General features: G+C 45.8%; 1 protein-coding gene across 1 annotated transcript; it reads right to left on the reverse strand.

Moving 5' to 3' along the window:
• Positions 1–3896: 3896 nt before the first annotated feature.
• On the reverse strand, positions 3897–13589 carry LOC121844527 (activating transcription factor 7-interacting protein 1-like). The gene is made up of 3 exons (XM_042314748.1): positions 13578–13589; positions 6763–7103; positions 3897–4364 (listed from the first exon to the last, which is right to left on the reverse strand). The coding sequence occupies exons 2-3, from the start codon at positions 7026–7028 to the stop codon at positions 4163–4165; spliced, it is 468 nt and encodes a 155-aa protein (XP_042170682.1). The 5' UTR covers positions 7029–7103; positions 13578–13589; the 3' UTR covers positions 3897–4162.
• Between the last annotated feature and the right edge of the window lie 58500 nt (positions 13590–72089).

A 72089-nucleotide genomic window follows, 5' to 3' on the forward strand; every position in this document is an offset into this window, starting at 1 on the left:
GACTGTGGTGTTTCTGGGGATCTGGCGCCACCTGCTGGTGAACCACAGCTCAGTGTCTGTTTTCATAAAGCGTCTCAGTGTATGGGGTGCTGATCTAGGATCAGTTTGGCTTATTCCAATCATGATGAATAATATGAAAATGTCCAGGGAGACACCTGATCCTAGATCAGGACAGAGAGATGTTTAAAAAAATAATACAGGTGTAGATACTCTACTACTACAAAGGATCTGGTAACTCCACAGTCCTGGAGAGAGATGGTCTCTATTCAAAGGGTCTGGTAACTCCACAGTCCTGGAGAGAGATGGTCTCTATTCAAAGGGTCTGGTAACTCCACAGTCCTGGAGAGAGATGGTCTCTATTCAAAGGGTCTGGTAACTCCACAGTCCTGGAGAGAGATGATCTCTATTCAAAGGGTCTGGTAACTCCACAGTCCTGGAGAGAGATGGTCTCTATTCAAAGGGTCTGGTATCTCCACAGTCCTGGAGAGTCTCTATTCAAAGGGTCTGGTATCTCCACAGTCCTGGAGAGAGATGATCTCTATTCAAAGGGTCTGGTAACTCCACAGTCCTGGAGAGAGATGGTCTCTATTCAAAGGGTCTGGTATCTCCACAGTCCTGGAGAGAGATGGTCTCTATTCAAAGGGTCTGGTATCTCCACAGTCCTGGAGAAAGATGGTCTCTATTCAAAGGGTCTGGTAACTCCACAGTCCTGGAGAGAGAAGGTCTCTATTCAAAGGGTCTGGTGACTCCACAGTCCTGGAGAAAGATGGTCTCTATTCAAAGGGTCTGGTATCTCCACAGTCCTGGAGAGTCTCTATTCAAAGGGTCTGGTGACTCCACAGTCCTGGAGAGATGGTCTCTATTCAAAGGGTCTGGTAACTCCACAGTCCTGGAGAGAGATGGTCTCTATTCAAAGGGTCTGGTATCTCCACAGTCCTGGAGAGAGATGGTCTCTATTCAAAGGGTCTGGTAACTCCACAGTCCTGCAGAGAGATGGTCTCTATTCAAAGGGTCTGGTAACTCCACAGTCCTGGAGACAGATGGTCTCTATTCAAAGGGTCTGGTATCTCCACAGTCCTGGAGAGTCTCTATTCAAAGGGTCTGGTATCTCCACAGTCCTGGAGAGAGATGGTCTCTATTCAAAGGGTCTGGTATCTCCACAGTCCTGGAGAGAGATGGTCTCTATTCAAAGGGTCTGGTATCTCCACAGTCCTGGAGAGAGATGGTCTCTATTCAAAGGGTCTGGTAACTCCACAGTCCTGGAGAGAGATGGTCTCTATTCAAAGGGTCTGGTGACTCCACAGTCCTGGAGAGAGATGGTCTCTATTCAAAGGGTCTGGTATCTCCACAGTCCTGGAGAGAGATGGTCTCTATTCAAAGGGTCTGGTATTGCCACAGTCCTGGAGAGAGATGGTCTCTATTCAAAGGGTCTGGTAACTCCACAGTCCTGGAGAGAGATGGTCTCTATTCAAAGGGTCTGGTAACTCCACAGTCCTGGAGAGAGATGGTCTCTATTCAAAGGGTCTGGTAACTCCACAGTCCTGGAGGAGATGTGGGTATTTCTCCTGGGTATTTAGGCCATTGTATTTGAAAATCAGATGCGTTAGTGCTGGGTTGGGACAAAAGCCTGCACAGTGAGAAGCTCTGTAGACGTGGGCCATACAGACAAACCTTTCCATATCATCAAAGACACTTTACAAGGACAAGTTAGGAAACATATTTTATTATACAATGGTGGTTAAAATTTGAACAAGACAGTTATGAAATATCATCTGCTAAAAGGAGTGACTGGTAGTCATGACCAACATCACTAACAGAGTTGACTCAACTAGGCCATATATACTAACAGAGTTGACTCAACTAGGCCAGACATACTAACAGAGTTGACTCAACTAGGCCAGATATACTAACAGAGTTGACTCAACTAGGCCAGACATACTAACAGAGTTGACTCAACTAGGACATATATACTAACAGAGTTGACTCAACTAGGACAGATATACTAACAGAGTTGACTCAACTAGGACAGATATACTAACAGAGTTGACTCAACTAGGACAGATATACTAACAGAGTTGACTCAACTAGGCCAGATATACTAACAGAGTTGACTCAACTAGGCCAGACATACTAACAGAGTTGACTCAACTAGGACAGATATACTAACAGAGTTGACTCAACTAGGCCAGATATACTAACAGAGTTGACTCAACTAGGCCAGATATACTAACAGAGTTGACTCAACTAGGCCAGACATACTAACAGAGTTGACTCAACTAGGCCAGACGTACTAACAGAGTTGACTCAACTAGGACAGACGTACTAACAGAGTTGACTCAACTAGGACAGACGTACTAACAGAGTTGACTCAACTAGGCCAGACGTACTAACAGAGTTGACTCAACTAGGCCAGACGTACTAACAGAGTTGACTCAACTAGGCCAGACGTACTAACAGAGTTGACTCAACTAGGCCAGACGTACTAACAGAGTTGACTCAACTAGGCCAGACGTACTAACAGAGTTGACTCAACTAGGCCAGGCGTACTAACAGAGTTGACTCAACTAGGCCAGACGTACTAACAGAGTTGACTCAACTAGGCCAGACGTACTAACAGAGTTGACTCAACTAGGCCAGACGTACTAACAGAGTTGACTCAACTAGGCCAGACGTACTAACAGAGTTGACTCAACTAGGCCAGGCGTACTAACAGAGTTGACTCAACTAGGCCAGACGTACTAACAGAGTTGACTCAACTAGGCCAGACGTACTAACAGAGTTGACTCAACTAGGCCAGACGTACTAACAGAGTTGACTCAACTAGGCCAGACGTACTAACAGAGTTGACTCAACTAGGCCAGACGTACTAACAGAGTTGACTCAACTAGGCCAGACGTACTAACAGAGTTGACTCAACTAGGCCAGACGTACTAACAGAGTTGACTCAACTAGGCCAGCCAGAGTTGACTCAACTAGGCCAGACGTACTAACAGAGTTGACTCAACTAGGCCAGACGTACTAACAGAGTTGACTCAACTAGGCCAGACGTACTAACAGAGTTGACTCAACTAGGCCAGACGTACTAACAGAGTTGACTCAACTAGGCCAGACGTACTAACAGAGTTGACTCAACTAGGCCAGACGTACTAACAGAGTTGACTCAACTAGGCCAGACGTACTAACAGAGTTGACTCAACTAGGCCAGACGTACTAACAGAGTTGACTCAACTAGGCCAGACGTACTAACAGAGTTGACTCAACTAGGCCAGACGTACTAACAGAGTTGACTCAACTAGGCCAGACGTACTAACAGAGTTGACTCAACTAGGCCAGACGTACTAACAGAGTTGACTCAACTAGGCCAGACGTACTAACAGAGTTGACTCAACTAGGCCAGACGTACTAACAGAGTTGACTCAACTAGGCCAGACGTACTAACAGAGTTGACTCAACTAGGCCAGACGTACTAACAGAGTTGACTCAACTAGGCCAGACGTACTAACAGAGTTGACTCAACTAGGCCAGATGTACTAACAGAGTAGACTCAACTAGGACAGATATACTAACAGAGTAGACTCAACTAGGCCAGACGTTGGTTCTGGGTTTCAGAGATTAAAGACGAGTGATTAAACATGCGTAAAACGGACCGACACCGGGTTGGTTACCGCGGTGACGAAGGACGAATCACCACCCAGTTTACCTTTCCTGCCTGCTTTAAACCCCGTCCTCGTCAGCCTAATATTTCAGGTTAGTTAGGTGAAGTCTCTATGTTGTTCACTAGGTCTACGTTCAGGTTAGTTCCTCACTAATTAGTGACCTTAAATTCATCAAATCAAGTACAAGGGTGGAGTGAACCCCCCCCACAGATGCTCAGCCAGCCCCCCCCAGACGCTCAGCCCCCCTCCCCTCCGTGGAATGAGTTGGGACATGCGTCGATGAGTATGTTTCATCGGATCGGTAATGCTATTGAAAACACACAACAAAAAATCATTTTTATTCGCCTCCTCCTGTTCCTCTTTAGATGGTAGCACAGAGAATTCCCGTAGTCTAGCAGGTCACTAGATCTCAGTAACCTTTCAACTCTCACCTCTGGAGGGAGGGAGGGAGAGGGGGGGGAGAAAGTGGCCTTCAATCTAGACGACCAGAACTCCCAGCCACGTCTCTATGCCAGGAGGACAGTCTGTACGTCGCTGTACGGTCCGTAGCGACCATACCGGTCCTTGCCCACCACGATGACGTAGGTGGTACCCGATTGGTACTTGGTTACCGTGACAGCCATGGGCAGGGCCAGGGCCTTGACCACACCCACATTCCTCCAGGACGGGGAGACGCTGCTGCTATGACTCTCCTGAGCGATGTAGATACTGGAGGGAAGGGAGAGAGAGAGGGAGGGGAGAGAGAAGAGGGAGAGGGAAGGGAGAGAGAGAGGGGGGGGGAGGGAGGGAGGGAGGGAGGAGAGAGAGAGAGAGGGAGGGAGAGAGAGGGAGGGAGGAGAGAGAGGGAGGGGTAGAGAGGAGAGAGAGGGAGGGGTAGAGGGAGGAGAGAGAGGGAGGGAGGGAGGGAGAGAGGGAGGGGTAGAGGGAGGAGAGAGGGAGGGGTAGAGGGAGGAGAGAGAGGGAGGGGTAGAGGGAGGAGAGAGAGGGAGGGGTAGAGGGAGGGAGAGAGGGAGGGGTAGAGGGAGGGAGAGAGGGAGGAGAGCGGGAAGAGGGAGGGGAGAGAGGGAAGGGAGAGAGGGAAGGGGGAGAGGGAGGGGTAGAGGGAGGAGAGAGAGGGAGGGGTAGAGGGAGGGGTAGAGGGAGGGGTAGAGGGAGGAGAGAGAGGGGGAGGGGTAGAGGGGGGTGGAGAGAGGGAGGAGAGAGGGAGGGGGAGGAAGGAGAGAGAGGGAGGGAAGAGAGGGAGGAGAGAGGGAGGGGGATTTGATCAGTTGATTTGAAAGTTTGACAAATTGCACACATCCCATTCACTTTCATTGACGGCTAGAGCCGGGTCGCTCCGTGTGTCTGTAACTAGAGCCGGGTCGCTCCGTGTGTCTGTAACTAGAGCCGGGTCGCTCCGTGTGTCTGTAACTAGAGCCGGGTCGCTCCGTGTGTCTGTAACTAGAGCCGGGTCGCTCCGTGTGTCTGTAACTAGAGCCGGGTCGCTCCGTGTGTCTGTAACTAGAGCCGGGTCGTTCCGTGTGTCTGTAACTAGAGCCGGGTCGCTCCGTGTGTCTGTAACTAGAGCCGGGTCGCTCCGTGTGTCTGTAACTAGAGCCGGGTCGCTCCGTGTGTCTGTAACTAGAGCCGGGTCTCTCCTTGTGTCTGTAACTAGAGCCGGGTCGCTCCGTGTGTCTGTAACTAGAGCCGGGTCTCTCCTTGTGTCTGTAACTAGAGCCGGGTCGCTCCGTGTGTCTGTACCTAGAGCCGGGTCGCTCCGTGTGTCTGTACCTAGAGCCGGGTCGCTCCGTGTGTCTGTACCTAGAGCCGGGTCGCTCCGTGTGTCTGTACCTGTAACTAGAGCCGGGTCGCTCCGTGTGTCTGTACCTGTAACTAGAGCCGGGTCGCTCCGTGTGTCTGTACCTGTAACTAGAGCCGGGTCTCTCCGTGTGTCTGTACCTGTAACTAGAGCCGGGTCGCTCCGTGTGTCTGTACCTGTAACTAGAGCCGGGTCTCTCCTTGTGTCTGTAACTAGAGCCGGGTCGCTCGTGTGTCTGTCTGTAACTAGAGCCGGGTCGCTCCGTGTGTCTGTAACTAGAGCCGGGTCTCTCCGTGTGTCTGTACCTGTAACTAGAGCCGGGTCGCTCCGTGTGTCTGTACCTGTAACTAGAGCCGGGTCGCTCCGTGTGTCTGTACCTGTAACTAGAGCCGGGTCTCTCCGTGTGTCTGTACCTGTAACTAGAGCCGGGTCGCTCCGTGTGTCTGTACCTGTAACTAGAGCCGGGTCTCTCCTTGTGTCTGTAACTAGAGCCGGGTCGCTCCGTGTGTCTGTAACTAGAGCCGGGTCGCTCCGTGTGTCTGTAACTAGAGCCGGGTCTCTCCGTGTGTCTGTACCTGTAACTAGAGCCGGGTCTCTCCGTGTGTCTGTACCTGTAACTAGAGCCGGGTCGCTCCGTGTGTCTGTAACTAGAGCCGGGTCGCTCCGTGTGTCTGTAACCCTGAGCCGGGTCGCTCCGTGTGTCTGTAACTTGAGCCGGGTCGCTCCGTGTGTCTGTAACTAGAGCCGGGTCGCTCCGTGTGTCTGTAACTAGAGCCGGGTCGCTCCGTGTGTCTGTAACTAGAGCCGGGTCTCTCCGTGTGTCTGTACCTGTAACTAGAGCCGGGTCTCTCCGTGTGTCTGTACCTGTAACTAGAGCCGGGTCGCTCCGTGTGTCTGTAACTAGAGCCGGGTCGCTCCGTGTGTCTGTAACTTGAGCCGGGTCGCTCCGTGTGTCTGTAACTAGAGCCGGGTCGCTCCGTGTGTCTGTACCTGTAACTAGAGCCGGGTCGCTCCGCGTGTCTGTACCTGTAACTAGAGCCAGGTCTCTCCGTGTGTCTGTACCTGTAACTAGAGCCGGGTCGCTCCGTGTGTCTGTACCTGTAACTAGAGCCAGGTCTCTCCGTGTGTCTGTACCTGTAACTAGAGCCAGGTCTCTCCGTGTGTCTGTACCTGTAACTAGAGCCAGGTCGCTCCGTGTGTCTGTACCTGTAACTAGAGCTGGGTCGCTCCGTGTGTCTGTACCTTTAACTAGAGCCGGGTCGCTCCGTGTGTCTGTAACTAGAGCCGGGACGCTCCGTGTGTCTGTACCTGTAACTGTCCATGTCGGGCGCCGCGGCGTCTTCCTCAGTGACCCTCCAGTGGATGACCAGACACGGGGCAGGGTTTCGGATACGGGCCAGGTGTACAAGGGGCTTCTGGGGGATGGAGTAGGAGGCCGCCTCGAGGGGGAGGGAGGAAGGGAAAGGGGTCGGGGGGAGAGGAGGGAGATGGGACAGCAGCTCACTCTGAGACGGAGGAACACGAAGAGCGACTAGAGGACACGGGGACTCCTCGGTCTTAACGGTGTTTTCCATCTTCACCGTGCACTCCGTTTTAACTGGCGACGTGGCTGGCGGTCTGGTCACCGGGACGACAGACGCCTCGACCTTCTACACACACAAGGGAAGGGAGAGGTTACAAGGCTTGATACAGAGAGGAAGACAAGAAAATAACTCCTTTCAGAAGCATTATTATTATAATGTTGCTGGATAATAACTACTAATAACTACGAACAACTACAAACTACTAATAACTACAAACTACTAATAACTACGAACAACTACAAACTACGAACAACCACAAACTACTAACAACCACAAACTACTAATAACTACAAACTACTAACAACCACTAATAACTACAAACTACAAACTACTAATAACTACTAATAACCACAAACTACTAATAACCACAAACTACTAATAACCACAAACTACTAATAACTACAAACTACTAATAACTACTAATAACTACAAACTACTAATAACTACTAATAACTACAAACTACTAATAACTACTAATAACTACAAACTACTAATAACTACAAACTACTAATAACTACTAATAACTACAAACTACTAATAACCACAAACTACTAATAACCACAAACTACTAACAACCACTAACTACTAACAACCACTAATAACTACAAACTACTAATAACTACTAGCTACTAATAACCACTAATAACCACTAATAACTACAAACTACTAACTACTAATAACTACTACAAACTACTAATAACTACTACAAACTACTAATAACCACAAACTACTAATAACCACAAACTACTAATAACCACAAACTACTAAACAACCACTAATAACTACTAACAACCACTAATAACTACAAACTAATAACTACAAACTACTAATAACTACAAACTACTAAAAACTACTAATAACCACAAACTACTAATAACCACAAACTACTAATAACCACAAACTACTAATAACCACAAACTACTAATAACCACGAACTACAAACAACCACAAACTACTAACAACCACAAACTACTAACAACCACTAATAACTACAAACAACCACTAATAACTACAAACCACTAATAACTACAAACTACTAATAACCACAAACTACTAATAACCACAAATAACCACGAACTACAAACAACTACTAATAACTACCAATAACTACCAATAACCACTACTAACCACTAATAACTACCAATAACCACTAATAACTACTAATAACCACCAATAACTACTAATAACTACCAATAACTACCGATAACTACTAATAACTATTAATAACCACCAATGACTATTAATAACCACAAATAACTACTAATAACTACTAATAACCATTAATAGCCACTAATACCTACTAATAACTACTAATAACCACCAATAACCACTAATAACTACTAATAACTACTAATAACCACCAATACCTACTAATAACCACTAATACCTACTAATAACCACTAATACCTACTAATACCTACTAATAACCACTAATAGCCGCTAATACCTACTGATAACCACTAATACCTACTAATATCCACTAATAGCCGCTAATAACCACTAATAACCGCTAATAACCACTAACAACCACTAATACCTACTAATAACCACTAATAACAACTAATACCTACTAATAACCACGAATAACCACTGATACCTACTAATAACCACTAATACCTACTAATAACCACTAATACCTACTAATAACCACTAATACCTACTAATAACCACTAATACCTACTAATAACCACTAATAACCACTAATACCTACTAATAACCACCAATAACCGCTAATAACCGCTAATACCTACTAATAACCACTAATAACCACCAATAACTACTAATAACTACCAATAACTACCGATAACTACTAATAACTACTAATAACCACCAATGACTATTAATAACCACAAATAACTACTAATAACTACTAATAACCATTAATAGCCACTAATACCTACTAATAACTACTAATAACCACCAATAACCACTAATAACTACTAATAACTACTAATAACCACCAATACCTACTAATAACCACTAATACCTACTAATAACCACTAATACCTACTAATACCTACTAATAACCACTAATAGCCGCTAATACCTACTGATAACCACTAATACCTACTAATATCCACTAATAGCCGCTAATAACCACTAATAACCGCTAATAACCACTAACAACCACTAATACCTACTAATAACCACTAATAACAACTAATACCTACTAATAACCACGAATAACCACTGATACCTACTAATAACCACTAATACCTACTAATAACCACTAATACCTACTAATAACCACTAATACCTACTAATAACCACTAATACCTACTAATAACCACTAATAACCACTAATACCTACTAATAACCACCAATAACCGCTAATAACCGCTAATACCTACTAATAACCACTAATAACCACCAATAACTACTAATAACTACCAATAACTACCGATAACTACTAATAACTACTAATAACCACCAATGACTATTAATAACCACAAATAACTACTAATAACTACTAATAACCATTAATAGCCACTAATACCTACTAATAACTACTAATAACCACCAATAACCACTAATAACTACTAATAACTACTAATAACCACCAATACCTACTAATAACCACTAATACCTACTAATAACCACTAATACCTACTAATACCTACTAATAACCACTAATAGCCGCTAATACCTACTAATAACCACTAATACCTACTAATAACCATTAATAACCACTAATAACCACTAATACCTACTAATAACCACTAATACCCACTAATACCCACTAATAACCACTAATAACCACTAATAACCTACTAATAACCACTAATAACCACTAATACCTACTAATAACCACTAATACCCACTAATAACCACTAATACCTACTAATAACCACTAATACCTACTAATAACCACTAATACCCACTAATAACCACTAATACCCACCATTAACCACTAATACCCACTAATAACCACTAATACCCACTAATACCTACTAATAACCACCAACCGCTAATACCTACTAATAACCACCAATAACCACCAATAACCACCAATAACCACTAATATCTACTAATAACCACCAATAACCACCAATAACCACCAATAACCACCAATAACCACTAATACCTACTAATAACCACTAATACCTACTAATAACCACTAATACCTACTAATAACCACTAATAACCACTAATACCTACTAATACCTGCTAATAACCGCTAATAACCACTAATAACCACTAATAACCACCAATAACCACTGATACCTACTAATAACCACTAATACCTACTAATAACCACTAATAACCACTAATAACCACCAATAACCACTAATACCTACTAATAACCACTAATGCCTACTAATAACCACTAATACCTACTAATAACCACTAATACCTACTAATAACCACTAATAACCACTAATACCTACTAATACCTGCTAATAACCACTAATAACCACTAATAACCACTAATAACCACTAATAACCACTAATACCTACTAATAACCACTAATAACCACTAATACCTACTAATAACCACTAATACCCACTAATAACCACTAATACCTACTAATAACCACTAATACCTACTAATAACCACTAATACCTACTAATAACCACTAATACCCACCATTAACCACTAATACCCACTAATAACCACTAATACCCACTAATAACCACCAATAACCGCTAATACCTACTAATAACCACTAATAACCACCAATAACCACCAATAACCACCAATATCTACTAATAACCACCAATAACCACCAATAACCACTAATACCTACTAATACCTACTAATAACCGCTAATACCTACTAATAGCCACTAATAACCACTAATACCTACTAATACCTGCTAATAACCGCTAATAACCACTAATAACCACTAATAACCACCAATAACCACCAATAACCACTGATACCTACTAATAACCACTAATACCTACTAATAACCACTAATAACCACTAATAACCACCAATAACCACTAATACCTACTAATAACCACTAATGCCTACTAATAACCACTAATACCTACTAATAACCACTAATACCTACTAATAACCACTAATAACCACTAATACCTACTAATACCTGCTAATAACCGCTAATAACCACTAATAACCACTAATAACCACCAATAACCACCAATAACCACTAATAACCACTGATACCTACTAATAACCACTAATACCTACTAATACCTACTAATAACCACTAATACCTACTAATAACCACTAATACCTACTAATAACCACTAATAACCACTAATACCTGCTAATACCTGCTAATAACCGCTAATACCCACTAATAACCACTAATACCTACTAATAACCACTAATAACTACAAACTACTAATAAATACAAACTACTAATAACTACTAACAACTACAAACTACTAATAACCACTAACTACTAACAACTACAAACTACTAACAACCACTAATAACTACAAACTACAAACTACTAATAACTACTAATAACTACAAACTACTAATAACTACTAACTACTAATAACTACAAACTACTAATAACTACAAACTACTAATAACTACAAACTACTAATAACTACAAACTACTAATAACTACAAACTACTAATAACTACAAACTACTAACAACCACTAATAACTACAAACTACTAACTACTAATAACTACTACAAACTACTAATAACTACAAACTACTAATAACTACAAACTACTAATAACCACAAACTACTAAACAACCACTAATAACTACTAACAACCACTAATAACTACAAACTACTAATAACTACAAACTACTAATAACTACAAACTACTAATAACTACTAGCTACTAATAACCACTAATAACTACAAACTACTAACAACTACTAACAACCACAAACTACTAATAACTACAAACTACTAACAACCACAAACTACTAACAACCACAAACTACTAACAACCACTAATAACTACTAACAACCACTAATAACTACAAACAACCACTAATAACTACAAACTACTAATAACCACAAATAACCACGAACTACAAACAACTACTAATAACTACCAATAACCACTACTAACCACTACTAACCACTAATAACTACCAATAACCACGAACTACAAACTACTAATAACTACCAACTACTAATAACTACTAATAACCACCAATAACTACTAATAACTACCAATAACTACCGATGACTACTAATAACTACTAATAACCACCAATGACTATTAATAACCACAAATAACTACTAATAACTACTAATAACCATTAATAGCCACTAATACCTACTAATACCTACTAATACCCACTAATACCTACTAATACCTACTAATAACCACTAATACCTACTAATAACCACTAATAACCACTAATGCCTACTAATAACCACTAATACCTACTAATAACCACCAATAACCGCAAATAACCGCTAATAACCACTAATAACCACTAATGCATACTAATAACCACTAATAACCACTAATAACCACTAATAACCACTAATACCTACTAATAACCACCAATAACCACTAATACATACTAATAACCACTAATACCTACTAATAACCACTAATACCTACTAATAACCACTAATACCTACTAATACCTGCTAATAACCGCTAATACCTACTAATAACCACCAATAACCACTAATAACCACCGATACCTACTAATAACCACTAATACCTACTAATAACCACTAATACCTACTAATACCTACTAATAACCACTAATAACCACTAATACCTACTAATACCTGCTAATACCTGCTAATAACCGCTAATAACCACTAATAGCCACTAATAGCCACTAATAGCCACTAATAGCCACTAATAGCCACTAATACCCGCTAATACCCGCTAATAACCACTAATACCCACTAATAACCACTAATACCCACTAATAACCACTAATAACCACTAATAACCACTAATAACCACTAACACCTACTAATAACCACCAATAACCACTAATACCCACTAATAACCACTAATACCCACTAATACCCACTAATAACCACTAATACCCACAAACACCTACTAATAACCACTAATAACCACTAATAACCACTAATAACCACTAATAACCACTAGTACCTACTAATAACCACTAATAACCATTAATAACCACTAATGCCTACTAATAACCACTAATAACCACTAATAACCACTAATAACCACTAATAACTCCTTTATTATGCAGTGGTCAGAGTGTAGTAGGAACCTACCGGTACTTGAGGAGAGAGGAAGAGGAGAACGAGATGGAGGAGGAGAGGTAGGAGGAAGAGGAGGAATTGTAGGAGGAAGACGAGGGGAGGTAGGAGGAAGAGGTCAGAGTGTAGCAGGAACCTACCGGTACTTGAGGAGAGAGGAAGAGGAGAACGAGATGGAGGAGGGGAGGTAGGAGGAAGAGGAGGAAAGGTAGGAGGAAGACGAGGGGAGGTAGGAGGAAGAGGTCAGAGAGTAGCAGGAACCTACCGGTACTTGAGGAGAGAGGAAGAGGAGAACGAGATGGAGGAGGAGAGGTAGGAGGAAGAGGAGGAAAGGTAGGAGGAAGACGAGGGGAGGTAGGAGGAAGAGGTCAGAGTGTAGCAGGAACCTACCGGTACTTGAGGAGAGAGGAAGAGGAGAACGAGATGGAGGAGGAGAGGTAGGAGGAAGAGGAGGAAAGGTAGGAGGAAGACGAGGGGAGGTAGGAGGTAGGAGGAAGAGGTCAGAGTGTAGCAGAAACCTACCAGTACTTGAGGAGAGAGAACGGGAGGAAGAGGAGAACGAGGAGTGGTCGGAGGAAGAGGAGGAGTGGTCGGAGGAAGAGGGATGTTGTGTTTCTTTCCATTCCTCTCTTTTTCTCTCTTCCTGTCTGGGGCTTTTTATTGGACATCTAGAGAGACAAACAACCAATCACAGACAAGCTGTTAGTATCAGAACCTATCAGTCTCAGAAGTATCAGAATCAGTAGCGGTGTATGAGATGGGGGTGTGTAGGTGTGTGTGTGTAGGTGTGTGTGTGTAGGTGTGTGTGTGTAGGTGTGTAGGTGAGTGTAGGTGAGTGTGTGTGTGTAGGTGTGTGTGTGTGTGTGTAGGTGAGTGTGTGTGTAGGTGAGTGTGTGTGTAGGTGAGTGTGTGTGTGTGTGTAGGTGAGTGTGTGTGTGTGTGTAGGTGAGTGTGTGTGTGTGTGTAGGTGAGTGTGTGTGTAGGTGAGTGTGTGTAGGTGAGTGTGTGTGTAGGTGAGTGTGTGTGTAGGTGAGTGTGTGTGTAGGTGAGTGTGTGTGTAGGTGAGTGTGTGTGTAGGTGAGTGTGTGTGTAGGTGAGTGTGTGTGTAGGTGAGTGTGTGTGTAGGTGAGTGTGTGTGTAGGTGAGTGTGTGTGTAGGTGAGTGTGTGTGTAGGTGAGTGTGTGTGTAGGTGAGTGTGTGTGTAGGTGTGTGTGTGTGTAGGTGTGTGTGTGTGTGTGTAGGTGTGTGTGTAGGTGTGTGTGTGTGTGTAGGTGTGTGTGTGTGTGTAGGTGTGTGTGTGTAGTGTGTGTGTGTGTGTGTGTAGGTGTGTGTGTGTGTGTAGGTGTGTGTGTGTGTGTGTAGGTGTGTGTGTGTGTAGGTGTGTGTGTGTGTGTAGGTGTGTGTGTGTGTAGGTGTGTGTGTGTGTAGGTGTGTGTGTGTGTGTAGGTGTGTGTGTGTGTGTAGGTGTGTGTGTGTGTGTGTGTGTGTGTGTAGGTGTGTGTAGGTGAGTGTGTGTGTAGGTGAGTGTGTGTGTAGGTGAGTGTGTGTGTAGGTGAGTGTGTGTGTGTGTGTAGGTGAGTGTGTGTGTGTAGGTGAGTGTGTGTGTGTAGGTGAGTGTGTGTGTGTAGGTGAGTGTGTGTGTGTAGGTGAGTGTGTGTGTGTAGGTGAGTGTGTGTGTGTGTAGGTGAGTGTGTGTGTAGGTGAGTGTGTGTAGGTGAGTGTGTGTGTAGGTGAGTGTGTGTAGGTGAGTGTGTGTGTAGGTGAGTGTGTGTGTAGGTGAGTGTGTGTGTAGGTGAGTGTGTGTGTAGGTGAGTGTGTGTGTAGGTGAGTGTGTGTAGGTGAGTGTGTGTGTAGGTGAGTGTGTGTGTAGGTGAGTGTGTGTAGGTGAGTGTGTGTGTAGGTGAGTGTGTGTGTAGGTGAGTGTGTGTGTAGGTGAGTGTGTGTGTAGGTGAGTGTGTGTGTAGGTGAGTGTGTGTGTGTAGGTAAGTGTGTGTGTAGGTGAGTGTGTGTGTAGGTGAGTGTGTGTGTAGGTGAGTGTGTGTGTAGGTGAGTGTGTGTGTAGGTGTGTGTGTGTGTGTAGGTGTGTGTAGGTGTGTAGGTGTGTGTAGGTGTGTGTGTAGGTGTGTAGGTGTGTGTGTGTGTGTAGTGTGTGTGTGTGTGTGTGTGTAGGTGTGTGTGTAGGTGTGTGTGTGTGTGTGTGTAGGTGTGTGTAGTGTGTGTGTAGGTGTGTGTGTGTGTAGGTGTGTGTGTGTGTGTGTAGTGTGTGTGTGTGTGTAGGTGTGTGTGTGTGTAGGTGTGTGTAGGTGTGTGTGTGTAGGTGTGTGTGTGTGTAGGTGTGTGTAGGTGTGTGTGTGTAGGTGTGTGTGTGTGTAGGTGTGTGTGTGTGTGTAGGTGTGTGTGTGTAGGTGTGTGTGTGTAGGTGTGTGTGTGTAGGTGTGTGTGTGTAGGTGTGTGTAGGTGTGTGTGGGTGTGGGTGTGTGTGTGTGTGTGTAGGTGTGTGTGTGTGTGTGTGTGTAGGTGTGTGTGTGTGTAGGTGTGTGTGTGTAGGTGTGTGTGTGTGTGTGTGTGAGTGTAGGTGTGTGTGTGTGTGTGTGTGTGTGTGTGTGTGTGTGTGTGTAGGTGTGTGTGTGTGTAGGTGTGTGTGTGTGTAGGTGTGTGTGTGTGTAGGTGTGTGTGTGAGTGTGTGTGTAGGTGTGTGTGTGAGTGTGTTGGTGTGTGTGTGTGTGTTGGTGTGTGTGTGTGTAGGTGTGTGTGTAGGTGTGTGTAGGTGTGTGTAGGTGTGTGTAGGTGTGTGTAGGTGTGTGTAGGTGTGTGTAGGTGTGTGTGTGTGTAGGTGTGTGTGTGTAGGTGTGTGTGTGTAGGTGTGTGTGTGTGTAGGGTGTGTGTGTGTGTAGGTGTGTGTGTGTGTAGGTGTGTGTGTGTGTAGTGTGTGTGTGTGTAGGTGTGTGTGTGTGTAGTGTGTGTGTGTGTGTAGGTGTGTGTGTGTGTAGGTGTGTGTGTGTGTAGGTGTGTGTGTATACGTTACCATTTTCTGCCAGAAACCATCGACAACCTTCCTCTTCCTCTGCTTCTCAGCTGAGTCGTCCTCATCAGAATCTGACCTGAACATGGATTATAGATATATAGATATAGATAGATATAGATATATAGATAGATATAGATACATAGATAGATATAGATATATAGATAGATATAGATATATAGATAGATATAGATAGATAGATAGAGATAGATAGATATAGATAGATAGAGATAGATAGATAGATATAGATAGATAGATATAGATATATATATATATAGATATAGATGTATATATATAGATATATAGATAGATATAGATGTATATATATAGATAGATAGATAGATATAGATGTATATATATATATAGATATAGATAGATAGATATAGATGTATAGATATATAGATATAGATGTGTATAGATAGATGTGTATAGATAGATAGATATAGAGGTATAGATATATAGATATAGATGTGTATAGATAGATGTGTATAGATATATAGATAGATATATAGATAGATAGATAGATATAGATAGATATAGATGTATAGATAGATAGATATAGATGTATATATATAGATAGATAGATATAGATGTATGTATATATAGATATTATTGAACACTGAACAAAAACATTACAAAACACAACATGTAAAGTGCTGGTCCCATGTTCCATGGACGCACAAACAAATTCTCCCCCCAAACATCTTTGGAGGCGGCTTATGGTAGAGTTATATTGAATGTACCCACAACCCTTTATATCTTAACGCAATAACATGACTAAAATGGTGGATTATCATCAACGGCTCTAACAAGATGGCCGCCGCAGTAAATACTGCTCCCGAACTTACAGGCCCGTATACTACAAACACATACTGTATGTCCTGATTATATATATACTACAAACACATACTGTATGTCCTGATTATAGTATATATGATTATAGTATATATGATTATAGTATATATATATATATTATTATACGTCCTGAGCTACATATATACTACAAACACATACTGTATGTCCTGATTATAGTATATATATATATATATTATTATACGTCCTGAGCTATATATATACTACAAACACATACTATATGTCCTGATTATAGTATTTATGATTATAGTATATATATATATTATTATACGTCCTGAGCTATATATATACTACAAACACATACTGTATGTCCTGATTATAGTATTTATGATTATAGTATATATATATATTATTATACGTCCTGAGCTATATATATACTACAAACACATACTGTATGTCCTGATTATAGTATATATATATATATTATTATACATCCTGAGCTATATATATATACACTACAAACACATACTGTATGTCCTGATTATAGTATATATATATATATATTATTATACATCCTGAGCTATATATATACTACAAACACACACTGTATGTCCTGATTATAGTATATATATATATATATTATTATATATCCTGAGCTATATATATATATACACTACAAACACATACTGTATGTCCTGATTATATATATATATATATATATTATTATACATCCTGAGCTATATATATACACTACAAACACATACTGTATGTCCTGATTATAGTATATATATATATATTATTATTATACGTCCTGAGCTATATATATACTACAAACACATACTGTATGTCCTGATTATAGTATATATGATTATAGTATATATATATATATATATTATTATACGTCCTGAGCTATATATATACACTACAAATACACACTGTATGTCCTGATTATAGTATATATGATTATAGTATATATGATTATAGTATATATATATAGTATATATATTATATATATATTATTATTATACGTCCTGAGCTATATATATATATATATATATATATATATACACACTACAAATACACACTGTATGTCCTGATTATAGTATATATGATTATAGTATATATATATACATTATTATACGTCCTGAGCTATATATATATACACTACAAATACACACTGTATGTCCTGATTATAGTATATATGATTATAGTATATATATATATTATTATACATCCTGAGCTATATATATACACTATAAATACAAAACGGTATGTCCTGATTATAGTATATATATATATATATATTATTATACGTCCTGAGCTACATATATACTAGAAATACACACTGTATGTCCTAATTTTGTATATATATATATACATACACACACACATACTATACGTCCTGAGCTATATATATACTAGAAATACACACTGTATGTCCTGATTATAGTATATATGATTATAGTATATATGATTATAGTATATATATATATATATATATTATTATACATCCTGAGCTATATATATACTAGAAATACACACTGTAGTCCTGATTATAGTATATATGATTATAGTATATATATATATTATACACTGAGCTATATATATAATACACACTGTATGTCCTGATATATTTTATATATATATATATATATATATATTATTATACATGAGCTATATATATATACAAACACATACTATATGTCCTATTATAGTATATATGATATATATATATATATATATATACATCCTGAGCTATATATATATACTAGAAATACACACTGTATGTCCTGATATATTTTATATATATTTTATATATATATATATATATATATATATATATATATATATATATATATATATATATATATATATATATATATATATATATATATATATATATATATATATATATATATATATATATATATATATATATATATACACACACTATATGTCCTGAGATATATATATATATATATACACACACTATAAATACACACTGTATGTCCTGAGATATAGATATACTATAAACACATACTATCCTGATATATATATATATATATATTGAATATATGTAGATTCATAGATGGGAAACACCACTTCCTGTCAGAGCCAGGGGTGAAAAGGAAATGTCATTTCTTAGTGGTACAGGGCCTACTGTGTGTGCTGTGGAGTGAGTGTGTGAGACGTGTGTGTGTGTGTGTGTCTACCTGCTGATGTCCACAGTGCTCAGTCCTCTCTCAGTCTCAGTCTCAGTCAGGTCCACAAGACCAGAACCCAGCCTCCTCTGGAGAAACACACTTCATTATCTTTCACAGAGATGCATTACCACCAGGAGGACAGAGAGAGAGGACAGAGAGAGAGAGAGAGAGGACAGAGAGAGAGAGAGAGGACAGAGAGAGAGAGAGAGGACAGAGAGAGAGAGGACAGAGAGACAGAGAGAGAGAGAGAGAGGACAGAGAGAGAGAGAGAGGACAGAGAGAGAGAGAGAGGACAGAGAGAGAGAGAGAGAGGACAGAGAGGAGAGAGAGAGGACAGGAGAGAGAGAGAGGACAGAGAGAGAGAGAGGACAGAGAGAGAGAGAGAGAGAGAGAGGACAGAGAGGACAGAGAGAGACAGGAGAGAGAGAGAGAGGACAGAGAGAGAGAGGACAGAGAGAGAGAGGAGAGAGAGGAGAGAGAGAGGACAGAGAGAGAGAGAGGACAGAGAGAGGACAGAGAGAGAACAGAGAGAGAGAAGAGAGGAGTGTGTGTGTGTCTCTACCTGATTGCGTTTAACTCCAGGAGCTCGTAGCATCCTGACATAAGAGATGGCAGCATCCCCCCTCCTCTTCACCTTCTTAATGTGAGCCTGAGAAACACAGGGTTATTCCCCATGAATAGAGAGAGGGTTATTCCCCCTCTAACTAGAGAAACACAGGGTTATTCCCCCTCTAACTAGAGAAACACAGGGTTATTCCCCCTCTAACTAGAGAAACACAGGGTTATTCCCCATGAATAGAGAGAGGGTTATTCCCCCTCTAACTAGAGAAACACAGGGTTATTCCCCCTCTAACTAGAGAAACACAGGGTTATTCCCCCTCTAACTAGAGAGAGGAGGGTTATTCCCCCTCTAACTAGAGAGGGTTATTCCCCCTCTAACTAGAGAAACACAGGGTTATTCCCCCTCTAACTAGAGAGGGTTATTCCCCCTCTAACTAGAGAGGGTTATTCCCCCTCTAACTAGAGAAACACAGGGTTATTCCCCCTCTAACTAGAGAAACACAGGGTTATTCCCCCTCTAACTAGAGAAACACAGGGTTATTCCCCCTCTAACTAGAGAAACACAGGGTTATTCCCCCTCTAACTAGAGAAACACAGGGTTATTCCCCCTCTAACTAGAGAGGGGAGGGTTATTCCCCTCTAACTAGAGAAACACAGGGTTATTCCCCCTCTAACTAGAGAAACACAGGGTTATTCCCCCTCTAACTAGAGAGGGGAGGGTTATTCCCACTCTAACTAGAGAAACACAGGGTTATTCCCCCTCTAACTAGAGAAACACAGGGTTATTCCCCCTCTAACTAGAGAAACACAGGGTTATTCCCCCTCTAACTAGAGAAACACAGGGTTATTCCCCCCCTAGAGAAACACCTATTCCCCCTACCTCCAGTCTATTCCCCCCCCAGGGTTACCCCACCTCCAGTCTGGACACCCCCCCTAACTCCCTACCTCCAGTCTGGAAACACAGGGTTACCCCTCCCTCCCTATTCCCCTCCAGTCTGGAACCCCCCCCTAGAGAAACACCCCTCCCTCCCTACCTCCAGTCTGGATCCCCCCCTAGAGAAACCCACCCCTCCCTCCCTACCTCCAGTCTGGACCCCCTCCCTCCCTACCTCCAGTCTGGAACCCCCTCCTCCCTACCTCCAGTCTGGAACCCCCCCCCTACTCCAGTCTGGAAACCCTACCTCCAGTCTGGAAACCCCCCCCTCCCTACCTCCAGTCTGGACCCCCCTCCTCCCTACCTCCCTACCTCCAGTCTGGACCCCCCCTCCTCCCCCTCCAGTCTGGAACCCCCCCCCCTCCCTACCTCCAGTCTGGAACCCCCCCCACCCCTCCCTGGACCTCCAGTCTGGAACCCCCTCCTCCTCCCTACCTCCAGTCTGGAACCCCCTCCTCCTACCTCCAGTCTGGAACCTCCCCCCCCCTCCTCCCTACCTCCAGTCTGGAACCCCCACCTCCTACCTCCCCTACCTCCAGTCTGGAACCCCCTCCTCCTCCCCCCCTGGAACCCCCTCCTCACTACCTCCAGTCTGGAACCCCCCCCTCCCTCCCCTACCTCCCTGGAACCCCCTCCTCCCTACCTCCAGTCTGGAACCCCCCTCCTCCCTACCTCCAGTCTGGAACCCCCCCCCTCCTCCCTACCTCCAGTCTGGAACCCCCCCCTCCTCCCTACCTCCAGTCTGGAACCCCCCCCCCCCTCCTCACTACCTCCAGTCTGGAACCCCCTGCCTCCCTACCTCCAGTCTGGAACCCCCCCCCTACCCCCCCCTACCTCCAGTCTGGACCCCCCTCCTCCCTACCTCCAGTCTGGACCCCCCTCCTCCTCCCTACCTCCAGTCTGGACCCCCTCCCCCCCCCCCTCCTCCCTACCTCCAGTCTGGACCCCCCTCCCCCCCCCCTCCTCCTCCCTACCTCCAGTCTGGAACCCCCCTCCTCCCTACCTCCAGTCTGGAACCCCCCTCCTCCCTACCTCCAGTCTGGACCCCCCCCCCTCCCTACCTCCAGTCTGGACCCCCCTCCTCCCTACCTCCAGTCCCTCCTCCCTACCTCCAGTCTGGAACCCCCCCCCCACCTCCCTGGACCCCCTCCCTACCTCCAGTCTGGAACCCCCTCCTCCCTACCTCCAGTCTGGAACCCCCCCCCCTCCTCCCTACCTCCAGTCTGGACCCCCTCCTCCCTACCTCCAGTCTGGACCCCCCTCCTCCCTCCCTACCTCCCACCTCCAGTCTGGACCCCCCCCTCCCCCCCTCCTCACCCTACCTCCAGTCTGGACCCCCCTCCTCCCTACCTCCAGTCTGGACCCCCCTCCTCACTACCTCCAGTCTGGAACCTCCAGTCTGGACCCCCCTCCTCCCTACCTCCAGTCTGGACCCCCCCCCCCCTACCTCCCTGGACTACCTCCAGTCTGGAACCCCCCCCACCTCCTCCCTACCTCCAGTCTGGAAACCCCCCCACCTCCCTACCTCCAGTCTGGAACACACCACCAGACCCTGGACCTCCTCCCTACCTCCAGTCTGGAAACTTGGAGCAGACCTGGACCTGGTTAGAACACACACCTGGTTACCCCCTCCTCCCTACCTCCAGACCCTGGACCTGGAGAACACACACCTGGTTACTACCTCCACCTGGAACACACACCTGGTTACCCACACCTCCAGACCCTGGACCTGGAGAACACACACCTGGTTACTACACCACCTGGTCTGGACTACACACACCTGGTTACTACACACACCCCACACCTCCAGTCTGGACACACACCTGGTTCACTACCACACCAGTCTGAGAACACACACCTGGTTACTACACACACCTGGTTACTACACCACCAGACCCTGGACCTGTGGAGAACACACACCTGGTTACTCACCTGGTTACTACACACACCTCCACTACACACACCTGGGACACACACCAGACCCTGGACCTGTGGACCTCCACCTGGTTACTACACCCCCCCTCACACACTACCTCCAGTCTGAGACACACACCTGGTTACTACCACACACCAGACCCTGGACCTGTGGAGAACACACACCTGGTTACTGACCAGGTTACTACACACACCAGACCCTGGTTACACATTCCACCTGGTTAGCTGACACACACCTGGTTACTACACACACTCCAGACCCTGGACCTTGGAGAACACACAGACTACACACACCTGGCACCCTACACACTTCCTGCTGGAGAACAGACCCTGGACCTGTGGAGAACACACACCTGGTTACTACACACACCTGGTTACGACACACACACCAGACCCTGGACCTGTGGAGAACACACACCTGGTTACTACACACACCTGGTTACTACACACACCTGGTTACTACACACACACCAGACCCTGGACCTGGGGATGACACACACCTGGTTACACACCTGGTTACTACACACACCCCTAGTTACTACACACACACACCTGTACCAGGGCACACCAGACCCTGTACCAGAACACACCAGACCAGACCCTGTACCAGAACAGACCAGACCTTGTACCAGAACACACCAGACCAGACCCTGTACCAGAACACACCAGACCAGACCCTGTACCAGAACACACCAGACCCCCTGTACCAGAACACACCAGACCAGACCCTGTACCAGGACACAGACCAGACCCTGTACCAGGACACACCAGACCAGACCCTGTACCAGAACACACCAGACCAGACCCTGTACCAGAACACACCAGACCAGACCCTGTACCAGAACAGAACACACCAGACCAGACCCTGTACCAGAACACACCAGACCAGACCCTGTACCAGAACACACCAGACCAGACCCTGTACCAGAACAGACACCAGACCAGACCCACCAGACACACCACCAGACCCTGTACCAGAACACACCAGACCAGACCCTGTACCAGGACACACCAGACCAGACCCTGTACCAGAACACACCAGACCAGACCCTGTACCAGAACACACCAGACCAGACCCTGTACCAGAACACACCAGACCAGACCCTGTACCAGAACACACCAGACCAGACCCTGTACCAGAACACACCAGACCAGACCCTGTACCAGAACACACCAGACCAGACCCTGTACCAGAACAGACACACCAGACCAGACCCTGTACCAGAACACACCAGACCAGACCCTGTACCAGAGACACACCAGACCAGACCCTGTACCAGAACACACCAGACCAGACCCTGTACCAGAACACACCAGACCAGACCCTGTACCAGAACACACCAGACCAGACCCTGTACCAGAACACACCAGACCAGACCCTGTACCAGAACACACCAGACCAGACCCTGTACCAGAACACACCAGACCAGACCCTGTACCAGAACACACCAGACCAGACCCTGTACCAGAACACACCAGACCAGACCCTGTACCAGAACACACCAGACCAGACCCTGTACCAGAACACACCAGACCAGACCCTGTACCAGAACACACCAGACCCTGTACCAGAACACACCACCAGAACACACCAGAGAACACACCAGACCAGACCCTGTACCAGAACACACCAGACCAGACCCTGTACCAGAACACACCAGACCAGACCCTGTACCAGAACACACCAGACCCTGTACCAGAACACACCAGACCCTGTACCAGAACACACCAGACCCTGTACCAGAACACAGAACACACCAGACCCTGTACCAGAACACAGACCAGACCCACCACACCAGACCCTGAAACCAGACACACACACCAGACCCTGAAACCAGGACAGAACACACCAGACCCTGTACCAGGACACACCACACCAGACCCTGTACCAGAACACACCACACCAGACCCTGAAACCAGGACACAACACACCAGACCCTGAAACCAGGACACACTGAAACCAACACACCAGACCCTGTACCAGAACACCACACCAGACACCACACACCAGACCAGACCCTGTACCAGAACACAACACACCAGACCCTGTACCAGGATACACCAGACCAGACCCTGTACCAGAACACAACACACCAGACCCTGTACCAGAACACAACACACCAGACCCTGTACCAGAACACAACACACCAGACCCTGTACCAGAACACACCAGACCCTGTACAGACTCAACACAAGGCTGTGTTCAGCAGGACACAACGTACCAAAAACATTCCACAACAGAAAGCCAATTAAGAGTCATGCCAATTGAATATGACCAGACTGCTTACCTCACACTTGGAGAACATCTTGGTTGGCTGGTCAGAGTCAGGTGACCCAGCTTCATGCTCTCTGGTCCTCTTCCTCATCCTGGTAAGAATGAAGACAGAATGGTTCATACGACACTAAACCAACAGTTAGTTACAGTTCTGGATGGTTAATTACTATATATGTAACTATATGAAAACATGGCCGTCTCATGGTAGGATGGAACCCATATCTCCTGAATGAAAACATGGCCGTCTCATGGTAGGATGGGGGATGGGAACCTGAATGAAAACATATAGGAAGGAACTCATATCTCCTGAATGAAAACATGTCCGTCTCATGGTAGGATGGAACCCATATCTCCTGAATGAAAACATGTCTGTCTAGGATGGTAGAATGAAAACATATGGTAGGTGGGAACCCATATCTCCTGAATGAAAACATGGCCGTCTCATGGTAGGATGGGAACCCATATCTCCTGAATGAAAACATGGCTGTCTCATGGTAGGATGGGGGATGGAACCCATATCTCCTGAATGAAAACATGGCTGTCTCATGGTAGGATGGGGATGGGGAACCCATATCTCCTGAATGAAAACATGGGCATGGTAGGTCTCATGGCTGTAGGATGGGAACCCATATCTCCTGAATGAAAACATGGCTGTCTCATGGTAGGATGGGAACCCATATCTCCTGAATGAAAACATGGCTGTCTCATGGTAGGATGGGGGATGGGAACCCATATCTCCTGAATTAAAACATGGCCGTCTCATGGTAGGATGGAACCCATATCTCCTGAATGAAAACATGGCTGTCTCATGGTAGGATGGGGGATGGAACCCATATGTCCTGAATGAAAACATGGCTGTCTCATGGTAGGATGGGGGATGGAACCCATATGTCCTGAATGAAAACATGGCCGTCTCATGGTAGGATGGGAACCCATATCTCCTGAATGAAAACATGGCCGTCTCATGGTAGGATGGGGGATGGGAACCCATATCTCCTGAATGAAAACATGGCTGTCTCATGGTAGGATGGAACCCATATCTCATGAATGAAAACATGGCTGTCTCATGGTAGGATGGGAACCCATATCTCCTGAATGAAAACATGGCCGTCTCATGGTAGGATGGGGGATGGGAACCCATATCTCCTGAATGAAAACATGTCCGTCTCATGGTAGGATGGAACCCATATCTCCTGAATGAAAACATCTGTCTCATGGTAATGAAAACATGGGTCTCATGGTAGGATGGAACCCATATCTCCTGAATGAAAACATGGCCGTCTCATGGTAGGATGGGAACCCATATCTCCTGAATGAAAACATGTCCGTCTCATGGTAGGATGGAACCCATATCTCCTGAATGAAAACATGTCCGTCTCATGGTAGGATGGGGGATGGAACCCATATGTCCTGAATGAAAACATGGCCGTCTCATGGTAGGATGGGAACCCATATCTCCTGAATGAAAACATGGCTGTCTCATGGTAGGATGGGAACCCATATCTCCTGAATGAAAACATGTCTGTCTCATGGTAGGATGGGGGTGGGAACCCATATCTCCTGAATGAAAACATGGCTGTCTCATGGTAGGATGGGAACCCATATCTCCTGAATGAAAACATGGCTGTCTCATGGTAGGATGGGGGATGGGAACCCTAAATATCTCCTGAATGAAAACATGGCTGTCTCATGGTAGGATAGGATGGAACCCATATCTCCTGAATGAAAACATGGCTGTCTCATGGTAGGATGGGGGGGAACCCATATCTCCTGAATGAAAACATGGCTGTCTCATGGTAGGATGGGGGGGATGAATGATGGCTGTCTCATGGGGATGGAACCCATATCTCCTGAATGAAAACATGGCATGGTAGGTCTCATGGTAGGATGGGGGATGGGAACCCATATCTCCTGAATGAAAACATGGCTGTCTCATGGTAGGATGGGAACCCATATCTCCTGAATGAAAACATGGCTGTCTCATGGTAGGATGGGAACCCATATCTCCTGAATGAAAACATGGCTGTCTCATGGTAGGATGGGGGATGGGAACCCATATCTCCTGAATGAAAACATGGCTGTCTCATGGTAGGATGGGAACCCATATCTCCTGAATGAAAACATGGCTGTCTCATGGTAGGATGGGGGGGAACCCATATCTCCTGAATGAAAACATGGCTGTCTCATGGTAGGATGGGAACCCATATCTCCTGAATGAAAACATAGCTGTCCGATCTCATGGTAGGATGGGGGTGGGAACCCATATCTCCTGAATGAAAACATGTCTGTCTCATGGTAGGATGGGAACCCATATCTCCTGAATGAAAACATGGCTGTCTCATGGTAGGATGGGAACCCATATCTCCTAAATGAAAACATAGCTGTCTCATGGTAGGATGGGAACCCATATCTCCTGAATGGCCGTCTCATGGTAGGGTGGGAACCCATATCTCCTGAATGAAAACATGTCTGTCTCATGGTAGGATGGGAACCCATATCTCCTGAATGAAAACATGGCCGTCTCATGGTAGGATGGGAACCCATATCTCCTAAATGAAAACATGGCTGTCTCATGGTAGGATGGGAACCCATATCTCCTGAATGAAAACATGGCCGTTTCATGGTAGGATGGGAACCCATATCTCCTGAATGAAAACATGGCCGTTTCATGGTAGGATGGGAACCCATATCTCCTGAATGGCCGTCTCATGGTAGGGTGGGAACCCATATCTCCTGAATGAAAACATGTCTGTCTCACTTTCTGACCACTTCTCTCGCTCATATACATATATATATATATATATATATATCTGTAAAGTTTTGTTCAAAGCAAAAGGGGTCAGAAAGTGACTCAAATCAAATGAACAACCCCTACATGTTGTCCAAGGCCAACCACCAAAACAAGGTGTCTGAAAAGGCCTTCTGTGACACAGGAAACAAAACTGTAAAGTGGCAACGTCATTAAGTACATATTTTGATGAATATTAACATTCAAAACGTGTAATATTATAAATGTTTAAAAATATATAACATTTCTAAATCATAGAGCATGTGCAGGCCAAGTCAAGTTCTTCCACACCGGTCTCGAAAAAAAACATGTTTGTTTTTTTGTATGTACCTGGCTTTGTGCACGGGAGGGGGCATAAAAACATTTGTTATTTTTTGGTATGGGGTTTGAGGCTGGGTTTCTGTACAGCACTTTGAAGACATCTGCTGATGTAAAAAAAGGGGCATTTATAAAAACATCTGATTGATTGTCACGCTGAAAACAGGATAGGGACTAACCCCAAACTGTTGCCACAAAGTTGGAAGGACGGAATCATCTAGAATGTCAATGTATGCTATTAAGATTTCTCCTTCAGTGGAACTAAAGGAGCCCGAACCATGAAAAAACAACCCCAGACCATTATTCCTCATCCACCAAACTTTACAGTTGGCACTATACAAACCCAGATTTGTCTGTCAGACTGCCAGATGGAGAAGCGTGATTTATTTCTCCGGAGGACATGCTTCCACTGCTCCAGAGTCCAACGGCGACGAACAATAAGGCAACTCTGGCAAGACAGAGACATTTAAAAGAAACCCGAAACCTTTCCACGTTTTAAAAATGTTTATGTTCCTAAACATGATCTAAAGCTATGTTGTTGACATTTTGCAGTTTCGTTTCTAGTGGCCCTTGGACTAATAACTATCAATTGTATTTCCTAGTTGGCAAGCAAATAACATTTGCAAATTGGACTCGAACCAGTCACACTCGAAGTACCGTTACCTATCGCTCCACAAATACCGTGGCCCTTACCGTACACGGTGGATACAACTATTTTAAGATCTCAAGAGACATTTCACACTGGTTACACCAACACAATTCTGGTTTAAGATACAACAACAAAAATATGCACATTTGCACAAAAATCCACCCTCGGTCTATAGCTCACTAACATTTCCTTGCAATCGGGATGCAGGAACAAACAAAAAAATAACGTTGTAGTTAGATAACGTTAAATTCCTAACGTTAATAAGCTACGGCACTAAAGCAGTTCACCAATCGCTCCAACATTTCCAATGAATTAAGAGAAACAACAATTCCAGATTAGAAAACGTGAAAACTAACCTGGTTTCGATCTTGTTCTTTTTTTTTAAATGAAGCAGAAGATTTTTAAGGTTTTCAATGTTTTTTACTCTGCGAAAGGAAGGGGTTTCCTTCTTGTAAAGTAGCTCCGTTAGCATCTGCCGAATCGGAGGGAAAAAAGGAGAGCACCAATTCCTAGGTTACCGGAAACTAAACTCCATCCGTAAATCTCGAAGAATATCGCGAGAACTCTTCAAACATCTGGCGTGACTTGGTTGGGTTTGGGACCATTCATTCATTTCTCTGTGCTCGATGTAAAAGTCACATCGATTTATTTACATGACAAAATATATTCATTTGACAATATATTAACATTCCTCAATGATACACGTAGTAATAAACAGATTAGGAATATTTTTTGGTGTGATATTAGCCACATTACACTAGATTTTTTGTGGTCGAATATCTATGGGGATATACAATGGGGGAAAGCATGGAAAATGGCTAAAACATATTGTATCTGTAACAAGGTAAAGGAAGTTTAATTAAAAATGTGACATGGAATTTGTCCTGTAAAACATGTTTTGGAAAGATTCAAGCTGAATATAATTGTGATAATTCATGTGTTTTTTATTTATAGTATAATTTTGGGGGGGATCAACGTACAAAACTTTGTTACGAAGAAAACAGGACAAGTTGTACAATTTTAATGGTTTTGATATAATTATTTATTTCCCAAAATTATGACATTGAGGAACATGCGGTATATTTAATTCAACTGACAATTTAACTTGTGCCCCCAGACATTGACTCTGTACCGTAATACCCTGTATATAGCCTCCACATTGACTCTGTACCGTAACACCCTGTATATAGCCTCCACATTGACTCTGTACCGTAATACCCTGTATATAGCCTCCACAATGACTCTGTACCGTAACACCCTGTATATAGCCTCCACATTGACTCTGTACCGTAACACCCTGTATATAGCCTCCACATTGACTCTGTACCGTAACACCCTGTATATAGCCTCCACATTGACTCTGTACCGTAATACCCTGTATATAGCCTCCACAATGACTCTGTACCGTAACACCCTGTATATAGCCTCCACATTGACTCTATACCGGTACCCCTGTATATAGTCTCCACATTGACTCTGTACCGGTACCCCCTGTATATAGCCTCCACATTGACTCTGTACCGTAATACCCTGTATATAGCCTCCACATTGACTCTGTACAGTAATAACCTGTATATAGCCTCCACATTGACTCTGTACCGTAACACCCTGTATATAGCCTCCACATTGACTCTGTACCGTAATAACCTGTATATAGCCTCCACATTGACTCTGTACCGTAACACCCTGTATATAGCCTCCACATTGACTCTGTACCGTAACAACCTGTATATAGCCTCCACATTGACTCTGTACCGGTACCCCCTGTATATAGTCTCCACATTGACTCTGTACCGTAACACCCTGTATATAGCCTCCACATTGACTCTGTACCGTAACAACCTGTATATAGCCTCCACATTGACTCTGTACCAGTACCCCCTGTATATAGCCTCCACATTGACTCTGTACCGTAATACCCTGTATATAGCCTCCACATTGACTCTGTACCGTAACACCCTGTATATAGCCTCCACATTGACTCTGTACCGTAACACCTGACAATGTAAATAGTTTCTATTCCTCTTTAGTTTGTTGTTATTTGTTTGTAAAAAAATAATAATAATAAAAAGGGAGAAAATAAATAAAAAATATATTAAAAAAGACAGTAACACCAAAAGGGCTCGTTTGAGGGGGTCAGGCTGAAGAGACCGACTCTAGACCAAAGGGCTCGTTTGAGGGGGTCAGGCTGAAGAGACCGACTCTAGACCAAAGGGCTCGTTTGAGGGGGTCAGGCTGAAGAGACCGACTCTAGACCAAAGTAGTCGTTGAGGGGTAAGGCTGAAGAGACCGACTCTAGACCAAAGGGCTCATTTGAGGGGGTAAGGCTGAAGAGACCGACTACAGACCGATGGGGTCGTTTGAGGGGGTAAGGCTGAAGAGACCGACTCTAGACCAAAGTGGTCGTTGGAGGGGGTAAGGCTGAAGAGACCGACTCTAGACCAAAGGGCTCATTTGAGGGGTAAGGCTGAAGAGACCGACTACAGACCGATGGGGTCGTTTGAGGGGGTAAGGCTGAAGAGACCGACTCTAGACCAAAGTGGTCGTTGGAGGGGTAAGGCTGAAGAGACCGACTCTAGACCAAAGGGCTCATTTGAGGGGGTAAGGCTGAAGAGACCGACTACAGACCGATGGGGTCGTTTGAGGGGGTAAGGCTGAAGAGACCGACTCTAGACCAAAGGGGTCGTTTGAGGGGGTCAGGCTGAAGAGACCGACTACAGACCGATGGGGTCGTTTGAGGGGGTAAGGCTGAAACAACCAAAGGGGTCGTTTGAGGGGTAAGGCTGAAGAGACCGACTCTAAACCAAAGGGGTCGTTTGAGGGGTAAGGCTGAAGCGACAGACTCTAGACCAAAGGGCTCGTTTGAGGGGTAAGGCTGAAACACCCGACTCTAGACCATAGTCCAGGGGTAAAGTCGGGGGGAGGAGGAGACCGACTCTAGACCATAGTCGAGGGGTAAAGTCTGGGGGAGGAGGAGACCGACTCTAGACCAAAGTCCAGGGGTAAAGTCTGGGGGAGGAAGTGCATCTGCGGAAGCCGAAAGTCAGACGCTGATGTGGTTTTCCAACAGCAAGGCTCAATGCAAAATGGTGTTGCCATTGTTTACACAAGGTTTTATGTGTACTGTCAATAATCATATCTTCAACCCCCATATCACACACTCACAATCTGTAAATATGTGTGTTCATCACACACTCACAATCTGTAAATATGTGTGTGTATCACACACTCACAATCTGTAAATATGTGTGTTCATCACACACTCACAATCTGTAAATATGTGTGTGTATCACACACTCACAAACTGTAAATATGTGTGTGTGTGTACAATACACTATCAATTTGTGAGAGAGACTCAAATATCACATTCATTCGTAAATAACCAGTGTGCTCATGAATCATGGCATTGTTGGTCACTGTTTCAGTCATGTCTTTGGTAACCAGTCCACATGAGTCAAACAGAAATACTGCTGTGATTGGTTGATAATAGAGCTCCACCCCCAGTCATGTCTTTGGTAACCAGTCCACATGAGTCAAACAGAAATACTGCTGTGATTGGTTGATAATAGAGCTCCGCCCCCCAGTCATGTCTTTGGTAACCAGTCCACATCAGTCAAACAGAATCACTGCTGTGATTGGTTGATAATAGAGCTCCGCCCCCCAGTCATGTCTTTGGTAACCAGTCCACATGAGTCAAACAGAAATACTGCTGTGATTGGTTGATAATAGAGCTCCACCCCCAGTCATGTCTTTGGTAACCAGTCCACGAGTCAAACAGAAACACTGCTGTGATTGGTTGATAATAGAGCTCCGCCCCCCAGTCATGTCTTTGGTAACCAGTCCACATCAGTCAAACAGAAATACTGCTGTGATTGGTTGATAATAGAGCTCCACCCCCCCCCAGTGCAGGTAATGGCTGCAGGATGAAGTTGGTGAAGAGGAACTGCCAGAAACCTGCAGTTTAAACTTCCAGGACATTTGATCACATGGTTTCTGTGAAGTTCACGCAGTCCCGAGTGTCAGCGCCGTGTGTATAGGTGGCAGGGAAGTCAGGCGCAGGAGAGTCAAAATGGAAATGGAGTCTTTAAATGAATGTCCACGTAACACTAAAAGTACAGACATGAACAAACATGGGTACGAGGACCCGTCGCGCACCAACACAACAAATAAACAACACTGACAATAAAACAATCTCTGACAAAGACATGATGGGAAACAGAGGGTTAAATACACTACAGGCAATGAATGGGATTGAAAACAGGTGTGTGGGAAGACAACACAAAACCAATGGAAAATTAAACACGGATCGATGAGGGCTAGAAGACCGGAGACGTCGACCGCCGAGCACCGCCCGAACAAGGAGAGGCAACGACTTCGGGCAGAAGTCGTGACACCGAGTCTAATAATTTGTAATTCCCATAATGCAGCCAACAATGCGCTTATAAACCCAGGGTCGTTACAATACTATGGAAGGAGGTGACCAACGATGGTCGATGACTTGACAATAGTGATCCTCTCGGGACGTATCCAAAGATAGTATTAAGACAGGGCAGATATGCCACTTCTGCAATATAAAGATGTGTAACTGCTCTCGCTGAGTGATTGTCTGGAGGGATCTTTGAGGCGTATAGTTCGCCCTGCGGTGGAGTCCGGGGGTCCGACCTATTGCAGGGAAAAGGATCGGCATCTACCCAGACCTGAGGTGAGTGACGAACTAGCGAAACAGAGGGAGACCTACGACGAGGTGAGATCCCAGCTACGCTAACTGAGCTTGAGATGCGGCTTCAGGCAGCTCCTAAATGCAGGTGTTTCAGCCTATCTTGGTTTAGACAGTGCTTTAGGATTACATTTCTTTTAGTCTAGATGGGATGAGTTGCACCGCAGAGTGAAGGGAAAGCAGCAAACAAGTCCATAATAAACCCCAGGAAGAGTAGCTGCTGCCTTGGCAGGAACTAACGGGGATCCATAATAAACCCCAGGAAGAGTAGCTGCTGCCTTGGCAGGAACTAACGGGGATCCATAATAAACCCCAGGAAGAGCAGCTGCTGCCTTGGCAGGAACTAATGGGGGATACATAATAAACCCCAGGAAGAGTAGCTGCTGTCTCGGCAGGAACTAATGGGGGATCCATAATAAACCCCAGGAAGAGTAGCTGCTGTCTCGGCAGGAACTAATGGGGATCCATAATAAACCCCAGGAAGAGTAGCTGCTGCCTTGGCAGGAACTAATTGGGATCCATAATAAACCCCAGGAAGAGTAGCTGCTGCCTTGACAGGAACTAATGGGGATCCATAATAAACCCCGGGAAGAGTAGCTGCTGTCTCGGAAGGAACTAATGGGGATCCATAATAAACCCCAGGAAGAGTAGCTGCTGCCTTGGCAGGAACTAATGGGGATCCATAATAAACCCCAGGAAGAGTAGCTGCTGCCTTGGCAGGAACTAACGGGGATCCATAATAAACCCCAGGAAGAGCAGCTGCTGCCTTGGCAGGAACTAATGGGGGATACATAATAAACCCCAGGAAGAGTAGCTGCTGTCTCGGCAGGAACTAATGGGGGATCCATAATAAACCCCAGGAAGAGTAGCTGCTGTCTCGGCAGGAACTAATGGGGATCCATAATAAACCCCAGGAAGAGCAGCTGCTGCCTTGGCAGGAACTAATTGGGATCCATAATAAACCCCAGGAAGAGTAGCTGCTGCCTTGACAGGAACTAATGGGGATCCATAATAAACCCCAGGAAGAGTAGCTGCTGTCTCGGAAGGAACTAATGGGGATCCATAATAAACCCCAGGAAGAGTAGCTGCTGCCTTGGCAGGAACTAACGGGGATCCATAATAAACCCCAGGAACAGTAGCTGCTGTCTCAGCAGGAACTAATGGGGATCCATAATAAACCCCAGGAAGAGTAGCTGCTGTCTCGGCAGGAACTAATGGGGGATCCATAATAAACCCCAGGAAGAGTAGCTGCTGTCTCGGCAGGAACTAATGGGGATCCATAATAAACCCCAGGAAGAGTAGCTGCTGCCTTGGCAGGAACTAATTGGGATCCATAATAAACCCCAGGAAGAGTAGCTGCTGCCTTGACAGGAACTAATGGGGATCCATAATAAACCCCAGGAAGAGTAGCTGCTGTCTCGGAAGGAACTAATGGGGATCCATAATAAACCCCAGGAAGAGTAGCTGCTGCCTTGGCAGGAACTAACGGGGATCCATAATAAACCCCAGGAACAGTAGCTGCTGTCTCAGCAGGAACTAATGGGGATCCATAATAAACCCCAGGAAGAGTAGCTGCTGCCTTGACAGGAACTAATGGGGAACCATAATAAACCCCAGGAAGAGTAGCTGCTGTCTCGGAAGGAACTAATGGGGATCCATAATAAACCCCAGGAAAAGTAGCTGCTGCCTTGGCAGGAACTAATGGGGATCCATAATAAACCCCAGGAAGAGTAGCTGCTGTCTCGGAAGGAACTAATGGGGATCCATAATAAACCCCAGGAAGAGTAGCTGCTGCCTTGGCAGGAACTAACGGGGATCCATAATAAACCCCAGGAAGAGTAGCTGCTGTCTTGGCAGGAACTAATGGGGATCCATAATAAACCCCAGGAAGAGTAGCTGCTGCCTTGGCAGGAACTAATGGGGATCCATAATAAACCCCAGGAAGAGTAGCTGCTGCCTTGGCAGGAACTAATGGGGGATCCATAATAAACCCCAGGAAGAGTAGCTGCTGTCTCGGCAGGAACTAATGGGGATCCATAATAAACCCCAGGAAGAGTAGCTGCTGCCTTGGCAGGAACTAATTGGGATCCATAATAAACCCCAGGAAGAGTAGCTGCTGCCTTGACAGGAACTAATGGGGATCCATAATAAACCCCAGGAAGAGTAGCTGCTGTCTCGGAAGGAACTAATGGGGATCCATAATAAACCCCAGGAAGAGTAGCTGCTGCCTTGGCAGGAACTAACGGGGATCCATAATAAACCCCAGGAACAGTAGCTGCTGTCTCAGCAGGAACTAATGGGGATCCATAATAAACCCCAGGAAGAGTAGCTGCTGCCTTGACAGGAACTAATGGGGAACCATAATAAACCCCAGGAAGAGTAGCTTCTGTCTCGGAAGGAACTAATGGGGATCCATAATAAACCCCAGGAAAAGTAGCTGCTGCCTTGGCAGGAACTAATGGGGATCCATAATAAACCCCAGGAAGAGTAGCTGCTGTCTCGGAAGGAACTAATGGGGATCCATAATAAACCCCAGGAAGAGTAGCTGCTGCCTTGGCAGGAACTAACGGGGATCCATAATAAACCCCAGGAAGAGTAGCTGCTGTCTTGGCAGGAACTAATGGGGATCCATAATAAACCCCAGGAAGAGTAGCTGCTGCCTTGGCAGGAACTAATGGGGATCCATAATAAACCCCAGGAAGAGTAGCTGCTGCCTTGGCAGGAACTAATGGGGGATCCATAATAAACCCCAGGAAGAGTAGCTGCTGTCTCGGCAGGAACTAATGGGGATCCATAATAAACCCCAGGAAGAGTAGCTGCTGCCTTGGCAGGATCTAATGGGGATCCATAATAAACCCCAGGAAGAGTAGCTGCTGCCTTGACAGGTACTAATGGGGGATCCATAATAAACCCCAGGAAGAGTAGCTGCTGCCTTGACAGGAACTAATGGGGATCCATAATAAACCCCAGGAAGAGTAGCTGCTGCCTTGGCAGGAACTAATGGGGATCCATAATAAACCCTAGGAAGATTAGCTGCTGCCTTGGCAGGAACTAATGGGGATCCATAATAAACCCTAGGAAGATTAGCTGCTGCCTTGGCAGGAACTAATGGGAACTAGAGAGGGGGGTAGAGAGAGGGGGATACTGATGGTGGGAAGGGAATGCGGGTAGAGAGAGAGAAGGAGGGGGTAGAGAGAGGGGGATAGAGAGGTGGGAATGATGGGGATAGAGAGAGGGGGAGGGATGGATGGGGGATACTGATGGTGGGAAGGGAATGGGGGTAGAGAGAGATGGGGTGGGGGTACTGAGGGAAAGGGATGAGGGTAGAGAGAGGGGAAGGATGGAGAAAGTGGGGAAGAGGATGAAGGAGGGATAGGGGGAGGGAGGGAGGGAGGGAGGGAGAAAGGAAGAGGGTGAGGGAGAGAGGGAGGGAGATGGTGAGTGAGGGATAGAGGGAGAAGAGGGAGGGAGATAGGAAGAGGGTGAGGGAGGGAGGGAGGAATCTGTACACAGTGTTCTATGTTTTCAGACTGGACATGGAACAGAGATGTCAGGGAGCACTGTGTGTGTGGAACAGCAGGTCACCTGTGTGTGTGTGTGTGTGTGTGTGTGTGTGTGTGTGTGTGTGTGTGTGTGTGTGTGTGTGTGTGTGTGTGTGTGTGTGTGTGTGTGTGTGTGTGTGTGAGAAGGAATGTCACTTGCAATAACATCATCCTCTGAGGAGATGTAAAGGTCAAATGAGAATCTCAGAATACCTAATGACACAAACGCAGAGTGCTGATTGGATTAGGCCTGGGCGGTGAGCGGGATCCATGTTTCTTAGACCACAATGTTGTGCGATGTTTAATGTAGAAATATTGTATATAGAACAGATACGCCTGGTGTTTCTATCAGCAGCTCTGGCAGACGTCTGTCGTAATGTTGACCCTCTGGAAATACAGAATGGTTGCTTACCAAATGACACCCTTTACCCTGTACGGACTACTGTTGACCAGAGTCCTTTACCCTGTACGGTGGACTACTGTTGACCAGAGTCCTTTACCCTGTATGGACTACTGTTGACCAGAGTCCTTTACCCTGTACGGACTACTGTTGACCAGAGTCCTTTACCCTGTATGGTGGACTACTGTTGACCAGAGTCCTTTACCCTGTACGGTGGACTACTGTTGACCAGAGTCCTTTACCCTGTATGGACTACTGTTGACCAGAGTCCTTTACCCTGTACGGTGGACTACTGTTGGCCAGAGTCCTTTACCCTGTACGGTGGACTACTGTTGGCCAGAGTCCTTTACCCTGTACGGACTACTGTTGACCAGAGTCCTTTACCCTGTACGGACTACTGTTGACCAGAGTCCTTTACCCTGTATGGACTACTGTTGACCAGAGTCCTTTACCCTGTACGGTGGACTACTGTTGACCAGAGTCCTTTACCCTGTACGGACTACTGTTGACCAGAGTCCTTTACCCTGTATGGTGGACTACTGTTGACCAGAGTCCTTTACCCTGTACGGTGGACTACTGTTGACCAGAGTCCTTTACCCTGTACGGACTACTGTTGACCAGAGTCCTTTTCCCTGTATGGTAGACTACTGTTGACCAGAGTCCTTTACCCTGTACGGTGGACTACTGTTGACCAGAGTCCTTTACCCTGTATGGACTACTGTTGACCAGAGTCCTTTACCCTGTATGGACTACTGTTGACCAGAGTCCTTTACCCTGTACGGTGGACTACTGTTGACCAGAGTCCTTTACCCTGTATGGTGGACTACTGTTGACCAGAGTCCTTTACCCTGTACGGACTACTGTTGACCAGAGTCCTTTACCCTGTACGGACTACTGTTGACCAGAGTCCTTTACCCTGTATGGACTACTGTTGACCAGAGTCCTTTACCCTGTACGGTGGACTACTGTTGACCAGAGTCCTTTACCCTGTATGGTGGACTACTGTTGACCAGAGTCCTTTACCCTGTACGGTGGACTACTGTTGACCAGAGTCCTTTACCCTGTACGGACTACTGTTGACCAGAGTCCTTTACCCTGTACGGTGGACTACTGTTGACCAGAGTCCTTTACCCTGTACGGACTACTGTTGACCAGAGTCCTTTACCCTGTATGGTGGACTACTGTTGACCAGAGTCCTTTACCCTGTATGGTGGACTACTGTTGACCAGAGTCCTTTACCCTGTACGGTGGACTACTGTTGACCAGAGTCCTTTACCCTGTACGGTGGACTACTGTTGACCAGAGTCCTTTACCCTGTACGGTGGACTACTGTTGACCAGAGTCCTTTACCCTGTACGGACTACTGTTGACCAGAGTCCTTTACCCTGTACGGACTACTGTTGACCAGAGTCCTTTACCCTGTACGTGGACTACTGTTGACCAGAGTCCTTTACCCTGTACGGTGGACTACTGTTGACCAGAGTCCTTTACCCTGTATGGTGGACTACTGTTGACCAGAGTCCTTTACCCTGTACGGTGGACTACTGTTGACCAGAGTCCTTTACCCTGTACGGTGGACTACTGTTGACCAGAGTCCTTTACCCTGTACGGACTACTGTTGACCAGAGTCCTTTACCCTGTATGGTGGACTACTGTTGACCAGAGTCCTTTACCCTGTATGGACTACTGTTGACCAGAGTCCTTTACCCTGTATGGACTACTGTTGACCAGAGTCCTTTACCCTGTACGGACTACTGTTGACCAGAGTCCTTTACCCTGTATGGACTACTGTTGACCAGAGTCCTTTACCCTGTATGGTGGACTACTGTTGACCAGAGTCCTTTACCCTGTACGGTGGACTACTGTTGACCAGAGTCCTTTACCCTGTACGGACTACTGTTGACCAGAGTCCTTTACCCTGTATGGACTACTGTTGACCAGAGTCCTTTACCCTGACTATGGACTACTGACTTGACCAGAGTCCTTTACCCTGTACGTTGGACTACTGTTGACCAGAGTCCTTTACCCTGTACGGACTACTGTTGACCAGAGTCCTTTACCCTGTATGGACTACTGTTGACCAGAGTCCTTTACCCTGTATGGACTACTGTTGACCAGAGTCCTTTACCCTGTATGGACTACTGTTGACCAGAGTCCTTTACCCTGTTGACCAGAGTCCTTTACCCTGGACTACTGTTGACCAGAGTCCTTTACCCTGTACGGACTACTGTTGACCAGAGTCCTTTACCCTGTATGGTGGACTACTGTTGACCAGAGTCCTTTTCCCTGTACGGTGGACTACTGTTGACCAGAGTCCTTTACCCTGTACGGTGGACTACTGTTGACCAGAGTCCTTTACCCTGTACGGACTACTGTTGACCAGAGTCCTTTACCCTGTACGGTGGACTACTGTTGACCAGAGTCCTTTACCCTGTACGGTGGAGTCCTTTACCCTGTATGGTGGACTACTGTTGACCAGAGTCCTTTACCCTGTACGGTGGACTACTGTTGACCAGAGTCCTTTACCCTGTACGGACTACTGTTGACCAGAGTCCTTTACCCTGTATGGTGGACCTACTGGACTACTGTTGACCAGAGTCCTTTACCCTGTACGGTGGACTACTGTTGACCAGAGTCCTTTACCCTGTATGGACTACTGTTGACCAGAGTCCTTTACCCTGTATGGACTACTGTTGACCAGAGTCCTTTACCCTGACCAGAGTCCTTTACCCTGGTGGACTACTGTTGACCAGAGTCCTTTACCCTGTATGGTGGACTACTGTTGACCAGAGTCCTTTACCCTGTGGTGGACTACTGTTGACCAGAGTCCTTTACCCTGTATGGACTACTGTTGACCAGAGTCCTTTACCCTGTATGGTGGACTACTGTTGACCAGAGTCCTTTACCCTGTATGGACTACTGTTGACCAGAGTCCTTTACCCTGTATGGTGGACTACTGTTGACCAGAGTCCTTTACCCTGTACGGACTACTGTTGACCAGAGTCCTTTACCCTGTATGGTGGACTACTGTTGACCAGAGTCCTTTACCCTGTATGGTGGACTACTGTTGACCAGAGTCCTTTACCCTGTATGGTGGACTACTGTTGACCAGAGTCCTTTACCCTGTATGGACTACTGTTGACCAGAGTCCTTTACCCTGTATGGTGGACTACTGTTGACCAGAGTCCTTTACCCTGTACGGACTACTGTTGACCAGAGTCCTTTACCCTGTACGGACTACTGTTGACCAGAGTCCTTTACCCTGTATGGTGGACTACTGTTGACCAGAGTCCTTTACCCTGTACGGTGGACTACTGTTGACCAGAGTCCTTTACCCTGTATGGTGGACTACTGTTGACCAGAGTCCTTTACCCTGTACGGTGGACTACTGTTGACCAGAGTCCTTTACCCTGTACGGTGGACTACTGTTGACCAGAGTCCTTTACCCTGTACGGACTACTGTTGACCAACTACCTTCACTGGGCTGGACAACTGTCTCCACTGGGCTGGACAACTGTCATCACAACAAATGGACAGGAGACTATCCTTGAGACTATCCCATCTGGAATAACCCCACCTCATCTCCAGGCAGCCCTATCTGGAAAAACCCCACCTAATCTCCATGCATTCCAATCTGGAATACCCCCACCTAATCTCCAGGCAATCCAATCTGGAAAAACCCCACCTAATCTCCAGGCATCCCTATCTGGAATAACCCAACCTAATCTCCAGGCATCCCTATCTGGAATAACCCCATCTAATCTCCCGGCATCCCTATCTGGAATAACCCCACCTAATCTCCAGGCATCCCTATCTGGAATAACCCCACCTAATCTCCCGGAAGCCTTATCTGGAATAACCCCACCTAATCTCCAGGCAGCCCTATCTGGAATTACCCCACCTAATCTCCAGGCAGCCCTATCTGGAATAACCCCACCTAATCTCCAGGCAGCCCTATCTGGAATAACACCACCTAATCTCCAGTCAGCCCAATCTGGAATAACCCCACCTAATATCCAGGCAGCCCTATCTGGAATAACCCCACCTAATCTCCAGGCACCCCTATCTGGAATAACCCCGCCTAATCTCCAGGCAGCCCAATCTGGAATAACCCCACATAATATCCAGGCAGCCCTATCTGGAATAACCCCACCTAATCTCCAGGCAGCCTTTTCTGGAATAACCCCACCTAATCTCCAGGCATCCCTATCTGGAATAACCCCACCTAATCTCCAGGCAGCCCTATCTGGAATAACCCCACCTCATCTCCAGGCAGCCCAATCTGGAATAACCCCACTTCATCGCCAGGCAGCCCTATCTGGAATAACCCCACCTAATCTCCAGGCAGCCCTATCTGGAATAACCCCACCTAATCGCCAGGCAGCCCTATCCGGAATAACCCCACCTAATCTCCAATCACCCCTATCCAGAATAACCCCACCTAATCTCCAATCACCCCTATCCAGAATAACCCCACCTAATCGCCAGGCAGCCCTATCTGGAATACCCCACCTCATCTCCAATCACCCCTATCCAGAATAACCCCACCTAATCGCCAGGCAGCCCTATCTGGAATAACCCCACCTAATCTCCAATCACCCCTATCCAGAATAACCCCACCTAATCTCCAGGCAGCCCTATCTGGAATAACCCCACCTCATCTCCAATCACCCCTATCTGGAATAACCCCACCTAATCTCCCGGGAGCCTTTTCTGGAATAACCCCACCTAATCTCCAGGCATCCCTATCTGGAATAACCCCACCTAATCTCCAGGCAGCCCTATCTGGAATAACCCCACCTAATCGCCAATCACCCCTATCCGGAATAACCCCACCTAATCTCCAATCACCCCTATCCGGAATAACCCCACCTAATCTCCAATCACCCCTATCCAGAATAACCCCACCTAATCTCCAATAACCCCTATCCAGAATTATCCCACCTAATCGCCAGGCAGCCCTATCTGGAATAACCCCACCTAATCTCCAATCACCCCTATCCAGAATAACCCCACCTAATCTCCAATCACCCCTATCCAGAATAACCCCACCTAATCGCCAGGCAGCCCTATCTGGAATACCCCACCTCATCTCCAATCACCCCTATCCAGAATAACCCCACCTAATCGCCAGGCAGCCCTATCTGGAATAACCCCACCTAATCTCCAATCACCCCTATCCAGAATAACCCCACCTAATCTCCAGGCAGCCCTATCTGGAATAACCCCACCTCATCTCCAATCACCCCTATGTGGAATAACCCCACCTAATCTCCCGGCAGCCTTTTCTGGAATAACCCCACCTAATCTCCAGGCAGCCCTATCTGGAATAACCCCACCTCATCTCCAGGCAGCCCAATCTGGAATAACCCCACTTCATCGCCAGGCAGCCCTATCTGGAATAACCACACCTAATCTCCAGGCAGCCCTATCTGGAATAACCCCACCTAATCGCCAGGCAGCCCTATCCGGAATAACCCCACCTAATCTCCAATCACCCCTATCCGGAATAACCCCACCTAATCTCCAATCACCCCTATCCAGAATAACCCCACCTAATCTCCAATCACCCCTATCCAGAATTATCCCACCTATTCGCCAGGCAGCCCTATCTGGAATAACCCCACCTAATCTCCAATCACCCCTATCCAGAATAACCCCACCTAATCTCCAATCACCCCTATCCAGAATAACCCCACCTAATCGCCAGGCAGCCCTATCTGGAATACCCCCACCTCATCTCCAATCACCCCTATCCAGAATAACCCCACCTAATCGCCAGGCAGCCCTATCTGGAATAACCCCACCTAATCTCCAATCACCCCTATCCAGAATAACCCCACCTAATCTCCAGGCAGCCCTATCTGGAATAACCCCACCTCATCTCCAATCACCCCTATCTGGAATAACCCCACCTAATCTCCAATCACCCCTATCCAGAATAACCCCACCTCATCTCCAATCACCCCTATACAAAATAACCCCACCTAATCTCCAATCACCCCTATCCGGAATAACCCCACCTAATCTCCAATCACCCCTATCTGGAATAACCCCACCTAATCTCCCGGCAGCCCTATCTGGAATAACCCCACCTAATCCCCAGGCAGCCCTATCTGGAATAACCCCACCTAATCTCCAGGCAGCCCTATCTGGAATAACCCCACCTCATCTCCAGGCAGCCCAATCTGGAATAACCCCACTTCATCGCCAGGCAGCCCTATCTGGAATAACCCCACCTAATCTCCAGGCATCCCTATCTGGAATAACCCCACCTAATCGCCAGGCAGCCCTATCCGGAATAACCCCACCTAATCTCCAATCACCCCTATCCGGAATAACCCCACCTAATCTCCAATCACCCCTATCCAGAATAACCCCACCTAATCTCCAATCACCCCTATCCAGAATTATCCCACCTATTCGCCAGGCAGCCCTATCTGGAATAACCCCACCTAATCTCCAATCACCCCTATCCAGAATAACCCCACCTAATCTCCAATCACCCCTATCCAGAATAACCCCACCTAATCGCCAGGCAGCCCTATCTGGAATACCCCCACCTCATCTCCAATCACCCCTATCCAGAATAACCCCACCTAATCGCCAGGCAGCCCTATCTGGAATAACCCCACCTAATCTCCAATCACCCCTATCCAGAATAACCCCACCTAATCTCCAGGCAGCCCTATCTGGAATAACCCCACCTCATCTCCAATCACCCCTATCTGGAATAACCCCACCTAATCTCCAATCACCCCTATCCAGAATAACCCCACCTCATCTCCAATCACCCCTAACAAAATAACCCCACCTAATCTCCAATCACCCCTATCCGGAATAACCCCACCTAATCTCCAATCACCCCTATCTGGAATAACCCCACCTAATCTCCCGGCAGCCCTATCTGGAATAACCCCACCTAATACCCAGGCAGCCCTATCTGGAATAACCCCACCTAATCTCCAGGCAGCCCTATCTGGAATAACCCCACCTCATCTCCAATCACCCCTATCCGGAATAACCCCACCTCATCTCCAATCACCCCTATCCGGAATAACCCCACCTCGTCTCCAGGCAGCCCTATCTGGAATAACCCCACCTCATCTCCAGGCAGCCCTATTTGGAATAACCCCACCTAATCTCCAATCACCCCTATCCAGAATAACCCCACCTAATCTCCAATCACCCCTATCTGGAATAACCCCACCTAATCTCCAATCACCCCTATCCGGAATAACCCCACCTAATCTCCAATCACCCCTATCCAGAATAACCCCACCTAATCTCCAATCACCCCAATCTGGAATAACCCCACCTAATCTCCAATCACCCCTATCCGGAATAACCCCACCTAATCTCCAATCACCCCTATCCGGAATAACCCCACCTAATCTCCAGCGTTTAATAGAAACACATTTAAATCCTGGTTCCGAAGTGACATCATGAATGTGGAGCATGTGTACTATGACGGCTGTCTGCTGTCGTCCAATCATTTACAAGAAAGATTTGGATTATTTTAAGGCCAATTTCTTTAAATTCTTACGTCAGAAGAAATATGAATGAACCAAAGGCATCTGGCACCAAAGGCATCTGGCACCAAATACATCTGGTACCAAAGGCATCTGGCACCAAAGGCATGTGGCACCAAAGGCACCTGGCACCAAAGGCATCTGGCACCAAATGCAATTAGCACAATAGGAATCTGGCACCAAAGGCATTTAGCACCAAAGTCATCTGGCACCAAAGACATCTATCTAGCACCAAGGGCATCTGGCAACAAAGGCATCTAGCACAAAAGGCATCTGGCACCAAAGGCATTTAGCACCAAAGTCATCTGGCACCAAAGACATCTATCTAGCACCAAGGGCATCTGGCAACAAAGGCATCTAGCACCAAAGGCATCTGGCACCAAAGGCATCTGGCACCAAAGGCATCTGGCACCAAAGGCATCTGGCACCAAAGGCATCTGGCACCAAAGGCTAGATGCACCAAAGGCATCTGGCACCAAAGGCATCTGGCACCAAAGGAATCTGGCACCAAAGGCATCTAGCACAAAAGGTATCTAGCACCAAAGGCATCTAGCACCAAAGGCATCTGGTACCAAAGGCATCTGGCACCAAAGGCATCTGGCACCAAAGGCACCTAGCACCAAAGGCATGTGGCACCAAAGGCATCTGGCACCAAAGGCATCTGGCACCAAAGGCATATGGCACCAAAGGCTAGATGCACCAAAGGCATCTGGCACCAAAGGCATCTGGCACCAAAGGAATCTGGCACCAAAGGCATCTAGCACCAAAGGTATCTAGCACCAAAGGCATCTAGCACCAAAGGCATCTGGTACCAAAGGCATCTGGCACCAAAGGCATCTGGCACCAAAGGCACCTAGCACCAAAGGCATGTGGCACCAAAGGCATCTGGCACCAAAGGCATCTGGCACCAAATGCAATTTGCACAATAGGAATCTGGCACCAAAGGCATTTAGCACCAAAGTCATCTGGCACCAAAGACATCTATCTAGCACCAAGGGCATCTGGCACCAAAGGCATCTAGCACCAAAGGCATCTAGCACCATATGCATCTGGTACCAAAGGCATCTGGCACCAAAGGCATCTAGCAACAAATGCATCTAGCACCAAAGGCATCTGGCACCAAAGGCATCTAGCACCAAAGGCATCTAGCACTAAAGGCTAGATGCAGCAAAGGCATCTGGCACCAAAGGCATCTAGAACCAAAGGCATCTGGCACCAAAGGCATCTAGAACCAAAGGCATCTAGCACCAAACGCATCTAGAACCAAAGGCATCTAGAACCAAAGGCATCTAGAACCAAAGGCATCTGGCACCAAAGGCATCTGGCACCAAAGGCATCTAGCACCAAAGGCATCTAGCACCAAAGGCATCTGGCACCAAAGGCATCTGGCACCAAAGGCATCTGGCACCAAAGGCATCTGGCACCAAAGGCTAGATGCACCAAAGGCATCTGGCACCAAAGGCATCTGGCACCAAAGGAATCTGACACCAAAGGCATCTAGCACCAAAGGTATCTAGCACCAAAGGCATCTAGCACCAAAGGCATCTGGCACCAAAGGCATCTAGCACCAAAGGCATCTGGCACCAAAGGCATCTAGCACCAAAGGCATCTAGCACCAAAGGCATCTGGCACCAAAGGCTAGATGCACCAAAGGCATCTGGCACCAAATGCATTTGGCACCAAAGGCATCTGGCACCAAAGGCTTCTAGCACCAAAGGCATCTGGCACCAAAGGCATCTGGCACCAAAGGTATCTGGCACCAAATGCAATTAGCACAATAGGAATCTGGCACCAAAGGCATTTAGCACCAAAGTCATCTGGCACCAAAGGCATTTATCTAGCACCAAGGGCATCTAGCACCAAAGGCATCTAGAACCAAAGGCATCTAGCACCATATGCATCTAGCACCAAAGGCATCTAGCACCAAAGGCATCTAGCACCAAAGGCATCTAGCACCAAAGGCATCTAGACCAAGGGCATCTAGAAACAAATGCATCTTGAACCAAAGGCATCTAGAACCAAAGGCATCTAGAACCAAAGGCATCTAGCACCAAAGGCATCTAGACCAAGGGCATCTAGAAACAAATGCATCTAGAACCAAAGGCATCTAGAACCAAAGGCATCTAGAACCAAAGGCATCTAGCACCAAAGGCATCTAGCACCAAAGGCATCTAGCACCAAAGGCATCTAGCACCAAAGGCATCTGGTACCAAAGGCATCTAGCACCAAATTAATCTAGCACCAAAGGCATCTGGCACCAAAGGCATCTAGCACCAAAGGCATCTAGCACCAAAGGCATCTGGCACCAAACGCATCTGGCACCAAAGGCTAGATGCACCAAAGGCATCTAGCACCAAGGGCATCTAGCACCAAAGGCATCTAGAACCAAAGGCATCTAGCACCATATGCATCTAGCACCAAAGGCATCTAGCACCAAAGGCATCTAGCACCAAAGGCATCTAGACCAAGGGCATCTAGAAACAAATGCATCTTGAACCAAAGGCATCTAGAACCAAAGGCATCTAGAACCAAAGGCATCTAGCACCAAAGGCATCTAGACCAAGGGCATCTAGAAACAAATGCATCTAGAACCAAAGGCATCTAGAACCAAAGGCATCTAGAACCAAAGGCATCTAGCACCAAAGGCATCTAGCACCAAAGGCATCTAGCACCAAAGGCATCTGGCACCAAAGGCATCTAGAACCAAAGGCATCTTGCACCAAAGGCATCTAGACCAAGGGCATCTAGAACCAAACGCATCTAGAAACAAAGGCATCTAGAACCAAAGGCATCTAGAACCAAAGGCATCTAGCACCAAAGGCATCGAACACCAAAGGCATCTTGCACCAAAGGCATCTAGCACCAAAGGCATCTGGCACCAAAGGCATCTGGCACCAAAGGCATCTGGCACCAAAGGCATCTGGCACCAAAGGCTAGATGCACCAAAGGCATCTGGCACCAAAGGCATCTGGCACCAAAGGAATCTGACACCAAAGGCATCGAACACCAAAGGCATCTAGCACCAAAGGCATCTAGCACCAAAGGCATCTGGCACCAAAGGCATCTGGCACCAAAGGCTAGATGCACCAAAGGCATCTGGCAACAAAGGCATCTGGCACCAAAGGCATCTGGCACCAAATGCAATTCGCACAATAGGAATCTGGCACCAAAGGCATTTAGCACCAAAGTCATCTGGCACCAAAGGCATCTATCTAACACCAAGGGCATCTGGCACCAAAGGCATCTAGAACCAAAGGCATCTAGTACCATATGCATCTAGCACCAAAGGCATCTAGCACCAAAGGCATCTGGCACCAAAGGCATCTAGCACCAAAGGCATCTAGCACCAAAGGCATCTTGCACCAAATGCATCTAGCACCAAAGGCATCTGGCACCAAAGGCATCTAGCACCAAAGGCATCTAGCACCAAAGGCTAGATGCAGCAAAGGCATCTGGCACCAAAGGCATCTAGAACCAAAGGCATCTGGAACCAAAGGCATCAAGAACCAAAGGCATCTCGCACCAAAGGCATCTAGACCAAGGGCATCTAGAAACAAATGCATCGAGAACCAAAGGCATCTAGAACCAAAGGCATCTAGAACCAAAGGCATCTAGCACCAAAGGCATCTAACACCAAAGGCATCTAGCACCAAAGGCATCTAGCACCAAAGGCATCTAGCACCAAAGGCATCTGGCACCAAAGACATCTATCTAGCACCAAGGGCATCTGGCACCAAAGGCATCTAGCACCAAAGGCATCTGGCACCAAAGGCATCTAGAACCAAAGGCATCTAGCACCAAAGGCATCGAGCACCAAAGGCATCTAGCAACACATGCATCTAGCACCAAAGGCATCTGGCACCAAAGGCATCTAGCACCAAAGGCATCTAGCACCAAAGGCTAGATGCAGCAAAGGCATCTGGCACCAAAGGCATCTAGAACCAAAGGCATCTGGCACCAAAGGCATCTGGAACCAAAGGCATCTAGAACCAAAGGCATCTAGACCAAGGGCATCTAGAAACAAATGCATCGAGAACCAAAGGCATCTAGAACCAAAGGCATCTAGAACCAAAGGCATCTAGCACCAAAGGCATCTAACACCAAAGGCATCTAGCACCAAAGGCATCTAGCACCAAAGGCATCTAGCACCAAAGGCATCACGCACCAAAGGCATCTGGCACCAAAGACATCTATCTAGCACCAAGGGCATCTGGCACCAAAGGCATCTAGCACCAAAGGCATCTGGCACCAAAGGCATCTAGAACCAAAGGCATCTAGCACCATATGCATCTACCACCAAAGGCATCTAGCACCAAAGGCATCTGGCACCAAAGGCATCTAGCACCAAAGGCATCTAACACCAAAGGCATCTAGCACCAAAGGCTAGATGCAGCAAAGGCATCTGGCACCAAAGGCATCTAGAACCAAAGGCATCTGGAACCAAAGGCATCTAGAACCAAAGGCATCTAGCACCAAAGGCATCTAGACCAAGGGCATCTAGAAACAAATGCATCTAGAACCAAAGGCATCTAGAACCAAAGGCATCTAGAACCAAAGGCATCTAACACCAAAGGCATCGAGCACCAAAGGCATCGAGCACCAAAGGCATCTGGCACCAAAGACATCTATCTAGCACCAAGGGCATCTGGCACCAAAGGCATCTAGCACCAAAGGCATTTGGCACCAAAGGCATCTTGCACCAAAGGCATCTGACACCAAAGGCGTCTGGCACCAAAGGCATCTAGCACAGAAAGAATACTGACAACAGCTGCTAAGCCAAATTAATTAATTACCAAGTTATATCAATGGTTGATTGAAAGTCTACCTGGTAGTTCAGAACCTAATAAGGTAGAAATGAGAGCGTGATCTGAATGAAGAAACCGAGGAGAACCGTTTGTCACAGATATGCACAAATGTTCACATCCACTCCTACAACCAAAGAAATTTAGTAAACTACTGCAATTGAAGATGATTCATAACATTTACTACCCTCCTGGATTTACTACCCTCCTGGATTTACTACCCTCCTGGATTTACTACAGTCCTGGATTTACTACAGTCCTGGATACACTACAGTCCTGGATTTATTACCCTCCTGGATTTACTACAGTCCTGGATTTACTAAAGTCCTGGATTTACTACCCTCCTAGAATTCCTACCCTCCTGGATTTACGACAGTCCTGGATTTACTACAGTCCTGGATTTACTACCCTCCTAGAATTCCTACCCTCCTGGATTTACTACAGTCCTGGATTTAATACCCTCCTGGATTTACTACAGTCCTGGATTTACTACCCTCCTGGATTTACTACAGTCCTGGATTTACTACAGTCCTGGATTTACTACAGTCCTGGATTTAATACCCTCCTGGATTTAATACAGTCCTGGATTTACTACAGTCCTGGATTTAATACCCTCCTGGATTTACGACAGTCCTGGATTTATTACAGTCCTGGATTTACTACAGTCCTGGATTTACTACAGTCCTGGATTTATTAGAGTCCTGGATTTATTACCCTCCTGGATTTACTACAGTCCTGGATGTATTACAGTCCTGGATTTATCTACCCTCCTGGATTTACTACAGTCCTGGATTTACTACAGTCCTGGATTTATCTACAGTCCTGGATTTACTACCCTCCTGGATTTACTACAGTCCTGGATTTATCTACAGTCCTGGATTTACTACAGTCCTGGATTTAATACCCTCCTGGATTTACTACAGTCCTGGATTTACTACAGTCCTGGATTTACTACAGTCCTGGATTTAATACCCTCCTGGATTTACTACAGTCCTGGATGTATTACCCTCCTAGATTTACTACCCTCCTGGATTTACTACCGTCCTGGATTTACTACAGTCCTGGATTTACTACAGTCCAGGATTTATCTACAGTCCTGGATTTAATACCAACCTGGATTTACTACAGTCCTGGATGTATTACCCTCCTGGATTTACTACCGTCCTGGATTTATCTACAGTCCTGGATTTATTACCCTCCTGGATTTACTACAGTCCTGGATTTATCTACAGTCCTGGAATTATTACCCTCCTGGATTTACTACAGTCCTGGAATTATTACCCTCCTGGATTTACTACAGTCCTGGATTTACTACCGTCCTGGATTTACTACCCTCCTGGATTTATTTCAATTTACTACAGTCCTGGATTTATTACCCTCCTGGATTTACTACAGTCCTGGATTTACTACAGTCCTGGATGTATTACCCGCCTAGATTTACTACCCTCCTGGATTTACTACCGTCCTGGATTTACTACCCTCCTAGATTTACTACCCTCCTGGAATTACTACCGTCCTGGATTTACTACAGTCCTGGATTTACTACCCTCCTGGATTTATTTACAGTCCTGGATTTATTACCCTCCTGGATTTACTACAGTCCTGGATTTATCTACAGTCCTGGATGTATTACCCTCCTGGATTTACTACAGTCCTGGATTTATTACAGTCCTGGAATTATTACCCTCCTGGATTTACTACAGTCCTGGAATTATTACCCTCCTGGATTTACTACAGTCCTGGACTTACTACCGTCCTGGATTTACTACCCTCCTGGATTTATTTCAGTTTACTACAGTCCTGGATTTACTACAGTCCTGGATTTACTACCTGCCTGGATTTACTTACCCTCCTGGATTTATTTCAGTCCTGGATTTATCTACAGTCCTGGATTTACTACAGTCCTGGATTTAATACCTTCCTGGATTTACTACAGTCCTGGATTTACTACAGTCCTGGATTTAATACCCTCCTGGATTTACTACAGTCCTGGATTTATTAAAGTCCTGTATTTACTACAGTCCTGGATTTACTACAGTCCTGGATTTACTACAGTCCTGGATTTATCTACAGTCCTGGATTTACTACCCTCCTGGATTTACTACAGTCCTGGATTTATCTACAGTCCTGGATTTATCTACAGTCCTGGATTTAATATCCTCCTGGATTTACTACAGTCCTGGATTTAATACCCTCCTGGATTTACTACAGTCCTGGATTTACTACAGTCCTGGATTTACTACCCTACTGGATTTACTACAGTCCTGGATTTATCTACAGTCCTGGATTTATTACAGTCCTGGATTTATTACCCTCCTGGATTTACTACAGTACTGGATTTACTACAGTCCTGGATTTACTACAGTCCTGGATTTAATACCCTCCTGGATTTACTACAGTCCTGGATGTATTACCCTCCTCGATTTACTACCCTCCTGGATTTACTACCGTCCTGGATTTACTACAGTCCTGGATTTAATACTCTCCTGGATTTACTACAGTCCTGGATTTACTTCTGTCCTGGATTTATTACCCTCCTGGATTTACTACAGTCCTGGATTTACTACCTGCCTGGATTTACTACCCTCCTGGATTTATTTCAGTCCTGGATTTATCTACAGTCCTGGATTTACTACAGTCCTGGATTTAATACCTTCCTGGATTTACTACAGTCCTGGATTTACTACAGTCCTGGATTTAATACCCTCCTGGATTTACTACAGTCCTGGATTTATTAAAGTCCTGTATTTACTACAGTCCTGGATTTACTACAGTCCTGGATTTACTACAGTCCTGGATTTATCTACAGTCCTGGATTTACTACCCTCCTGGATTTACTACAGTCCTGGATTTATCTACAGTCCTGGATTTATCTACAGTCCTGGATTTAATACCCTCCTGGATTTACTACAGTCCTGGATTTAATACCCTCCTGGATTTACTACAGTCCTGGATTTACTACAGTCCTGGATTTAATACCCTCCTGGATTTACTACAGTCCCGGATTTATTACAGTCCTGGATTTACTACAGTCCTGGATTTATCTACAGTCCTGGATTTATTACAGTCCTGGATTTATTACCCTCCTGGATTTACTACAGTCCTGGATTTACTACAGTCCTGGATTTATCTACAGTCCTGGATTTAATACCCTCCTGGATTTACTACAGTCCTGTGTGTATTACCCTCCTAGATTTACTACCCTCCTGGATTTACTACCATCCTGGATTTACTACTGTCCTGGATTTATTACCCTCCTGGATTTACTACAGTCCTGGATTTACTACAGTCCTGGATTTATCTACAGCACTGGATTTATTACCCTCCTGGATTTACTACCCTCCTGGATTTGCTACCGTCCTGGATTTACTACAGTCCTGGATTTATCTACATTCCTGGATTTATATACAGTCCTGGATTTAATACCCTCCTGGATTTACTACAGTCCTGGATTTTCTACCCTCCTGGATTTACTACAGTCCTGGATTTACTACAGTCCTGGATTTAATACAGTCCTGGATTTACTACCGTCCTGGATTTAATACCCTCCTGGATTTACTTCAGTCCTGGATTTACTAAATTCCTGGATTTACTACCCTCCTGGATTTACCACAGTCCTGGATTTGCTACCCTCCTGGATTTACTACAGTCCTGGATTTATCTACAGCACTGGATTTATTACCCTCCTGGATTTACTACCCTCCTGGATTTACAAAATTCCTGGATTTACTACCCTCCTGGATTTACTACAGTCCTGGATTTACTACCCTCCTGGATTTACCACAGTCCTGGATTTGCTACCTTCCTGGATTTACTACAGTCCTGGATTTATCTACATTCCTGGATTTATATACAGTCCTGGATTTAATACCCTCCTGGATTTAGTACAGTCCTTGATTTTCTACCCTCCTGGATTTACTACAGTCCTGGATTTACTACAGTCCTGGATTTACTACAGTCCTGGATTTAATACCCTCCTGGATTTACTACAGTCCTGGATTTACTAAATTCCTGGATTTACTACCCTCCTGGATTTACCACAGTCCTGGATTTGCTACCCTCCTGGATTTACTACAGTCCTGGATTTACTACAGTCCTGGATTTATCTACAGTCCTGGAGTTATCTACAGTCCTGGATTTATTACCCCCCTGGATTTACTACAGTCCTGGATTTACTACAGTCCTGGATTTATCTACAGTCCTGGATTTATTACAGTCCTGGATTTATTACCCTCCTGGATTTACTACTGTCCTAGATTTACTACAGTCCTGGATTTACTATAGTCCTGGATTTACTACCCTCCTGGATTTACTACAGTCCTGGATTTACTACAGTCCTGGATTTACTACAGTCCTAGATTGATTACAGTCCTGGATTTACTACAGTCATGGATTTACTACAAATAGCCCCATTACCCCCCCTCCTGCCAGAATGCATGTAATGCCCCCAGAAAGGTCTCGTCTCTGTTGGAGAAACAGAAAGGACAAACAGCCCCATTACCTCCACTGCCTTCAGAAAGTGGTGGTCGGTCATTTTTCTTTACTGTCAAATGAGTAGAGACAAACTTATCACACAAGTCAGAGTTATACTTAAACTTAATCTTTAATCACTGAATAATAACGGAGCAGGTCAATACAACGCGCACGCAAAAATAAAGTGAATCGATAGATTGCTCTACGATAATGATGGCTGGTAGTGGCTGGTCGACGATTCACTCTCAGTTCATTCGTTGAGAGCCCCGAGACAAAAGAACAATTTTTTTTTTGAGAGCCCCTGTTTATATAGAGACAAAAGAACAATTTTTTTTATAGCCAAGATACACCCTGTTTATATAGCCAAGATACACCCTGTTTATATAGCCAAGATACACCCTGTTTATATAGCCAAGATACACCCTGTTTATATAGCCAAGATACACCCTGTTTTATAGCCAAGATACACCCTGTTTATATAGCCAAGATACACCCTGTTTTATAGCCAAGATACACCCTGTTTATATAGCCAAGATACACCCTGTTTATATAGCCAAGATACACCCTGTTTATATAGCCAAGATACACCCTGTTTATATAGCCAACATACACCCTGTTTTTATAGCCAACATACACCCTGTATCAACCGACATGATGAAACAACATATATATTGAATGGATCACAAGGTTAAGATTAGTATGAAAGATACCAATAATTCATAGCAGACAGTGTCTGTTGTGTCAACAGTTTTCATTGAATAGAGACCAGTGTCTGGTCCTCCCGACTCCAACCTGAACCATCTCTACCTGGGACGGTATAGACCAGTGTCTGTCCCTCTCGACTCCAACCTGAACCATCTCTACCTGGGACGGTATAGACCAGTGTCTGTCCCTCTCGACTCCAACCTGAACCATCTCTACCTGGGACGGTATAGACCAGTGTCTGTCCCTTCCGACTCCAACCTGAACCATCTCTACCTGGGACAGTATAGACCAGTGTCTGGTCCTCCCGACTCCAACAGCACTTACAGTTGACCTGGGTAGCTTTAACAGGGCAGAAATTTGACAAACTGACTTGTTGGAAAGGTGGCATCCTATGACGGTGCCACGTTGAAAGTCACTGAGCTCTTCAGTACGGGTCATTCTACTGCCAATGTTTGTCTATGGAGATTGCGGGGCTGGGGGTACTGGGGGACCTGGGAGGCTGGGGGAGTTGAGTGGCTGTGGAGGCTGGGGGTGCTGGAGGGGCTGACTGGGAGGGCTGGGGGACTGGGGGGGGTGCTTGGGTTTTCCGACTTGTTGACTGATTGTAGTTGTATGCATGTCACGTTCGGCCGGTTGGCAGGTCAGGGGTTTCAGAGTTTCCTAGTTCCAGCTGACGTGTGAGCTCAGCATTGATCTGACAGGCAACAGGCCAGTTGGTATGTTTGTATTGATCGTGAACTAGTGGGGCATGTTGTTGTGTTGTAGATGTTTTGGTGGATTGGTTTTGAATGGCACTTTATTTTTGGATAGATTTTTTTACCTTCATTTTTTTTTTCCAATAATTAAACAAAATTATAATAAAAATTCATTTTTTTCTTGTTTAATTGTGATTATGTTACAGCCAATTTAGGAATTGTTTAATTGACATTATGTTACAGCCAATTAGAGAGAGGAGGTAGGAATTGTTTTTAATTGACATTATGTTACAGCCAATTAGAGAGAGGAGGTAGGAGTTTTTAATTGACATTATGTTACAGCCAATTAGAGAGAGGAGGTAGGAGTTGTTTAATTGACATTATGTTACAGCCAATTAGAGAGAGGAGGTAGGAGTTATGTTTTATTGACATTATGAAGCAGCCAATTAGAGAGAGGAGGTAGGAGTTATGTTTTACTGACATTATGAAGCAGCCAATTAGAGAGAGGAGGTAGGAATCATGTTTTATTGACATCATGTTACAGCCAATTAGAGAGAGGAGGGAGGAGTTATGTTTTACTGACATTATGTTACAGCCAATTAGAGAGAGGAGGTAGGAATCATGTTTTTTGACATTATGTTACAGCCAATTAGAGAGAGGAGGGAGGAGTTATGTTTAATTGACATTATGAAGCAGCCAATTAGAGAGAGGAGGTAGGAGTTATGGCCATGGAGAATTGAACCTCTGTCTCCTCTGTCGATGGAAAGTAAGATATGTGGCCATGGGGAATTGAGCTCTTCTCTCCGGGGTCGATGGACAGTCAGATGTGTTGCCATGGGCTCTGCACCAGAACCTTCTCTCTTCTCTGATCCCAGAAAAGGTTGGAACACGTCCAAGTGTGTGTATGAGAGAGAGAGAGAGAGAGAGAGACAGAGAGTATACTAAACATTAAGAACACATTCTCTTTCCATGACAGACTGACCAGGTGAATCCAGGTGAAAGCTATGATCCCTTATAGGTGTCACTTGTTAAATCCACTTCAATTACTGTAGAAGAAGGGGAGGAGACCTGGTTGAAGGAAGGATTTTTAAGCTATGAGACAATTGAGACCTGGATTGTGTATGTGTGCCATTCAGAGTATGACATGGACAAGACAAAATATTGAAGTGCCTTTGAACTGGATATGGTAGTAGGTGCCAAGATGGTGGAAAGAACTGCAACGCTGCTGGGTTTTCATTTATTAGATCTTGTCTCATCGCTGCGACTCCCCGACGGGCTCGGGGAGAGGTGAAGTCACGCGTCCTTAATCCACCCGAAATCCAGCCGCACCATAGGTCTACTGATCTTTAGGTAGGTAACAATTTACTAGCATATGTCTCCTGGTCTGGGTAATACTGTAGGAGTGCTATAGGCTACGCTGTCCACGCTTTGGAGTCAGAACATTGAATACGAGAAAATAATTGTTCCATGAATACATGGTTTTGAAATATCATTAATAATCAATAACGCTGATTAAGACCAATGTCTTAATCAGGAAACACTGTTTTCAACTGGCTACTGGGGTCAGCCTGCAGGCACCCGGCCCGCCACAAGGAGTCACTAGAACCAAGTAAAGCCCCCACCAGTCAAACCTCCCCTAAAGCCGGACGACGCTGGGCCAGTTGTCTTATGGGACTCGCGGCCACGGCAGGGTTGTGGTCCAGGAAGGAACCAGGTCTGTAATAACGGCTCTAGATGCAGCACATGGAAAGGCTGCTGGGTATTTCATCTCTCTCTGCATCTCTCTGCCCCTCTGTTTCCCCTCTCCCTTTCCCTCTCTCGCCATCTCTCTGCATCTCTCTGCCCCTCTGTTTCCCTCTCTCCCTTTCCCTCTCTCACCATCTCTCTGCATCTCTCTGCCCCTCTGTTTCCCTCTCTCCCTTTCCCTCTCTCTCCATCTCTCTACATCTCTCTGCCCCTCTGTTTCCCTCTCTCTCTTTCTCCATCTCTCTCTCTTTCCCCTACTCTCTCTCCATCTCGCTACATCTCTCTCCACCTCTGTTTCCCTCTCTCTCTCTTTCTCCATCTCTTTCCCTCCCCCTCTGTTTCCCTCTCTCTCTTTCCCCTACTCTCTCTCCATCTCACTGCATCTCTCCCTCTCTCTCTCTCCATCTCACTGCATCTCTCCCTCTTGCTGCATCTCTCTCCCTCTCTCCCCCTCTCTCTCTCCATCCCTCTCCCTCTCGCTGCATCTCTCCCTTCTTTCTCCAGAGTGCAGTAGCAGACTCCATACAAGAGTTCTGCAGAGAGAAAGGGAGGGGGGTTGGGGGGAGGGGGTGCTTTTGACGGCAGGCGGCATGTGAAATTTAAATGACAGCTATTCTACGTCACTGAGAGGCACCCCCTGGCCGACAGACTCCACATCCACATCCTGATATAGAAGGATAGAAAACAGAAAGATTAGAAGAAAACGACGACAGAAAAAAAGGAGAAGAATTAGGCTATTCTGGTGCATTACTTTAATTTCACCTTTATGTCAGCCAATCACAAAACAAAACACCTTCATGTCAGCCAATCACAAAACAAAAACAAATAATAAAATATGACATAAAAGCAGTGGTTCCTTACAAGGTCTGAAAAAATGTATCGTCATTTATTATAATAAAAACGTTCTAAGGATCGTCTTCCGGTGATAGAAGTTGATGCTGCCTGCGTTGTGTTATCTAGTTCATTGCGCTGAAACCGGAGTTCAGCAGGGTGTTTGTGTGACGGAAGTCGTCTCAGTTCTGAAGGAACAAGCACCGAGCAGATCCACCGGGCAACAAAAAAAAAAACAGGTTGAATCAACGTTGTTTCTCACGTCATTCAAACCAACAACAACAACATCACTGTGATGATGTTGAATCAACGTGGAAAACTAATTGGATTTGTAAAAAAGTCATCAACACAAAAGGGCATTTTCATTTTTTTTTCTCCCAAATCCAATGACATTTCTTGTTGATTTCACGTCGAATTAGATTGACAGCTCAACCAAATGTAAATCAAAACTAGACGTTTGTGGCCAGTGGGGTGGGAGCCAGCACAGCGAGCAGCGCAGGCACCGTCGGTCCGTCCATCCTTCCAGCAGCCAGTCCCTCTTCTGCAGAGCGCACTCACTCACTCACACGCACGTACTCACGCACACAAACACGTTGTAGTCAGTCCTACCGTGTGCGTTGCGTGCAGGGCAGCTCGGCTCGCTGCTCGCAGCTGGGATAGGACGAGAAAGAAGACCACGGGAGAAGGAGAAGACAAGGGGTGTGTGGAAAAGGGACTTACGTTCGACTGGAAGATGTTGGACTGGGATATTTGTACCGCGGCGGACCAAGGAACACGTTACACAATGAGCCCTATTGGATTACAGTGATTGTGCTGCTCTTTCTCAGCGGTGTGTGTGGAGTTAACAACAGGATTAATATTCTATACCTCGGGAAGGAAGGAAGGAAAGAAGGAATAAACGCTTGTCTTCATTTGGTTTGAGTTCCAGCGGACGCGGGGGAACCGGCTGGGCTGTTGTAATGTCACCTCATCACCCCGCTGTTCTGAAGCTCTATGAAAGGGAGAGGCTGTAAGTATGTCCCTGTGTAATATGTCTTTCTGTCAGTGTCCATGTCCCCCTGCAGGTTCCCCAGGTCTGTCTCTCTCTTGTCTATTCATGTTTTCATTATCGACATTACTGTTGCGTTTTTCAACGGTAGCGATAGGCTGCCCCGTTTTACGCATAGCCTTACCGTGCCTTGACTCTCCAAAGTGCAGCGAGCACTAGGCTGTGTGTGTGTGTGTGTGTGTGTGTGTGTGTGTGTGTGTGTGTGTGTGTGTGTGTGTGTGTGTGTGTGTGTGTGTGTGTGTGTGTGTGTGTGTGTGTGTGTGTGTGTGTGTGGTAGAACATGAGGGAAAGCTCAGGTCTTTTTGTCTTTTTGATTTCATTGTGATCAACTGTGCTTCAGAACTAAACCCCCAGCCTGTAGGTTACCATGGGTGCACAGAGGTACCATTACCCACAACCACCTTTGTCCTGGTTAGGTTACATATCAACCTATAACCCCTTCTCTCCCCCTATCCTGCTACATATCACCCTACCACCCCAATATAACCCCTCTACATATCACCCTACCACCCCAATATAACCCCTCTACATATCACCCTACCACCCCAATATAACCCCTCTACATATCACCCTACCACCCCAATATAACCCCCTCTACATATCACCCTACCACCCAATATAACCCCCTCTACATATCACTCTACCACCCCAATATAACCCCCTCTACATATCACCCTACCACCCCAATATAACCCCTCTACATATCACCCTACCACCCAATATAACCCCCTCTACACATCACCCTACCACCCCAATATAACCCCCTCTACATATCACCCTACCACCCCAATATAACCCCCTCTACATATCACCCTACCACCCCAATATAACCCCTCTACATATCACCCTACCACCCCAATATAACCCCTCTACATATCACCCTACCACCCCAATATAACCCCCTCTACATATCACCCTACCACCCAATATAACCCCTCTACATATCACCCTACCACCCCAATATAACCCCTCTACACATCACCCTACCACCCCAATATAACCCCCTCTACATATCACCCTACCACCCAATATAACCCTCTACATATCACCCTACCACCCCAATATAACCCCCTCTACATATCACCCTACCACCCCAATATAACCCCTCTACATATCACCCTACCACCCCAATATAACCCCTCTACACATCACCCTACCACCCCAATATAACCCCTCTACATATCACCCTACCACCCCAATATAACCCCTCTACACATCACCCTACCACCCCAATATAACCCCTCTACATATCACCCTACCACCCCAATATAACCCCCTCTACATATCACCCTACCACCCCAATATAACCCCTCTACATATCACCCTACCACCCCAATATAACCCCTCTACATATCACCCTACCACCCCAATATAACCCCTCTACACATCACCCTACCACCCCAATACAACCCCTCTACATATCACCCTACCACCCCAATATAACCCCCTCTACACATCACCCTACCACCCCAATGTAACCCCCTCTACATATCACCCTACCACCCCAATATAACCCCCTCTACACATCACCCTACCACCCCAATATAAACCCCTCTACATATCACCCTACCACCCCAATATAACATATCACCCTACCACCCCAATGTAACCCCCTACATATCACCCTACCACCCCAATATAACCCCCTCTACACATCACCCTACCACCCCAATATAACCCCCTCTACATATCACCCTACCACCCCAATATAACCCCTCTACATATCACCCTACCACCCCAATATAACCCCCTCTACACATCACCCTACCACCCCAATATAACCCCCTCTACATATCACCCTACCACCCCAATATAACCCCCTCTACACATCACCCTACCACCCCAATATAACCCCCTCTACATATCACCCTACCACCCCAATATAACCCCCTCTACATATCACCCTACTCCCCCAATATAACCCCCTCTACATATCACCCTACCACCCCAATATAACCCCCTCTACCCCCTGCTAAATATCTAGTTGTGGTTTTAAGAACAACCCAACACAGATGTAGGATTGTAATTTGATCACAATTTTGTTCCTGAGAATATCCCTTCACAGCAAGAAATGCTAAACTTGTAGTTTATTTTCCTTTAAAAAAGCTTCTAAAATTAGTAATTTCCACTTTGAAAATTCAGACTTGATTTGCCCTAAAGAAAAAAATGGATCAACCCCGTACAAAAATATCCATGAATTATAATCCACATAATGATTCACATGTCCTGTTGCTGCAGGATTACTTTCCTGCTGTAGCAAACTGGCTCAAATTAAGATCCTACATCTGTAACTGGTGGAATAAACGGAGTCGTTGTTCCGTTTCGGTACCTATATGTGTGTGTGTGAGCAGAGTGATCTTGTTGCAGACTCGTGTCATAATCATGTGAGCGGAGCGCAGGACGAGCATCTCTCTCTCTGAAGACTAAACAGCGCACCGGAGCCCCCGGTAAAAATACAATAAGACAAACACCCTCTGTATCTGCCTGCCCTCGATCTCGCCGCTGTCTAGAGCTCCTGGGGGTTTGTGCGGATGCTGCAAGCATTACGTGAGACAGGAGGGGAAACGAATGAATTGTTCAACCCCCCCATTAACGCGAACCCTTCGCTGAGAGAACATGATGTGGGAATGAAGCGTGTGGGATTTTCGGGGAGGAGAAGAGACGGTGAGAACAGATGCTACAGGGGTTACACTTCTTCCCTCATTGGCTCTCCTCGTCGACACTGCGGGTTTCTGCTGTCCATCGGTTTTCCATTCAGCCTCAGAACTTCCTTTGCGTGTGTCGGTGGTCCAGCAAGGCTACAGGCTCTGAATGACCGAGAGAGACCAAATACTGTTGATTTGTTTTAAAGAATATTGAACCCAACCATTTGATCAGTCACGGCCGAGATAATAGTAACGCGTAAATTTCGGATGGCCACGCTGTGCTTTTTCCGTTTTTCATGTTGGTGCTAGTAAAACAGGCATGGTACAGTGCCAGGTATCAACAGCCAATCCTAGTAAGGTGAATGGAAACTATAGTGAGCTTCAATTGGTCAAATAGCAACACTGTGTCGCAAGAGTAAATGCTTAAAGTTCAGCTCATGCCAACTTTGATCCGGTTCCGTGTTAAACATCACTCGTCTATGTACGCATTGCCCAACGGCCCCCAGCATGCTATATGGGTCTCTTATGTCAGGATCTGTCACCCACGCCCACATACAACTTGACTCGCTGGAGAGAGAGATTTTTTTGTATATTATCTACCTCACTTGCTTTGGCAATGTTAACACATGTTTCCCATGCCAATAAAGCCCTTGAATTGAATTGAATTGAATTGAGAGAGAGAGACAGAGAGAGAGAGAGAGAGAGAGAGACGGAGAGAGAATATGTTTTGTCCTACATTCCGCAGAGCAAGCAGCCGGGCCGATAGGTGGCTGCAGTCCCGGGTCCCGCCAGTAGGGGTCGTCGGTGTATTGTGGTGCATCCAGTAACACTTTAATGAGAAATCAAAATGAATCTACATCTTCTCTTCTGTCCCCTTCCGTGCTCTCGGAGCCAGTCACGTTGTAGAGGCACAGTTCTTACATCTGACTGAGTCTCTGACTGAGAGAGGGAGGGAGAGGGGAGAGAGGGAGGGGAGGGGGAGGGAGGGAGGGAGAGGGGGAGGGAGGGAGGGAGAGAGGGAGGGGGAGGGAGGGGAGAGAGAGAGAGAGAGAGGGGGAGGGGGGAGAGAAGTGTTGATGTTTAAACAGGGTCAATCAGCTTGGTCCTGGCCTATAGCAGCAGAGAGAGAGAGAGAAGTCTGGTCCTGGCCTATAGCAGCAGAGAGAGAGAGAGAAGTCTGGTCCTGGCCTATAGCAGCAGAGAGAGAGAGAAGTCTGGTCCTGGCCTATAGCAGCAGAGAGAGAGAGAGAAGTCTGGTCCTGGCCTATAGCAGCAGAGAGAGAGAGAGAAGTCTGGTCCTGGCCTATAGCATCAGAGAGAGAGAGAAGTCTGGTCCTGGCCTAAAGCACCAGAGAGAGAGAGAGAAGTCTGGTCCTGGCCTATAGCAGCAGAGAGAGAGAGAGAGAAGTCTGGTCCTGGCCTAAAGCAGCAGAGAGAGAGAGAAGTCTGGTCCTGGCCTAAAGCAGCAGAGAGAGAGAGAACACCTACTCAACACACCAGGTTTATGTGCACAGGACACAGGCTACGATACCAGACAGTTAACCTATCTGTTAGTGGTTAGACTATATAACCCCCAGATACCAGACAGTTAACCTATCTGTTAGTGGTTAGACTATATAACCCCCCCAGATAGTTAACCTATCTGTTAGTGGTTAGACTATATAACCCCCCCCAGATACCAGACAGTTAACCTATCTGTTAGTGGTTAGACTATATAACCCCCAGATACCAGACAGTTAACCTATCTGTTAGTGGTTAGACTATATAACCCCCAGATACCAGACAGTTAATCTATCTGTTAGTGGTTAGACTATATAACCCCCCAGATACCAGACAGTTAACCTATCTGTTAGTGGTTAGACTATATAACCCCCCCAGATACCAGACAGTTAACCTATCTGTTAGTGGTTAGACTATATAACCCCCCCAGATACCAGACAGTTAACCTATCTGTCAGTGGTTAGACTATACAGTGCCTTGCGAAAGTATTTGGCCCCCTTGAACTTTGTGACCTTTTGCCACATTTCAGGCTTCAAACATAAAGATATAAAACTGTATTTTTTTGTGAAGAATCAACAACAAGTGGGACACAATCATGACGTGGAACGACATTTATTGGATATTTCAAACTTTTTTAACAAATCAAAAACTGAAAAATTGGGCGTGCAAAATTATTCAGCCCCTTTACTTTCAGTGCAGCAAACTCTCTCCAGAAGTTCAGTGAGGATCTCTGAATGATCCAATGTTGACCTAAATGACTAATGATGTTAAATACAATCCACCTGTGTAATCAAGTCTCCGTATAAATGCACCTGCATTGTGATAGTCTCAGAGGTCCGTTAAAAGCGCAGAGAGCATCATGAAGAACAAGGAACACACCAGGCAGGTCCGAGATACTGTTGTGAAGAAGTTTAAAGCCGGATTTGGATACAAAAAGATTTCCCAAGCTTTAAACATCCCAAGGAGCACTGTGCAAGCGATAATATTGAAATGGAAGGAGTATCAGACCACTGCAAATCTACCAAGACCTGGCCGTCCCTCTAAACTTTCAGCTCATACAAGGAGAAGACTGATCAGAGATGCAGCCAAGAGGCCCATGATCACTCTGGATGAACTGCAGAGATCTACAGCTGAGGTGGGAGACTCTGTCCATAGGACAACAATCAGTCGTATATTGCACAAATCTGGCCTTTATGGAAGAGTGGCAAGAAGAAAGCCATTTCTTAAAGATATCCATAAAAAGTGTCGTTTAAAGTTTGGCACATGCCACCTGGGAGACACACCAAACATGTGGAAGAAGGTGCTCTGGTCAGATGAAACCAAAATGGAACTTTTTGGCAACAATGCAAAACGTTATGTTTGGCGTAAAAGCAACACAGCTCATCACCCTGAACACACCATCCCCACTGTCAAACATGGTGGTGGCAGCATCATGGTTTGGGCCTGCTTTTCTTCAGCAGGGACAGGGAAGATGGTTAAAATTGATGGGAAGATGGATGGAGCCAAATACAGGACCATTCTGGAAGAAAACCTGATGGAGTCTGCAAAAGACCTGAGACTGGGACGGAGATTTGTCTTCCAACAAGACAATGATCCAAAACATAAAGCAAAATCTACAATGGAATGGTTAAAAAATAAACATATCCAGGTGTTAGAATGGCCAAGTCAAAGTCCAGACCTGAATCCAATCGAGAATCTGTGGAAAGAACTGAAAACTGCTGTTCACAAATGCTCTCCATCCAACCTCACTGAGCTCGAGCTGTTTTGCAAGGAGGAATGGGAAAACATTTCAGTCTCTCGATGTGCAAAACTGATAGAGACATACCCCAAGCGACTTACAGCTGTAATCGCAGCAAAAGGTGGCGCTACAAAGTATTAACTTAAGGGGGCTGAATAATCTTGCACGCCCAATTTTTCCGTTTTTGATTTGTTAAAAAAGTTTGAAATATCCAATAAATGTCGTTCCACTTCATGATTGTGTCCCACTTGTTGTTGATTCTTCACAAAAAATACAGTTTTATATCTTTATGTTTGAAGCCTGAAATGTGGCAAAAGGTCGCAAAGTTCAAGGGGGCCGAATACTTTCGCAAGGCACTGTATAACTAAGGGATGCCGTTGGGACGGAAGAGAAATAGAGGGGAGAGAATTTAGCCCAGGTATACTCCCCCTTCGCTGCCTGTACAGGTGTGTGGTGGACTCAGGTGCAGAGTGAACTCACAGGGATTTATCCCTGTTATGTCACAGGGCACTGTTTCCCATCACACACACACAATGTTATTCAGTCAACCTAAAGAGGTGTGTGGTCTTGGCCCTAACGTGGTCGTGTGTTCCTCAGGCCCTAACGTGGTCGTGTGTTCCTCAGGCCCTAACGTGGTCGTGTGTTCCTCAGGCCCTAACGTGGTCGTGTGTTCCTCAGGCCCTAACGTGGTCGTGTGTTCCTCAGGCCCTAACGTGGTCGTGTGTTCCCCAGGCCCTAACGTGGTCGTGTGTTCTTCAGGCCCTAACATGGTCATGTGTTTCTCAGGTCCTAACATGGTCGTGTGTTCCTCAGGCCCTAACGTGGTCGTGTGTTCCTCAGGCCCTAACGTGGTTGTGTGTTCCTCAGGCCCTAACGTGGTCGTGTGTTCCTCAGGCCCTAACGTGGTCGTGTGTTCCTCAGGCCCTAACGTGGTCGTGTGTTCCTCAGGCCCTAACATGGTCGTGTGTTCTTCAGGCCCTAACATGGTTGTGTGTTCCTCAGGCCCTAACATGGTCGTGTGTTCTTCAGGCCCTAACATGGTCGTGTGTTCCTCAGGCCCTAACATGGTTGTGTGTTCCTCAGGCCCTAACGTGGTCGTGTGTTCCTCAGGCCCTAACATGGTCGTGTGTTCCTCAGGCCCTAACATGGTTGTGTGTTCCTCAGGTCCTAACGTGGTCGTGCGTTCCTCAGGCCCTAACATGGTTGTGTGTTCCTCAGGCCCTAACATGGTCGTGTGTTCCTCAGGCCCTAACATGGTCCTGTCAGTCAGACCAATTTGAGCAGAATGACAGAGCGAGAGAGAGAGAGAGAGAGAGAGAGAGAATAGAGGGATGGGAGAGAGGAATATAGGGTTGGAGAGAAAGAGAAGGAGAAGGAGAGGTTCACACAGGGCGCTCAGAGCAGATGGCAGGGCTGCTGCTGCTGCTGTGGCCGGGATGGAGAGAGACAGAGAATCTCAGAGAGAGAGAGAGAGAGAGAGAGAGGGATGGAGAGAGAGAGGCAGTGGGATGGAGGGAGAGAATCTCAGAGAGAGAGAGGTAGAGAAGGCAGTCACCCAGGTATGAGAATCCCCCACAGCAGACTAACCATATGTTACCATTCACACAGGCTAACATCACAATTTAACCCTGCATATTCACATAGCATACCCATCTACGCTGAGTGAACACAACATTAAAAACACCTTCCTAATATTTAACCCTGCATATTCACATAGCATACCCATCTACGCTGAGTGAACACAACATTAAAAACACCTTGCTAATATTGAGTTTTGCCCTCAGAACAGCTTCAATTCGTCGGAGGCATGGACTCTACAAGGTGTAGAAAGCGTCCCAACAGGGAAGCTGGTCCATGTTGACTCCAAGGTGTAGAAAGCGTCCCAACAGGGAAGCTGGTCCATGTTGACTCCAATGCTTCCCACAGTTGTCCAGTTGGCTGGATGACATTTTGGTGGTGGAACATTCTTGATCCACACGGGAAAATGTGGAGAGTGAAAAACCCAGCAGCGTTGCAGTTCTTGACTCAACCCGGTGCGCCTGGTACCTACTACCAAACCCTGTTCAAAGGCACTTCAATATATTTGTCTTGCTCATTCACCCTCTGAATGGTACACACACACAATCCATGTCTCAAGGCTTAAATATCCTTCTTCAACCAGGTCTCGTCTTCTACAGTGATTGAAGTGGATTTAACAAAGTGACATCAACAAGGGATCATAGATTTCACCTGGATTCACCTGGTCAGTCTGTGTCCTGGAAAGAGCAGGTGTTCTTAATGTTTTGTATACTTAAACCCACCATTTATATTGTATCTTTTATTTAACTCGGTAAGTCAGTTAAAAACACATTCTTATATTCAGTGACGGCCAAGTGGGTTTAACTGCCTTGTTCAGAACGACAGATTTGTACCTTGTCAGCTCGGGGATTCGATCTAGCAACCTGCTGGTTACTAGTCAAACACTAACCACTAGGCTACCTGCTGGTTACTAGTCCAACGCTCTAACCACTAGGCTACCTGCTGGTTACTAGTCCAACACTAACCACTAGGCTACCCTCTGGTTACTAGTCCAACACTCTAACCACTAGGCTACCTGCTGGTTACTAGTCCAACGCTCTAACCACTAGGCTACCTGCTGGTTACTAGTCCAACGCTCTAACCACTAGGCTACCTGCTGGTTACTAGTCCAACACTCTGACCACTAGGATACCTGCTGGTTACTAGTCCAACGCTCTAACCACTAGTCTACCTGCTGGTTACTAGTCCAACACTCTGACCACTAGGATACCTGCTGGTTACTAGTCCAACGCTCTAACCACTAGGCTACCTGCTGGTTACTAGGCTACCTGCTGGTTACTAGTCCAACACTCTAACCACTAGGCTACCTGCTGGTTACTAGGCTACCTGCTCTAACCACTAGGCTACCTGCTGGTTACTAGTCCAACGCTCTAACCACTAGGCTACCTGCTGGTTACTAGGCTACCTGCTCTAACCACTAGGCTACCTGCTGGTTACTAGTCCAACACTCTAACCACTAGGCTACCTGCTGGTTACTAGTCCAACGCTTTAACCACTAGGATACCTGCTGGTTACTAGTCCAACGCTTTAACCACTAGGCTACCTGCTGGTTACTAGTCCAACACTCTAACCACTAGGCTACCTGCTGGTTACTAGTCCAACACTCTAACCACTAGGTTACCTACTGGTTACTAGTCCAACGCTCTAACCACTAGGTAACTAGGTTACCTGCTGCCCCAACCAGGTGTAGGTTAACCACAGGCTACATAGTATAACATATACATAACCAACGCTCTAACCACTAGGTAACTAGGTTATGTGTGTGTGTTGTGTGTTTGGAGTGTGTGTGTGTTGTGTTGTGTGTTTGTGTGTGTGGTGTGTGTGTGTTGTGTTGTGTGTTTGGAGTGTGTGTGTGTGTGTGTGTGGTGTGGTGTGTGTGTGGTGGTGTGTGTTTGGAGTGTGTGTGTGTGTGTGTGTGGTGTTGTGTGTTTGGTGTGTGTGTGTGTGTGTGTGTGTGTGTGTGTGTGTGTGTGTGTGTGTGTGTGTGTGTGTGTGTGTGTGGTGTTGTTGTGTGTTTGGTGTGTGTGTGTGTGTGTGTGTGTGTGTGTGTGTGTGTGTGTGTGTGTGTGTGTGTGTGTGTGTACGTGCGTGTGTGTGTGGTGGTGTGTGTTTGGAGTGTGTGTGTGTGTGTGTGTGGTGTGGTGTGTGTGTGGTGGTGTGTGTTTGGTGTGTGTGTGTGTGTGTGTGTGTGGTGTTGTGTGTTTGGTGTGTGTATGTGTGTGTGTGTGTGTGTGTGTGTGTGTGTGTGTGTGTGTGTGTGTGTGTGTGGTGTTGTGTGTTTGTGTGTGTGTGTGTGTGTGTGTGTGTGTGTGTGTGTGTGTGTGTGTGTGTGTGTGTGTGTGTGCGTGCGTGTGTGTGTGGTGGTGTGTGTTTGGAGTGTGTGTGTGTGTGGTGTGTGTGTGTGTGTGTGTGTGTGTGTGTGTGTGTGTGTGTGGTGTGGTGTGGTGTGTGTGTGAATAACCCATGAAGCCATGTTAATGTAGTTGGGGCTCATCAATAGAATGTGGTTCCTTCGGACTACAAAGATATTAATCATCATTTAAGGATAATGGACATTATCATACATTATTAATGATATTGAAACCTAGTTCTGTTCTGGCTTTGGGCCAATAGTGTGCCGAGGCGGAGGGAGGAAGTGATGCGTGAAGACGACTGCGGTGGAGAGTGTTCAACTCCAGACACCATGGAGAGACCTCTCCTGAGTCTATAGCACCGAGAGAGAGAGACAGAGAGAGAGACATGGAGAGACCTCTCCTGAGTCTATAGCACCGAGAGAGAGAGACAGAGAGAGAGACATGGAGAGACCTCTCCTGAGTCTATAGCACCGAGAGAGAGAGACAGAGAGAGAGACATGGAGAGACCTCTCCTGAGTCTATAGCGCCGAGAGAGAGAGACATGGAGAGACCTCTCCTGAGTCTATAGCACCGAGAGAGAGAGACAGAGAGAGAGACATGGAGAGACCTCTCCTGAGTCTATAGCGCCGAGAGAGAGAGACATGGAGAGACCTCTCCTGAGTCTATAGCGCCGAGAGAGAGAGAGAGAGACATGGAGAGACCTCTCCTGAGTCTATAGCACCGAGAGAGAGAGACAGAGAGAGAGACATGGAGAGACCTCTCCTGAGTCTATAGCGCCGAGAGAGAGAGACATGGAGAGACCTCTCCTGAGTCTATAGCGCCGAGAGAGAGAGACATGGAGAGACCTCTCCTGAGTCTATAGTGCCGAGAGAGAGAGAGACAGACAGGTATAACAGACAGACAGACAGACAGACAGACAGGTATAACAGACAGACAGGCACGCAGGCAGACAGGTATAACAGACAGACAGACAGACAGACAGACAGACAGACAGACAGGTATAACAGACAGACAGGCAGACAGGCAGACAGGTATAACAGACAGACAGGCAGACAGGCAGACAGACACTGCTCCTGTGTTAGGAAGGTTATAGAAGTAGGAATTAGAATACTAGAATGGACAGGAACCTTCTTATGATGGGATAAACGTCGGCCATGTTGGTCAGGGAGTTGGTCAACCATCGTTTGCCAGTGCTGTGATAAGATATTATGTAAAATAATGAATTTGAACAATTTATCTGCGCTGTATGTGTGTTAGCTAGCTAGTGTTGATGAATCGATACAGGAGACCAAGTTGAAACACTGGACAGGGTGGATCAGTAAAGGCAGTTTATTTTAACAGTGTAGAGACATCTGACAAAGCGTGCATGGACTCTCGTTCGTCTGGCTCATAGGGAACCTTCAGAAAAGAGCCCCGATACATTGTGTACAGTCATTTTATTCATGGGTATGACGTAGGTAGATTCTGGTAGATCAGGCCTCTGGTAGGTTGCTGGTAGTTGATTGGCAGTTCCCTCCAGACTGGTGTCGGCGTCCCATTGGCAGTTGGAAGAGTTCTTTGTCTTTGGAACCCATCCCCAGGAGAGGGAATGAGTGTGTGTATGTGTGTGCGTTCTTATCTTGGTGTCCTCGCAGTGAGTGTGTGTAATGTGTGTGCGTTCTTATCTTGGCAAGTCTGTGTGTCCTTGCAGGCTAGCACCTGTGGCTAGGATGTCTCCTGTTTTGACAGTGTTGTGGATGGTTTAAGTGAGTGTGTGAGAGATATCCTGTTATGAGGCCTAACATGTTTTACTGTGAACATACTTTGCTATATGTTGTCAATACGTTGCTATGTGTTGTCAATACGTTGCTATGTGTTGTCAATACGTTGCTATGTGTTGTCGATACGTTGCTATGTGTTGTCAATACGTTGCTATGTGTTGTCAATACGTTGCTATGTGTTGTCAATACGTTGCTATGTGTTGTCAATACGTTGCTATGTGTTGTCGATACGTTGCTATGTGTTGTCGATACGTTGCTATGTGTTGTCGATACGTTGCTATGTGTTGTCGATACGTTGCTATGTGTTGTCGATACGTTGCTATGTGTTGTCGATACGTTGCTATGTGTTGTCGATACGTTGCTATGTGTTGTCGATACGTTGCTATGTGTTGTCGATACGTTGCTATGTGTTGTCAATACGTTGCTATGTGTTGTCAATACGTTGCTATGTGTTGTCAATACGTTGCTATGTGTTGTCAATACGTTGCTATGTGTTGTCAATACGTTGCTATGTGTTGTCAATACGTTGCTATGTGTTGTCAATACGTTGCTATGTGTTGTCCATACGTTGCTATGTGTTGTCGATACGTTGCTATGTGTTGTCGATACGTTGCTATGTGTTGTCGATACGTTGCTATGTGTTGTCGATACGTTGCTATGTGTTGTCGATACGTTGCTATGTGTTGTCGATACGTTGCTATGTGTTGTCGATACGTTGCTATGTGTTGTCAATACGTTGCTATGTGTTGTCGATACGTTGCTATGTGTTGTCGATACGTTGCTATGTGTTGTCAATACGTTGCTATGTGTTGTCAATACGTTGCTATGTGTACAAGCATTTCGCTACACTCGCATTAACATCTGCTAACCATGTGTATGTGACAAATAAAATTTGATTTGATTTGATTTGATTTGATTTGTTGTCAATGCGTTGCTATGTGTTGTCAATACGTTGCTATGTGTTGTCAATACGTTGCTATGTGTTGTCAATACGTTGCTATGTGTTGTCGATACGTTGCTATGTGTTGTCGATACGTTGCTATGTGTTGTCAATACGTTGCTATGTGTTGTCAATACGTTGCTATGTGTACAAGCATTTCGCTACACTCGCATTAACATCTGCTAACCATGTGTATGTGACAAATAAAATTTGATATGATTTGATTTGATTTGATTTGTTGTCAATGCGTTGCTATGTGTTGTCAATACGTTGCTATGTGTTGTCAATACGTTGCTATGTGTTGTCAATACGTTGCTATGTGTTGTCGATACGTTGCTATGTGTTGTCGATACGTTGCTATGTGTTGTCGATACGTTGCTATGTGTTGTCAATACGT

The sequence above is a fragment of the Oncorhynchus tshawytscha genome, unplaced genomic scaffold, assembly GCF_018296145.1.
Source record: "Oncorhynchus tshawytscha isolate Ot180627B unplaced genomic scaffold, Otsh_v2.0 Un_contig_5782_pilon_pilon, whole genome shotgun sequence".
NCBI classification, from domain to species: Eukaryota; Metazoa; Chordata; class Actinopteri; order Salmoniformes; family Salmonidae; genus Oncorhynchus; species Oncorhynchus tshawytscha.

Bases quoted from the DNA above. Each gene is read 5' to 3' on its own strand.
- LOC121844527 (XM_042314748.1), bottom strand. From the start codon at position 7,028: ATGGAAAACACCGTTAAGACCGAGGAGTCCCCGTGTCCTCTAGTCGCT. The intron at 4,365-6,762 runs GTACAGACACAC...CCTTCCCTCCAG, and splicing joins CCCGACATGGACAGTTACAG to TATCTACATCGCTCAGGAGA.